At 32.5% G+C, this 72089-nt stretch overlaps 3 protein-coding genes across 4 annotated transcripts; 1 reads left to right on the top strand and 2 right to left on the bottom strand.

The window, feature by feature from the left end:
- Positions 1-32696: 32696 nt before the first annotated feature.
- Positions 32697-41217, top strand: LOC139843982 (pyruvate kinase, cytosolic isozyme). The gene is made up of 3 exons (XM_071834172.1): positions 32697-33087; positions 39058-39519; positions 40073-41217. The coding sequence occupies exons 1-3, from the start codon at positions 32836-32838 to the stop codon at positions 40883-40885; spliced, it is 1527 nt and encodes a 508-aa protein (XP_071690273.1). The 5' UTR covers positions 32697-32835; the 3' UTR covers positions 40886-41217.
- Positions 41218-42118: 901 nt separating this feature from the next.
- LOC139843979 (E3 ubiquitin-protein ligase SIRP1-like) lies at positions 42119-43939 on the bottom strand. Of its 2 annotated transcripts, none has more exons than XM_071834168.1 (2): positions 43840-43939; positions 42119-43399 (listed from the first exon to the last, which is right to left on the bottom strand). In XM_071834168.1, exon 2 carries the CDS (start codon positions 43389-43391, stop codon positions 42264-42266), a length of 1128 nt encoding a protein of 375 aa, XP_071690269.1. In that variant the 5' UTR covers positions 43392-43399; positions 43840-43939; the 3' UTR covers positions 42119-42263. The 2 variants fall into 2 exon arrangements, with proteins under 2 accessions (XP_071690269.1, XP_071690270.1); XM_071834169.1 differs by lacking the exon at positions 43840-43939 and adding an exon at positions 43790-43813.
- A 7980-nt stretch (positions 43940-51919) lies between these two features.
- Positions 51920-56832, bottom strand: LOC139843978 (uncharacterized). The gene is made up of 5 exons (XM_071834167.1): positions 56483-56832; positions 56087-56280; positions 54057-54366; positions 53887-53976; positions 51920-52358 (listed from the first exon to the last, which is right to left on the bottom strand). The coding sequence occupies exons 1-5, from the start codon at positions 56576-56578 to the stop codon at positions 52323-52325; spliced, it is 726 nt and encodes a 241-aa protein (XP_071690268.1). The 5' UTR covers positions 56579-56832; the 3' UTR covers positions 51920-52322.
- Between the last annotated feature and the right edge of the window lie 15257 nt (positions 56833-72089).

Genomic DNA, 72089 nt, shown 5'->3' with positions numbered 1-72089 from the left:
GTAGGAAAGATGTATCATGATCTTAAGGAGCTATACTGGTGGCCTAACTTGAAAGCTGATGTGGCTACTTATGTGGCTAAGTATTTGACCTGTGCTAAGGTTAAAGTAGAACATCAAAAACTGTCCGGACTTCTGGTGCAACCTGAGATTTTCGAGTGGAAGTGGGAAGGTACTACGAGGGACTTTATTACTAAGTTACCGAGAGTTGTGGGTGGTTATGATACCATTTGAGTGATTGTTGACCGACTCACTAAGTCAGCTCATTTCTTTCCAATTAAGGAAACAGATTCGAAAGAGAAGCTTACTCGTTTGTATTTGAAGGAGATTGTTTCTAGACATGGTGTTCCCGTATCTATTATTTCAGACCGAGACAGTCAATTTACATCGAGGTTTTGGCAGTCCTTACAAGATGCTTTGGGATCTAAATTGGATATGAACACTATTTATCATCCACAGTCAGATGGTCAGAGTGAAAGGACCATTCAAATGTTGGAAGACATGTTACGAGCATGCATCATTGATTTTGGTAATGGTTGGGATAAGTACTTGCCACTGGCTGAATTTTCTTATAATAACAGCTATCATGCAAGTATTAAGCTGCACCTTTTGAAGCGCTGTATGGTAGAAAGTATAGGTCTCCTGTCTGCTGGAATGAGGTTGGGGATGCTCAACTCACAGGTCCAGGAATTATTCATGAGACTACCGAGAAGATCGTACAGATTAAGGTAAGTTTGAGAACCGCCAGAAGTCGCAAAAGAGTTATGCCAATAAGAGAAGGAACGATATTGAATTTCAGGTCGGTGATCATGTTATGTTGAAGGTATCACCTTAGAAGGGCGTGATACGTTTTGGTAAAAGGGTAAAGTTGAATCCTCGTTTTGTTGGACCGTTTGAGATTATTGAGAGAGTTGGACCCGTGGCTTATCGTTTGAAATTGCCACAAGAACTCAGTTCTGTTCACGACGTTTTTCACATGTCGAATTTGAAGAAGTGTTTGTCCGAGGCGATGAAACTATTCCTTTGGAGGAACTTCATGTTGATAAGAAACTTCATTTTATAGAGGAACCTGTCGAAATTATGGATCGAGAGGTTAAGACTCTCAAGCAGAGTAGAATTCCTATTGTTCGAGTTAGATGGAATGTGACAACCCAGAAATTTCCAACCAAATTTAAACTTTAATCTTTATATGTTTCCGACACGATAAGCAATATTTGTTAAGTTAAATTTCAAGAATTTTAAACTATGTTCATACATTCATTCGACCTCGACCAAGTTCCAACGATTCACGAACCATTAAATGAATATGATTATATATGTATATGTGTATATATATATTATAACTTGAAACGTAAACAAAATATTAGATTAAATACTTTATATGATTGTATCTGTTTCAAAATGTTTATCAATGGAATTAGAAGATAAGATCAAATGATTGAATTATCAGATATATTCAACTATGATTACAAGTCTCTGTTGAAAAGCCCACGTTGATTTGAGAAATCTTTCTATTTTAACAATATTCAGAAAATGGTAAAGTGATTTATAAATAAGAACAAATTGTTAATCATTGAGAACTAGACAAAGGATAGTGGAAGATTGAATATCATAAAGACTCGATTGATCTATTTAGTTTCAAACGTACAAAAATGTTTTCAGTTTAAAAAGAACTTTATTATTAAAACGTATATAACTTTTATAAATATCTAGAACCACTTTTGACAACTCATTACTTAACTAGTATGATAAAGATAACGATATTTATATTTTATTTTATTAAATATATATAATGATTTAAATTAATATTATATATATTTATACGCGTATTATACGTATTATGTAGTTTTATACTTTTACTATACTTAAACTTTACCTTTACTTTATTTTTACTTTACTTTAACTTTAACTTTAATAATTCACTTTAATAATTCATACTTTAATAATTCATACTTTAATAATTCACTTTAATAATTCATACTTTAATAATTCACTTTAATAATTCATACTTTAATAATTCACTTTAATAATTCATACTTTAATAATTCACTTTAATAATTCAAAAATCTATTATAAATAGAATTCAATAGGCTTCATTATTTCATAGAAACTTGAAAATATTTTTCTTTAAACTCTCTCAATCGATTTACATATATATATTTACTCCATATTATTTCAAGATATTATTAGTATACATAAATATTACGTCAGAGTACTGTCCGAGTGATTTCGAAATTGTTTTTCGAGTGGGATTGGATTAAGGAAATTATGGGTTATAGCTATGGAGGTGATTGGGTATGGTTCATGGGTATGCTCGCGAGGTCAATATAGTATTTATCATCTCCGTTGCGTCTACGTACCTTTCCTGCAATATTGAATCTCAATATTGATACGTGAGTACTCATAATTTAACTTTTACATACTAATAGTGTATCCCTGACTAGTGCTCGAGTATATAGGATTATGCATGTTTGTACTTTTGATATTGCCTTTAGTTAGGTTATGTTGAATCCTGAATTAGTTATATATGCGACTGAGATAAGGTATAAGATATGCATGTTGTTGGAAAGCTAGCGAAAAATTAAGAACTTTTCATTTAGATATCGAATGATTTCGATGAACGGATTTGAAGTTATAGTCCATCGAATTTTTGTATTATTATTAAAAATGATTATTATTATCGTCGTTATTATCGTCGTTCCAGTTTTATCTTATTATTATTATTATTATTATTATTATTATTATTATTATTATTATTATTATTATTATTATTATTATTATTATTATTATCTTTATCAATAAAAGGATTTATCATTAAAAAAATTATTATTTTTTTATTATTACTATCGTTATTATCGTTAAAGTTATAATTAGTATTATTATTATTATCCAATTATTATTATTATTATTATTATTATTATTATTATTATTATTATTATTATTATTATTATTATTGGTATTATTATTATTATTATTATTATCATTATTAATATATATATCATTATTTAAAAATGGTTATTGTCATTGTTAATATTATTATTACTATATTATCATTAAGATAATTATTAGTATTATCGTTAATAATGTTATAGTAACTATCATTATTAATATTAGTGTAATTAAAACAAATATTTGTAACACCTAATTATTTTGATTACTATTATTATCATTATTACGAACATGATATAAAAGACGATTAAAAGCAATTAAACGAAACGATTAGGAAATAATGGGTAAGAGTATCATGATGAAATTAAAATATTATAAGATATTGATTTAGATAAAATTATCGTTCTTATTATTTTTATCATTACTATTGTTATTAAAATTATCGTTAGTATTAAAACTATCATTTTAACAAAAATTATCATTTTAATAGAAATGTCATTGTTACTATAAAATATCATTATTATTATTATTTCAAATAGAATTATTATTTTAAAGATAATATTAAAAATTATCGTAAATATTAAAGTTATCATAATTAGAATTATCATTTTATCATAATGTCATCTTAGTAATTATAAATATTGATATTTTTATAATAATAATTATTATTACAAAATAATACAACTTTTACTTACTATCATTATAGATATTATTTTATCAAATAAATATTTGATACAAACATATTTTACTACGTGTAATAACTTACTTTAATAATACCTATCATATTATCTTTATAATATTAAATGAACCCTATAAATTTTATTACTTAATATATATAAAAGTATATTTTATTATATAAATATAATATAAAATTTTATTTATTAATAAATAAATTATATTATTTACTCTAATAAATCTTTTAAAAATATTTAAAAATATAAAACGACGATATTTAAACTATATATTAATCATGTATAGATTTTTGGAAATTATTTTGAGTCAAATTTACTTTTGTTGACTTTTGCATATTAGTCTCGAGCATTAGGATTGTGGTACACTATGACTTGACCTAATTTGTTAGACAAATATTGACCAACACATAAATATATATAATTAATTTAGGTTCGTGAATCCGAGGCCAACCTTGCACTTGTTCAATGACGTTATATGTATTTTTACTACGAAATACAGTATGGTGAGTTTATTTGCTCCCTTTTCACTCTTTATGTTTTTGGGCTGAGAATACATGCAAATGCTTTATTAACTGTTTTACAATGTTTATATGCGTGAGTTTCATTTGCCTTTTTACCCTTTATATTTTTGGGACTGAGAATACATGCGCTTTTATAAATGTTTTGACGAAATAGACACAAGTAATTGAAACTACATTCTATGGTTGAATTATCGAAATCGAATATGCCCCTTTTTATTAAAGTCTGGTAATCTAAGAATTAGGGAACAGACACCCTAATTGACGCGAATCCTAAAGATAGATCTATTGGGCCTAACAAACCCCATCCAAAGTACCGGATGCTTTAGTACTTCGAAATTTATATCATGTCCGAAGGAGGATCCCGGAATGATAGGGGATATTCTTATATGTATCTAGTTAATGTCGGTTACCAGGTGTTCACCATATGAATGATTGTTTTTGTCTCTATGCATGGGACGTATATTTATGAGAACTGGAAATGAAATTCTTGTGGTCTATTAAAATGATGGAAATAAATGATTATGATAAACTAATGAACTCACCAACCTTTTGGTTGACACTTTAAAGCATGTTTATTCTCAGGTGTTAAAGAAATCTTCCGCTGTGCATTTGCTCATTTTAAAGATATTACTTGGAGTCTTCAATAGCATATTTCGAAGAACGTTGCATTCGAGTCATTGAGTTCATCAAAGATTATTATTAAATCAATTTATAGTTGGATAGTGGATATTATGAAATGGTATGCATGCCTGTCAATTTTCGATGTAAAGAAAGATTGTCTTTTAAAAACGAATGCAATTTTGTAAAATGTATCATATAGAGGTCAAATACCTCGCAATGTAATCAACTATTGTGAATCGTTTATAATGTATATGAACGGGTCCTTTCAGTTGGTATCAGAGCGGTGGTCTTAGCGAACCAGGTCTGCATTAGTGTGTCTAACTGATAAGTCGTTAGGATGCATTAGTGAGTCTGGACTTCGACCGTGTCTGCATGTCAAAAGTTTTGCTTATCATTTCTAGTCGGAAATCATCTGCTTATCATCCATAGGAAATTATCTACTTATCATTATTAGTCTAGACACGTCTTGCTACATTAATTGCATGAGTAGTGTATAGACAAAATTCATATCTTAGCGTATCTGCTAAATCATATCTTATCGTATCTGTTACTTTAAACTTTGCCTGACATATCCCGCAAATTCCTCCGTAATCTATGAAATCTTTTGATCTCTATATATAGATATCCTATGTAAATAGAATACCACCCGATAGCCGAAAAATCATTTTATATCGAAAATCCTTTATCCAATCGTACGAAATGGAATTTGTCATCAGTTCAAGTCACTCGGATTCCGAAATGGAATCTCACTCAAGCTCCGAAAGCAGTGTGACCGGAATGGATCAACCAATCAGTCATCACCTATTCTGGATGAATTGGGGATGGGTTCGTAGCCTCCTCAATCATTGGAAACAAGAAGAAGGCGATCCTTTCCATCCACCACATTGCCCTCTTGGCGAAGAACCTGAAGCACTTACCGGCGAACCTGTTCGAGACACCATTTTCTCTCTCATTTCCAGGGTATCTCGTCACGATTATATACTACATCAAATTCTAGATTTTATTTATCCACTCGTTCCGACCAACAATCATCCTGGAATAATAGAAGAAGTCAACGAACTTCGCGCTCGGGTAGTGGCTTTGGAGAATATGGTGCAGAGATTACAAACACCAGCAGCAGCACCAGCAGCATAACCAGTACCACCATCATCAACGCCAACAGTACCATTACCACCTCCAACCACAACCGCGTTGTAAACCTCAACTTCACAATCTGTCCCACTAGCATCAACGTCATACGCACCATAGATACCAAGGAGTACCAACAACAATAACTGACGAAGTATTAATTCATAACTTCATTGGAGAAACATTCCGCGGCGATTATATAATCTCTAAAGTCTTAGAGATTATCTAATCTAGCCCTAACCATAAATCAGTTAAGCGAACCAAAATGATAGAAGGAAGAGTAGAAACCCTGACAAAAATGGTGTGTGATTAACAAGTTAAACTTGTTTTAACAACAGCATCAACAGTACCGTCAATGTCACCAGCATCGTCAGTACAGTCAACATCAGAATCAACAATACCTATAATATCACAAACTCCGTCAGTTCAAGAATCACTGTAGACATCATTACGAATCAATAACGTGTATATTGTATCAACAAGTTATGAAGAATTCACTCATTCCCTCTGAAGAAATTATATATGTATATATTTTTTATATATATATTTTGAAATAAAAAATAAATCTTTCCGTGCTAAGCTATTGTGTGTGAATCTTAACTACTCGGTTAATTCATATTATAAATATGCAATAATGTACGTCCCTCGCCCGCGACTTAACCATCGTTAACTACAATCTCTGTCTCAATTCAACAAATTCCAATTCCTAATAAATCAAGTATATATTTGATTTTACACTTCATCATTGATGTAACCGAAACTTTTCAGATAACATCATTCGTACTTTGCGAAGTTCACAAGAATTTAACGAAAACCAACATCACATCTCAACAAATAACGAAGTATTGATTCATAATTTCAATATTATTGAAGAAATACTTATGTAACCTCTAAAGCCTTCAAGGAATTATTCAATTCTAGTTCCAACCGTAAATCGGATGAGTTTAATTTAGTATTAACTCATTAAAATCTATGTTACATCTGAGGAGAATATATACATATATATTTTCATAAAGACTGTAATAAAATTCTTATGTACAAAATATTAATTGTGAAAATTTTTTAACGGGTAGGTAATACTCGAGAGATATATATAAATTCACAATTAATATGTTACATTCTTCGAATCAGATTAAGCAAATTATCAATTATACTTCCTACTTTCACAATAATATACATTCTTTCATAGAAATTAAAACAACCATACTAATTCAAACCCAATTACATATTCTGATTTTAAAATCTCAGAATTTAATTCGAGATATAATCGGTACTATCACTTTTAGATTCCTACATCTTTCAAAGCTATACTTTGACTTCAAAAGTGTGTTAGAACATCAAATGTATATTAACGATTACAATATGTGTTCAAAATCCTTCAAAATTCCTGAAGACACTTCAAATAATAAACAATCGAGATAATGATCCAACCACATATTAACCACAGTCTTGCATCTGAAAAGCTCTCGAAACCAGAGTCATAATTTAACACGTATCCGTGTCAGACCCTTTGGCATTTATTAGCAAAAATAACTTTGCGATTCCTTTTCAAATTAGTCAGTTTTGTCACAGCTTTAGCAAGTCAACTTCGACTTTTCAGTTGAAACAGTCTTATTATAACCTTGATATAGACGTTGCCCTTTCGTCATTGTTATCGGAGAACCTTTTATGTCTCACCACATTAAAAATAAACTTACCAACAACTTCACTGATCTTTGACTTTCCGAAAAGTCATTATATTTATCGAAACCCCATCATTTACTCATCCGCATCTTGTAACAAGAATTGTCATGCCAATTACTGGGAATCAGCAATTAGTATTTTGAAATCTTGCAGCATGTCTCTGCCAACAGTTATAGGTGTATATATAACGTCTATCTCCTAGACTTATATACTTTGAATGTGAAGTTTCTGAAAAACACCCTAAACTGCGAACTAGTTCTCCGAAGTTTGAAAAATGCTGATGAAGCAGCAAAAACTGTAAACGACCTTAACAGTCAAAAGTTTGATAATAAAGGATAGTGTGTTGGAAAAGCTTAGAAAAAGAGAAGGTTTGGAACTGGAAAACGGATTAAGCAAACCATGAAGGAGGCTATGGACAAATCACAAAGACTAAACCTGCCTTCAAAGAATCCAAATGATTCAGTGTCTGCTGAAATTATTATTAAATACCTTACTCCTGACTCTAAACCCTTGTGAATAATATTCTTCATCATCCTCTGATCTTAGATATTCTAAAATATCATCATATCTTTCATTATAAATATCCTCCATATTTCTGAAGATATTTTCTTACCTATTCTTATCTGGAATCATTTATCTCTTTGCGCTATCTGGATTACATCAAAAAGGAAACTGTTTAGTTCCTATACTCTGTAAACCTTTGAGTTTAAACTATGAATGTTTTTGAAGTAGTGTTGTAAACTGAAGCATGAGTTAGTATAATATAATGACACTTGATCAACGTGATTATATTACAGTAATTCATGCTGAGTTTCTAAATGGAACGTGATGATTCACAGATCATAACATCATCATGTGCCATGTTATACGACTCTTGTATTCTATTTAACCTCTAAAATATCAAGAAAATATTTCTTGATGATTCGGCCTTTTCCAAGGTATTCTAGTAATTTGACAAGTCAAGATCGTGCCATCACAATTTCCTTCCTAGAACATTAACAATGTTCATTCCGAAATTCATATCTGTGAATTCTGGACCATTACAAGCGGTGCTTAATCGCAAGAAGAAGAAACGAAAGGACAAAACTCCGAAATAGAAATTGGGGTATAAATTGCAGTAAATAAAAGAGAGCATTAACTGTGGATGACAATGATTATAGAAAATAGAAACAGAGACTTTGAAATATAAGGGAAGATATAAATCCCAACGACAAACCAAAAATTATAAACCATATATATCGATGCATATAGCAATATAAAGATACGGGAGAACTAGAAACACTATAAACCCAAGAGTATAGTAGAAGTAAATAGATTCTTCTGGCGGTAGATGAAAAAGAAGAATGACCGATATGAAAGTTATAAGTATATCGAGAATCAGAACTGGATGGAGCATATTGATGAACACTTTAAAATATGAGTTGAGGGGGAAAGAATAGAAGGTGATGAAACATGACTAGGAACTTAGAAATCAACAGATTTAACTCACACAATGACGGAATAAGTGAATCAAACCCTCTAGTAAGTAGGTTAAGCGTTTTGGGATTAATTTAGTCATACCATAACTAAATCAAGTGTGATTAGATCAACACCTAGAGCTATTATTCACCACCTGGGTGATTTGGGTTGAGAGAGAATCGGAGGAGCTCACCAGATCTGAGTGTGTGTAACAAATGAGAGGCTTAACCTAAAATGAAGAACATAAGACTTTATATACCCCTTCTGTTGACTCACCCGTACGATTCATCCATCACACATACGAGTTGGCTTCATCAGCTGTACGGGTGATCACTCACTCGTGTCTTCTCATTTAGGTTGTAACTGTGACTTAGCTCAGTATCAACCGTGCGTATGAGCCTATCAGCCGTACGAGTGAGGCTTCACTCGGATGTCTGACTAAGTCTAACATAGTCAAACATCCAAATCTCGTTCCTGCAGTTCCTGTAACCACATACAAACACGGATAGTATAATAACGAACAATCATGGTGGCCTGTAAACTGTTGTACCTGCAATGGACGTGGGTAGATGTCTAGGGACTTGCATAAAATGCATCAACAGAAGATTTGAGTTGTAAGGAAACGAAGGAGGTGAATTTATAAGAAAATCTCCGACAGAACAATTAAAATGGACGATCGCATTTAAAGCGGATCCTAATTCCCTTGATTACCGGAGAGTCAAATCTTATTAAGAAGATTTTCTTCAAATCCCTTGAAATCTGGGAATCAATCATATCTACGTCAAATGATAAGATGAATCTACACTTACTCATTTCACTCTTCTATGTTAGCTTCATTCGTACTCTTCATATAAATGGATTGTTTATCTAAATTATTCGCTGATAATAAAACTCTAATTTTCAGCCCGTATGCATCATGAAAACATACTTATTATCATTCACGAGCTTTCCACTCAAATTTCGGGACGAAATTTCTTTAACGGGTAGGTACTGTGACAACCCAGAAATTTCCAACCAAATTTAAACTTTAATCTTTATATGTTTCCGACACGATAAGCAATATTTGTTAAGTTAAATTTCAAGAATTTTAAACTATGTTCATACATTCATTCGACCTCGACCAAGTTCCAACGATTCACGAACCATTAAATGAATATGATTATATATGTATATGTGTATATATATATTATAACTTGAAACGTAAACAAAATATTAGATTAAATACTTTATATGATTGTATCTGTTTCAAAATGTTTATCAATGGAATTAGAAGATAAGATCAAATGATTGAATTATCAGATATATTCAACTATGATTACAAGTCTCTGTTGAAAAGCCCACGTTGATTTGAGAAATCTTTCTATTTTAACAATATTCAGAAAATGGTAAAGTGATTTATAAATAAGAACAAATTGTTAATCATTGAGAACTAGACAAAGGATAGTGGAAGATTGAATATCATAAAGACTCGATTGATCTATTTAGTTTCAAACGTACAAAAATGTTTTCAGTTTAAAAAGAACTTTATTATTAAAACGTATATAACTTTTATAAATATCTAGAACCACTTTTGACAACTCATTACTTAACTAGTATGATAAAGATAACGATATTTATATTTTATTTTATTAAATATATATAATGATTTAAATTAATATTATATATATTTATACGCGTATTATACGTATTATGTAGTTTTATACTTTTACTATACTTAAACTTTACCTTTACTTTATTTTTACTTTACTTTAACTTTAACTTTAATAATTCACTTTAATAATTCATACTTTAATAATTCATACTTTAATAATTCACTTTAATAATTCATACTTTAATAATTCACTTTAATAATTCATACTTTAATAATTCACTTTAATAATTCATACTTTAATAATTCACTTTAATAATTCAAAAATCTATTATAAATAGAATTCAATAGGCTTCATTATTTCATAGAAACTTGAAAATATTTTTCTCTAAACTCTCTCAATCGATTTACATATATATATTTACTCCATATTATTTCAAGATATTATTAGTATACATAAATATTACGTCAGAGTACTGTCCGAGTGATTTCGAAATTGTTTTTCGAGTGGGATTGGATTAAGGAAATTATGGGTTATAGCTATGGAGGTGATTGGGTATGGTTCATGGGTATGCTCGCGAGGTCAATATAGTATTTATCATCTCCGTTGCGTCTACGTACCTTTCCTGCAATATTGAATCTCAATATTGATATGTGAGTACTCATAATTTAACTTTTACATACTAATAGTGTATCCCTGACTAGTGCTCGAGTATATAGGATTATGCATGTTTGTACTTTTGATATTGCCTTTAGTTAGGTTATGTTGAATCCTGAATTAGTTATATATGCGACTGAGATAAGGTATAAGATATGCATGTTGTTGGAAAGCTAGCGAAAAATTAAGAACTTTTCATTTAGATATCGAATGATTTCGATGAACGGATTTGAAGTTATAGTCCATCGAATTTTTGTATTATTATTAAAAATGATTATTATTATCGTCGTTATTATCGTCGTTCCAGTTTTATCTTATTATTATTATTATTATTATTATTATTATTATTATTATTATTATTATTATTATTATTATTATTATTATTATCTTTATCAATAAAAGGATTTATCATTAAAAAAATTATTATTTTTTTATTATTACTATCGTTATTATCGTTAAAGTTATAATTAGTATTATTATTATTATCCAATTATTATTATTATTATTATTATTATTATTATTATTATTATTATTATTATTATTATTATTATTATTGGTATTATTATTATTATTATTATTATCATTATTAATATATATATCATTATTTAAAAATGGTTATTGTCATTGTTAATATTATTATTACTATATTATCATTAAGATAATTATTAGTATTATCGTTAATAATGTTATAGTAACTATCATTATTAATATTAGTGTAATTAAAACAAATATTTGTAACACCTAATTATTTTGATTACTATTATTATCATTATTACGAACATGATATAAAAGACGATTAAAAGCAATTAAACGAAACGATTAGGAAATAATGGGTAAGAGTATCATGATGAAATTAAAATATTATAAGATATTGATTTAGATAAAATTATCGTTCTTATTATTTTTATCATTACTATTGTTATTAAAATTATCGTTAGTATTAAAACTATCATTTTAACAAAAATTATCATTTTAATAGAAATGTCATTGTTACTATAAAATATCATTATTATTATTATTTCAAATAGAATTATTATTTTAAAGATAATATTAAAAATTATCGTAAATATTAAAGTTATCATAATTAGAATTATCATTTTATCATAATGTCATCTTAGTAATTATAAATATTGATATTTTTATAATAATAATTATTATTACAAAATAATACAACTTTTACTTACTATCATTATAGATATTATTTTATCAAATAAATATTTGATACAAACATATTTTACTACGTGTAATAACTTACTTTAATAATACCTATCATATTATCTTTATAATATTAAATGAACCCTATAAATTTTATTACTTAATATATATAAAAGTATATTTTATTATATAAATATAATATAAAATTTTATTTATTAATAAATAAATTATATTATTTACTCTAATAAATCTTTTAAAAATATTTAAAAATATAAAACGACGATATTTAAACTATATATTAATCATGTATAGATTTTTGGAAATTATTTTGAGTCAAATTTACTTTTGTTGACTTTTGCATATTAGTCTCGAGCATTAGGATTGTGGTACACTATGACTTGACCTAATTTGTTAGACAAATATTGACCAACACATAAATATATATAATTAATTTAGGTTCGTGAATCCGAGGCCAACCTTGCACTTGTTCAATGACGTTATATGTATTTTTACTACGAAATACAGTATGGTGAGTTTATTTGCTCCCTTTTCACTCTTTATGTTTTTGGGCTGAGAATACATGCAAATGCTTTATTAACTGTTTTACAATGTTTATATGCGTGAGTTTCATTTGCCTTTTTACCCTTTATATTTTTGGGACTGAGAATACATGCGCTTTTATAAATGTTTTGACGAAATAGACACAAGTAATTGAAACTACATTCTATGGTTGAATTATCGAAATCGAATATGCCCCTTTTTATTAAAGTCTGGTAATCTAAGAATTAGGGAACAGACACCCTAATTGACGCGAATCCTAAAGATAGATCTATTGGGCCTAACAAACCCCATCCAAAGTACCGGATGCTTTAGTACTTCGAAATTTATATCATGTCCGAAGGAGGATCCCGGAATGATAGGGGATATTCTTATATGTATCTAGTTAATGTCGGTTACCAGGTGTTCACCATATGAATGATTGTTTTTGTCTCTATGCATGGGACGTATATTTATGAGAACTGGAAATGAAATTCTTGTGGTCTATTAAAATGATGGAAATAAATGATTATGATAAACTAATGAACTCACCAACCTTTTGGTTGACACTTTAAAGCATGTTTATTCTCAGGTGTTAAAGAAATCTTCCGCTGTGCATTTGCTCATTTTAAAGATATTACTTGGAGTCTTCAATAGCATATTTCGAAGAACGTTGCATTCGAGTCATTGAGTTCATCAAAGATTATTATTAAATCAATTTATAGTTGGATAGTGGATATTATGAAATGGTATGCATGCCTGTCAATTTTCGATGTAAAGAAAGATTGTCTTTTAAAAACGAATGCAATTTTGTAAAATGTATCATATAGAGGTCAAATACCTCGCAATGTAATCAACTATTGTGAATCGTTTATAATGTATATGAACGGGTCCTTTCATGGAACGCCAGACGCGGTCCCAAGTTCACTTGGGAGCGTGGAGTTTAGATGAGGCAGAAGTACCCGCATTTTTTCCCAGATGCCGAGTCAACCCCTACACCTGCTTAAATTTCGGGACGAAATTTCCGTAACGGGAAGGTACTGTAACGACCCTACTTTTTCCGTTATCTTTTACCGTTAACTATTTAATGACCGTTAACTGTTATTCGTGCCACATCATTCCTATGACCTATATTATTATTTTTGTAATAATATATTAATTATTATGTGTTATATGAATATTTGTATTCATATTTCAAGTTGTACGTTTCTACGTGTCGTGGATTTCTATCCGGCGAATCTTTTCGTTTTCAAACCAACGGGTAAACTTTTGGGATTTTTAAATCCAAATTATTTTAAATATGATATTTTGATGTCATATGAATATATATAGTGTTTATATATTTTATTTTTCGCGTGTGCGTAATTCCTCCAAAGATTTAATCGCGTAACGGTATTTTCGCGAATCGGGCTTCGTTCGGGCTTTCGGACCAAACAGGAAAATTAAGGAATAAAAATTTGGGTTGTATGGGTCCATCTCACAGCCATTTTGGCCAAAAACATGCCCATGGCCCAACCCTTTTCATTTTATTACTTACATTCTTTTTGGAAATTAATTTTTCACATTCATTTCACCAAAATAAACCCTAGCAACTTCTCTCTTCCATTTCTTTCACCCTAGGCCGACTCCTAGCTCATTCATACACCAAAAATCTACCACTACAAGATCATATACATTTGTTCATCATTTCTCAAGGTTGCTTACATATTCGGGTGTCTTATTTCACGATCTTTAAGCGTCTTCTTCTCGATTTTTGATTTGGGTATGAACATGAACCCTAGATTTTCAATTTTCATGTATTTTTACTGTTTTTAATCTTATATTGATGCTATAGTAATTGTATGTTGTTGGATTAATGATTGTATGCATAGAATCACTCGTTATCGCATGTTTTCGGTTTGATTAAATTGGGACAGCAGCTTATTGGTTAAAATCAGTGAACTTAACTGTGATTTTTGACAAAATAAAGTGTATAGATGATTCTCTATCATTTAGTACATAATTTTAGGCTTTTGATTCACCTCTTTTCGAGTTCCGGATCAAAAGTTATACTTAAATTGGTGTTTTGATGAGATTAAAATATAAAAACGAATATAATCAGTTGGGGTCTGAATTTGTGACCATTTTTTAAGGCTCTAGGGTGTACTAGTGGGTTAGTATTGATGATTGAGTGAATATTCATGTTCGGGTCATCGAAATCCGAGCCACGGATCACCCGGAATGGCCAAAACTAGATTTTGAGCGGATTGAAGTTCCAAGTTGCTTCATCACTGTATGTCACGACTTGGGGACTGATCTTAGGGTGTTCTTGAGTTCACTAATGTGTCGGGTGGTTTGGTTAGACGAGGATATATATAAGACTCGTCGAAAACCGACACCCGAGGCTCAAGTTATGACCTGGCGAACGTTTTAATTAAAACTTATGGTGATAAATTAAACTTATGATATAAATAATGATTTTCATTATTATTAAATTACTTATGATATAAAATTAATTAAATTAATTTAAGACTTATGATATATATATTTATTATATCATTTATTAATTACTTATGATTTAATTAAACTTTTAATTAAACTTATGATTAATAATACCTTTGTTATTAATGGAAAATACTTATGATAAGTATTAAACTTATATTATGAGATTATTATAATAAGACTTATAATAAGGATTAAATGATTATTTAATTATTATAAGGCTTAGTTATTATTTAATTATAATTTAATTATTAAATACTTATGATTTAAAAATTATAATTAGAAACTTATGATATGATTAATAATTCATTATTAATTAATAATACTTATGATATGATTAAAAATCTCTTATTAATTAATAATACTTATCTTATGACTAATATTTAATTAATCGATTAAATACTTATGTTATATTACTTATATCATTTAAACTTATGTTAACTTTAATAATTCATTTTAATTTAATTAAACTTATGTTATGACATAATTATACATATTTAACTTTAGTTAACATTATAACTTATATTATTATTACAACTTACATTTTTTAAAATTAATGTTGACTATGTTTGACCAAGGTTGACTTTTGAGTTGACTTTCAGTTGACTTTGACCTTCAGTTGACTTTTGTTGACTTTCTAAATAAGAAAACTTTTCTAACTTAAAACTTTCTAAAAATATAAACTTTCTAAATATGGAAACTTTCCAAAAATAGCAACTTTCCTAAAATAGAAACTTTCCAAAAATAGAAACTTTCCAAAAATAGAAACTTTCCAAAAATAGAAACTTTCCAAAAATGGAAACCTGCTAACAATAGAAACTTTCTAAAAATAGAAAGTGTGTGTCCGTACGCTGTTCCAATCAAACCGATGCATGTTGAGTATTGTTCTATGTCTACTTGCAACATGTACAATAGCTATCATACTAAGACTTGACCTAAGTTAGTTATTTATATCGACCTGCTTTATTTATAGGTCGGCGTTGTGATCATTCTTGATCACTTTGCTTCGTATGCTGTTCGCATTCTTGTGTGGTTACTTCTTTTGCTTTAAGGTGAGTTATAGTCCCATTTTTCTATTTTAAATCTTTTGGGATGAGAATACATGCAATTTATTTTATATTTTGGACACAAGTGGAAGTTGATTTAAATTATTCATTGTGAGTTGAACAAAAATATTCCCTAGTCTGGTAACTGTAATCACTGGTTTCTACTGTGAACTCGAATCCTACGGATAGATCTACGGTTTTGATCCTACGGTTTTCTCTAGAATACGTTTTAAAGCTCTAGAATACGTTTTCTCTAGAATACGTTTTAAAGCTCGGTTGGTATTTTCAACTTGTCCACTTGTTTGTAGATGATAAGCGGTGGAAATTTTATGAGTTACTCCATATCTTTTGAGAACTTTCTCAAGTTGATTATTACAAAAATGAGTACCCCGATCACTTATTAAAGCTTTCGGTGTTCCAAACCTATCAAAAAGACGTTTTAAAAAGTTGATTACAACTCGTGCATCGTTAGTTGGGAGAGCTTGTGCTTCCACCCATTTAGATACATAATCAATGGCAACGAGAATGTAGAGATTATTATGAGATTTTGGAAATGGACCCATAAAGTCAATACCTCAAATGTCAAATACTTCACATACTTGAATGACATTTTATGGCATTTCATCACGTTGACTTATTTTTCCGGTCCTTTGACAAGCATCACAGAATTTGCAAAGAAGGTGTGCGTCTTTGAAAATTGTAGGCCAATAGAATCCAGCATCGTAAACTTTTTTTGCTGTGAGCTGAGGCCCATAATGCCCTCCTGTTGGTCCTGTGTGACAATGGTTTAAGATTTTACTAGCTTCATCTCCGAATACTCATCGGCGTATTATTCCATCGGGACAACTTTTAAACAAATGTGGATCTTCCCAGAAATAGTGTTTTATATCACTAAAGAATTTCTTTCGTTTTTGGTATGACAACCCTTTTTCAAGGAATCCACATACTAAGTAGTAGGCATAGTCTGCAAACCATAGAATTTCATTATAATCTATCTTCAATAGATATTCATCAGGAAAGTTGTCTTGTATGGCCGATTCATTCAGAACTTCTAATTCAGGATTTTCAAGACGAGAAAGATGATCAGTGGCGAGATTTTCTGCTCCCTTTTTATCTAGGATTTCAATATCAAACTCTTGTAAGAGTAAGATCCAACGGATTAATCGTGGTTTAGCATCTTGTTTCGAAAATAGGTATCTAAGAGCAGAATGGTCGGTATAGACCACCGTTTTAGCTAGAACGAGATATGATCGAAATTTATCAAAAGTAAAGACAATAGCAAGGAGTTCTTTTTCAGTAGTTTTTTAATTCGTTTGTGCTCCTTGTAACGTCTTACTAGCATAATATATAGATTGAAATCGTTTTTCAATCCTTTGTCCTAAAACGGCTCCCATTGTAAAATCACTTGCATCGCACATTAGTTCAAACGATAGACTCCAATTGGAGTTGTCATGATCGGCGCATTAGTGAGTTTTTCTTTAAGAATATTAAAAGATTTGATGCATTCATCTGAAAAGATGAATGGAGCATCATTTTCTAGGAGTTTATTCATAGGAGTGGCAATTTTAGAAAAATCTTTTATGAAACGTCGGTAAAAATCGGCATGCCCTAGAAAACGCCTAACTCCTCTAACATTGGTGGGATGTGGAAGTTTAGCAATTACATCTACTTTAGCTCTATCCACTTCAATTCCTTCCTTTGAGATTTTATGTCCAAGAACGATGCCTTCTTTAACCATGAAATGGCATTTCTCCCAATTAAGTACTAGATTTGATTGTTTGCATCTAATAAGCATTCGTTCAAGATTAACTAGACATGTTTCAAAAGTATCAAAGAAGACTGAAAAGTCATCCATGAAAACTTCCATGCATTCTTCTATCATGTCGTGAAAAATTGCCATCATGCACCTTTGAAAGGTTGCAGGGGCGTTGCAAAGTCCAAATGGCATGTGTTTATACGCAAAAGTACCATAAGGGCATGTGAATGTGGTTTTCTCTTGATCTTCGGGTGCTATTGGAATTTGAAAATATCCGAAAAAACCATCAAGAAAACAATAGTAACTATTTCCGGCTAATCTTTCCAACATTTGATCAATGAAAGGTAAGGGAAAGTGATCTTTTCTGGTGGCGTCATTTAATTTTCTATAATCAATACAAACACGCAATCCTGTTACAGTCCTAGTAGGAATAAGCTCATTTTTCTCATTTGTGATGACAGTCATGCCACCCTTCTTAGGTACGCATTGAACTGGGCTTACCCATGGACTATCAAAAATTGGATAAATTAAACCTGCATCAAGCAGTTTAATAATTTCTTTCTTAACAACTTCTTGCATATTAGGATTTAGTCTTCATTGGCGTTGCACATACGTTTTATGACCTTCTTCCATAAGGATTTTATGTGTGCAATACGAAGGACTTATTCCTTTAATATCATGAATCTTCCATGCAATAGCTGGTTTATGAGCTTTTAGCACAGAAATGAGTTGAGATTTTTTATTTTCAGTAAGAGAAGACGATATTATTACAGGTAATTCAGATTCACCATGTAAACAAGCATATTCCAAATGGTTTGAAAGTGTCTTTAACTCTAATGTCGGTGGTTCTTCTATCTATGATTTATATCGATATCTGTCTTCCTCTTTTATTATTTGAATTTCTTCTGTTGTCGGTTCATATCCATTAGCCACAAGTGTAGCTAATATTTCAGTTTCATCAATTGGTTCAGTACTTTCTCCTAAAGAACATTCTCCTGTTCCTTGTAATTCTGGAAATTCTTCTAACAATTCTGCATGCGAATCTATAGTTTGAATATAATAATATGTATCATCTGCAGATTGCGGTTGTTGCATAGCTCTATCAACTGAAAAGGTAACACTCTCGTCCTCTATACTTAGGGTCAGTTTCTTACCGAACACGTCTATTATTGCTTTAGCCGTGTTTAAGAATGGTCTTCCTAATATGAGAGGAACTCGAGAATCTTCTTCCATGTCCAGAATAACAAAATCTACTGGAAATACTAAAGTACCAACTTTAACTAGCATGTTTTCCATTATCCCTATAGGATATTTTACTGATCGATCGGCTAGTTGTATGCTTATTCGTGTTGGTTTCAATTCTCCAAGGTCTAGTTTAGCGTATAGTGAATAAGGCATTAAATTTATACTAGCACCTAAATCTGCCATTGCTTCTATTGAACTAAGACTTCCCAGAAAACATGGAATTGTGAAACTTCCTGGATCTGATAATTTTTCTGGTATCTTATTAAACAGCACTGCAGAACAATTAGCATTCATAGTAACAGCTGAGAGTTCTTCCATTTTCTTTCTATTTGTGATTAGATCTTTTAGAAATTTAGCATATCTTGGCATTCCTGAAATCACATCAATGAAAGGAAGATTGATATTTATTTGTTTAAACATATCCAAGAATTTGGATTGCTCGGCTTCAAGTCTTTCTTTTCTCATCTTACTCAGGTAAGGAAGTGGTGGTTGGTATGGTTTAACATAAGGTTTAGCCTTAACTGTGTTATCTTCATTATCCTTTTCAACTATCGGTTATGTTTCCTTATCTTGTTCTGGTTGTGGTTCTTGTGGAGTAGGAATAGCTTCATCAGAAATTACAGGTATTTCAGGTGGTTTAAGTGTAATACCACTTCTTGTGGTAATAGCTTTAGCTGTTTCATTCCGGGGGTTAGCATTTGTATCACTAGGTAAACTTCTCAGTTTTCTTTCACCTATCAACCTTGCTAGGTTACTTACTTCTTGTTCCAGATTTTGGATAGAAGCTTGTTGATTTCTAAATGCTTGAGCATTTTGTTCATTCGTTTGTTTCTGAGATGTGAAAAATTGAGTTTGAGATTCAACTAGCTTCGACATCATATCTTTAAAATTTGGCTTTTTATCATCGGTTTGTGGTGGTTTGTTTTGAAAAATAGGTCTTTGCTGATTGTAAGTATTATTGGATACTTGTTGGTTGCTAGGACCTTGTTGGTTGTTGTATGAAACATTTCGGTTATAATTCTGATTTTGATTGTAGATTGGTCTTGGCGGTTGATAATTATTCTGATAATTATTTCCAGGCCTTTGGTTCATGTATGAAACATTCTCTCTTTGTTCCAATGTTAGTTCAATACTGAGACAATCTTTTGTCAAATGTGGTCCTCCACACTGCTCACAACTAATTCTTATTGAGTGAATATCTTTAGTCATCTTTTCCATTCGTCTCTCGACAGCATCTATCTTTGCAGAAATGGAATCTAAGTCATGGCTAGAATCGGCTCTAGCTGCTTTAGATGATCTAACGATATCTTTTTCTTGGTGCCACTCATGTTAGTGGGAAGCAGTGTTATCAATAATTTTGTAAGCATCAGTTGCGGTTTTCTTCATAATGGAACCACCAGCTGCTATATCGATGTCTTTCCTTGTAGTGATGTCGCATCCTTGGTAGAATATTTGTACTATTTGACAGGTGTCTAAACCATGTTGCGGATATCCTCTCAATAACTTTCCAAATCTTGTCCACGCCTCATACAGAGTTTCGTTTGGCTTTTGTGTGAACGTAACAATTTCTCCTTGAAGTCTTACGCCTTTAGATGCCGGAAAGAATTGTTTAAGAAATTTTTCAACTAAAACGTCCCATGTATCAATCGCCCCTTCAGGTAACGATTCTAACCAATCTTTGGCTTCTCCCTTTAAAGTCCAGGGAAATAACATGAGATATATCTGTTCATCCTCCACTTCTCTTATTTTGAATAAAGTACAGATTCTATTAAAAGTACGAAGATGTTCATTTGGATCTTCCTTCGGTGCACCACTAAATTGGCATTGATTAGTTACCATGTGTAGGATTTGTCCTTTGATTTCATAATCTGACGCATTAATGTCAGGTTGAGTAATTGCGTGACCTTAGCAAGTGTGTTTAGCTCTCATTCGGTCTTTCATACTTAGAGGTTCCAGATTCTCCATGATTGAATTTGTTGAATCTAAATCACTATAGGATTCTGAGTTAATGGTTTCTTCCTCGACAATCTCTGGATGAGTGATTTGTGGTTCAGGAGGAATGATTAGTGGTTCAGGATCTCTGAATTGTCCTTGAATATCCTCCAGATTCTCAATTGTGAGGTTGGGTTCAAAAAAATGGATTATCGGAAATTTGAATTGGATTACTTGGTCGACTTGATGACGATTCTAAAGAAAAATCAATGGCGACAATATTTGCTAGATGTCTTGATCGAGTTACAGGTGGTGAACGTACAAAAGGTGGTGAACGTTTTGCTCGGTGCATTCACTGAATATCCTATTAGTTATAAAAGATAAAAATTATATAAGTTATCAAATTAATAGACTTTTCTGCTTTTTCCCACGTTTCGAATAGCCAATAGATGCAGCAGGGAGCCAGAACCCTTTAAATCGGAAGCTCACAACTCAGCCACTAACAAATTCAACTATTACTACGAAGCAGAAAATTTTGGATGTCTATCAATTTAACCGCTTAAAATAATTTTTTGTTGAATTTTAAAGAAATTTTAGAGAAGAAATAGAAAATTCTAAGCCCTAAAAACTAGAGTGCCGAGAAATAAGAAAGAAAAAGAGCGCGTCGAAAAACGTCGAAAAATAAAAGGCTGAAAAATAATAGGCGTCGAAAAATAAAAATAAGAAAGTAGCGCGTCGAAACTTAAAAGTCTAAAAACTAAGAATAAAAAGTTGCGTCTAAGTGTATTAAAGCTTAAAAGGAATTCTATATCCCAAATGGCAATAACTTAAAAAGGTACTAAAATTTAAAAACGGCGTCGCAAAATTCTAAAGCACCTAAATCTTAGTCTAAAGAAAAAGCACTTAAGGGATTTTACGGCAAAGCCTAAAAATCTAGAAATAAAAATAACTATGGCAAAAACTATGAATTAAAACTAAATACGAACGAAAAGTACGAATATTACGCGAAAACAAATAAAAAGATACAAAATATAAAAATAAACTTAAAGTTGTAAAAAATACAATTTTTACAAAAATATTATTTTTAAATTAATATTTTATAAAAGTATTAAATTTTATAAGTAATAAAACTAATTAAAACCTAAAAATACAAATTTAATTAACTAAAACTAATTAATATTTTAATTAAACCCTAATTAATAATAATAATTAATTAAACAACCCTAATTTCGTAATTAATGTTATGATGTTTGACCTGTCAGAGACCTCCGCGAGTGCGGATGCCAACTGGCAAAAAGTACCGCGAGTGCGGATACCTCAGATGCAGATCAGATGCAGGTCAAAAAATTCGACAGGTTCTGTTTTTTTTTTATTATACTTTTTATGTTTTGTTTTTTTTAATTTTCTGTTTTTATTTTATAGAAAATGTTTTATAATATAACTAAAACTTATATTTTAAATAAAAATAACTTATTAGTATTTTATAACTAAAAATACCTTCTTCTTTTTTTAAAGACTTAAAGATATATATTTTTTATGTTTTTATATTTTTGATATTTAAAACTTATGTAAATATATTTTTACAAAAAATAACGTAAAAACTAAAAAAAAAAATTTTTAATAGCGTCTCGCTTCGGCGTTAAGTGTTGTTCCCCGACAGCGGCGCCAAAAATACTTGATGTCGTGCGAGGTGTATACAAAATAGTTATATATTTGTAATTACGAAATACGATACAAATTACACAAGTTTTAATTATTTATTTATAGAGTGGATATACCTAAACCTTGCTACAACACTTATAGGCAGTGTACCTAATCGTACAGTAGTGTAGTTTTTAGTAAGTCCGGTTCGTCCACAGGGAACTCGCCAAGTTTAACGCTATATTTTTAAAAATTATATATAAATATAAATATAAGTAGTATTATTATAAAAGGGGGTTTTTACCGTTTAATGACCGGTTTGTCGATTTTAAAACTTTAGTCGCAGTTAAAACCTAATGTAAAATATTAAAAATAAATATAACTTAATTTAAAGCGTAAAGTAAATAACGATAATGAAATTGCGATAAATAAAAGTGCGATAAAATAAAATTGCGATAATTAAAGAGAACGATAATTAAAAGTGCAATTAAATAAAATGACAATAAATAAAAGTGCGATAATTAAAAGTGCAATTAAATATGAAATAAAGGAATTATGCTTATTTAAACTTCCGTAATCATGATGTTTGACGTGTTGATTTTAATTTATTATCATGGGTTAATTGTCCTTTGTTCTGGATTATTCAATATGTCCGTCTGGTTTTTGTCCATAACAGTCCATCAGTCATAAATATAAAGTGCGAGTGTCCTCGTCAAATTATCCTTATATCCGAAGTCAAATATTCCAACTAATTGGGGATTTAAACTTTAACAAGGTTTTAATACTTTGTTTAATAATTACACCAGGATATCGACTGCGTGTAACCCAAGGTTTTAATACTTTGTTAACAATTACGCCAAGTGTCCTTGTACATAATTCACCCCTGTTTTAATAATTCCATAGACTATTAATCCATTCCCGTGTCCGGTTAAATGAACGATTATTCGTACATATAAATATCCCGCCCATCGTGTCCGATCGAGTGTATATGGTTATTTATAGGTATGTCCAATTGTAAATCTTTATATTAAATTAACAAATTATCATTTAATTAAACAAATATAAAACCCATTTATAGCCCATAGTCTAATTTCTACAAGTGTCGTTCTTTTGTCCAAACCCCAATTATGGTACAAAGCTCAATTACCCAATTTTAATATTTTAGTCCAACATCATGATTACTTCGGCTTAAATAAGCATAATAATAACTTAGCTACGAGACATTAAATTAAAAATAACATTAACCATAACTTACAGTGATTAAAAATAGCGTAGCGTTACACGGACAGAATTTCGACTTACACCCTTACAACATTCGCTAACATACCCTTATTATTAGAATTTAAAATTAAAATTAAAATTATAATATAAATATATATATATACGTAAGATAGATAGAGGAAAGATTAGAAAAAGTGTGTAAAATTCGTGCAGAATTCGATGGCTTTTATAGGCCCACGTTGTACTGTAAAGTTCCGCGAGTACGGTGGTATCCTTCACAAAAGTACCGCGAGTGTGGATGTCTGGAAACCAGCTCACATCTTAGATCCAAAACGTGGGTTGCGTAAGATTATATTATATAGTAATATATATAATTAGTTATATATTATATTTTATTCTTATGCATAGTTGACTTGTAATTTTTGGTCCGTTGCGTCAGGCACTGAAAGTTAGTTCATGTCTCAGTTTCGGATTTTCGAACGTCCTTGCGTACTATTTAATATCTTGTACTTTGCGTTTTGCGTCTTGTACTCTTGTATTTTTGAGACGTTTCTCATCAATAATTTGAACCACTTTGATTGTACTTTGTACTTTTTAGCTTTTTGGTCGTTTGCGTCTTCAAATCGTCGAATCTGCCTTTTGTCTTCACCTTTTATTACATAAACGAATATCACTTGTAAATAGAACAATTGCAACTAAAAGTTTGTCTTTCTTGAGGGATAATGCTATGAAATATATGTTCGTTTTTAGCATTATCAACACCCCCAATGATTATTAACATTGTGATTGTTGGTAAGACAATGGATTGATTGGTAAAAATTGATTAGATTATTTAACAGGTGGTAATAACTCGTTGTAAAAAGTCACAAGACAACATTGTATGATTGTAAAGTGACTGTTTTTGTTAGTAAATAAAATGTCCATGAAAAATTTATTCATTGATGAGGTATGTCCATAACTATTTGATGATTTATCAAATTGGTACAAGTTGGTGAAACTAATATGTTTTAATATGGAATAGGATTAGATGTTGTTTAATTGTTTCTAAATACCGGTATGCTATTGAAATTGGTGGTATAGTGTATATGACTACATCAAGTGACCAATATAGCATGGTGATAGAAAGATTAAGCATGGTCTAGTAGAATTTATTGTGATGGAGCTTAAGTACTTTAGTACTTGTAAAAGCAACCATGGACTATGGTTTGATTCACAATATGAAATCCTTAAAGCATATTAAAATTGTGTTGAATTTACAATTGATCAAGAGGATTATGTATCTACAAGTTGTTGGATTTTACACTTGGTATAGATGAGGTATCTTGGATCAAAAAATTTGATGTTGAGATTATTGATATTATAAACTTGTTGCCATTACTTCTTGGTTTTAGAAGTGAATTGACTAAGGTATGTTTATAATTATAATCTCACCTCTAATTTAATGGTAATATTTGTACACAAGGATCATGGGAATACATTATCAAGGGTGTATAACTTATAAGGATTACATTCATTACTTATGAGTGGACATATGCATGGACTAATCAATCAATTGATTTGAGTATTCACAAGTTTCTTATGGAATATATAAGGACTTGGTAAATTCTTGGTTGAAAGGATTGTAAAAGGTAAATCGGTTGAAGTCATAATAAATGAGATGAAAGTTCATGGTGATCCCTAGTGATGGGATGTCTTTGACTAAAGCATGTATTTGAACAAGTGAAAGTCTAGACAATTATGCCTTAGACAAATAGTGTTTCGTGAGGATTCATCACGAATGAAGTGATGTATGTGGATTTTGTTGGGTCGCAAAAAAAGTTTGACTAAATCACTTGAGAAGAGCATTAGCCGGAAGCGCGCAAAAGATGGCTAATGTTGTGGGATTGAAGTCCATTTAGATCTTCCATAGTGGGATACCCAATTTCCTTCTAGTACAACACTAGGAGCTGAATTCAATGATGAAATCATACTATCTGAAGATTGGAACACATTTAATATATGATCCCAAAGTATGTGTTCGGACTCGTGAGATAAAGAAGGTTGAAGTTTGATACTTCTTAATAGTTTTCTTGAAAAATTGCATCGCGGGAGCAAGATTAAAGTAAAACTACCTATGTGAACATGAGGTTAAGCCGCCTCAAGAAAGCTTGGACTTAGCTTTTGAAATGTTCATGAGAGGATTGGGACACATGGCTTTTAACGTGTCGGGTTAATTGTAGAAAGTATGAAACTGGTGTGTATATTATCGACAGGTTTTCAAATGAATTGATGGGTTTAAACTATTGGAGCACCCTGATTTCGAATTCTTGCACGTGTAATATATTATGTGTAAATTCAATCCATGTGACATTTACATTTATGCATTAGTTTTCTATTTGTTGGTATTTTAGTAATCAAGGATCATACTTCATACTAAAATTGGGGGGGGGGGGGGGGGGGGGGGGAATTGTTGGTGATTTTAGCATGATCCAACGTCGTTTTAGTTGATTGGATTGCTAAGTTGAAAGTGCTCGAACCATTGAAACGCTACACGGATTTGGGGAGTGTGGAGTACACGTTCGTAAAGTGTAAAATGGTTTGAGGTTATGTTAGGAGCTTGGAAATAATGTTTGGAACATTAGAAATGAGAAACGCGACTTGAAAGGCTAAACACGCTTGGAAATAAGCTTAAAATTAATTTTTGGTGTGCCCGCGGCGCGGCTCTTGGGCCCGCGGCGCGGCTTAAAGGATGAAATGCTGGCCGAGAGTTTTGCTTATTTTGGGTGTTTGGTTCTTTGTTAAGCCGTTGTGCGGGTCTTTGGGCCGCGGCGTGGCTTAACACATAATCTTTGAAAAGGTGTCATTTCTTCCTAAAAGGCACATTTGAACCCCAAACATTTTGGGGTTGTTCCAGGGCATTCCTATACGGTTTTTCATGTATTTGGACCATTTTAGACACAAATACATGAATTCTAACTTCCAAGTCATGTATGGGTATGAATCAAAGGTTGTGACTCTTCATGAAACCTTTTGACCCATTACAAATACATTCTTCATGTATTGAGAAAAGGTTCCAGTTTTTTAATCTTTTCTAGTACACTTTCAACACAAAAAAATAAAACTATATTCTCTGCAATTGTAGAGTTGATTTTCTTTTAGCCAAGACATCAATTCATCTTTGTCTTATCCCAATTGAAATTTCGTGCAACCAGTGGCTAAGTGGGTCGAAATATTCGATTAGGAAAGTGAACACACGATTCAAAGATCAATCCGAAGTCATTACCATTTCAGGCACAAAAGCATTATTAACACCCCTGATTATATAACATGTTTCACCCCATGAATTTGATGGAGGCAAAGCGTTTATCGGATTTGGCACGTTTTTTTGGTAATGAACACGTCGATCAAACAACGATACGAATCAAACACCTTCCATAGAGATTCAACATCAGCATGCGCTGGAAAACTCGTTACAAAAAAAGATACGTATTCCTTATCTGATTGTTTTTCAAAATCAACGTCGATTTTCTTGTATGTTGGCAATGGCGGACCTTCAAGGGAGGCGTGGCAGGGTGCTAGTCCCTCCAATCTTTTTCATAATTAGTAGAAGGTTAATATTATATAAGTATAAAAAAAAATAAAACTTTTATAAATTAGCCATTCCAAAAGTTTATAACTAGCCCTTTTAAAAAATTGGGAAAAAAACTAATAACCAAAATAAGAAAACCTAACTGACCGTACATCTCTCAACTTCACAAGTCATAAGCCTCCTCATCTTCTTCCCATCAAGATTTCTGGCGTAAGGTTTTTTTTTTTTTTTTCACTCAAGACATCTCTTTTATTGTTTATTAAAAAAATCAGTAAATTATTCTTCTTTCTAAGCTTAAACTTGATTATAAAATCTTAATGTAATATATCTAGATTATTAGTAATCGTGAGGCCGTTAGGGGATTTTCATTAGTTTCAAATAAGAAGTTCTCCAAAGTATAATTGGAGATGGATTGTATTCTTCTCAACGTGGTGAAGCTGATTCGGTTTACATGTATCTAATATCGTCTAAGTTTGTATTTATTATGCACTAAATAAAGGAAATACTGGGAAGAACTGATATTCTTTCTCAAGCTCTTCAAAAGAAAACTCAAGACATATGCCAATATGCCATCCGTTTAGTGTCAACAACGAAGAGAAGTCTTAATGAATTCAGAAATGATGGTTGGGATTCGCTATTTGAAAAGGTGGTAAAGTTGTTCTCGGAAAACACCAAATAGATACACCAGATATGAAAGCTCTTTATAAGTCTACCCGTGACAAGATGTCTGATGATTTTCTTGCACATAGCTTGGTGGTTTACATTGAAAAAGGTATTGTTGGAAGATTTGATTCAGAATCTATCATAAGTGACTTTAAAGACATGAAAGGTCGTCGAGTCGAGTTGTGATTTTTTTTTTTTTTACTTTAACGTCTATGTCTTTGTCTTATTTCACGGTATATGTATGAACTCTTTATTTGTATATTTTATGCGTTTTGATTTCCATTGGAATTATTTTCGCCCTCTCAGTAGTATAGTTCAAGATCCGCCACTGTTGTTGGCTTCCCATTATGACGTTCCTTGACAAACCATCAGTCCTTCAATGGTGAATTGCGTAGATTCCCTACCATACTCCCACCCTCCCGGCGAAGATCGCCGTGAAAACAACAAACCGGCGAGAAAATAGCGAAACCCTAAAGACTAGGAGAGAGCGTGATATTTGGCTAGTTCTGGATGGAAAACTTCCAAACTGCAGATTAAGATATGTAAAGATGTAAGGGTTTGAATGTCTCAATAGCTTATGTTGGTAGTTTTGTTTAGTGTTTGTTTCGTTGTTGCTAGAGTTTGTTTCAGTTTGTTAGTATATTTGTTGGTAGAATTTACTGAAGCAGATTGTTACAAGCTGTTCCATTTGTAACTTATTTTGATCCCCGGATCTATTTAAGTTAATTTTCTTGTTTTTCACGGAAAAAATATGCAACACCTTATTTGAGAAAACCTTTTATATAAAAATCAATTTTTATTCTTGAATATATTTTCCGTATCTTGAAATTAGTAGATGTATCGTTAGATTGACGGTTAAATTGTTTTGATTGTGGAAACGGGTTCGGGCGGAATAGAAAATGAAGCAGCAGAAAATATTAGAGAAATGTGGGGAAGACTTGTTGCCAAAAGAGAAAAGTTTGTAGTATTAAAATTGAGAAGCGTGTATTTAATGGAAAATGGAATATACTAGTAAGGTACTTTGATTTTGGTGTTGTTACTTGTTAGCCTTAGATTACTTATTCAACATAAAACTCCTAATAAATCAACTAAATTCTAGAGGCCAAAGTAAAAACTTACCCTCAAGTTAAACCTAAACCTTCTAAGAATATGCATAGCTTAAGATATTTTTAAGAATTAAAACTACAAATAGATCATATATTTTCACTTTTATCTCATTGTAGACTATATACTCTAAATACTCTTATTGTAGGGTATAAACTTTCAAAAAATGTGTTCATGTAAACGGCTAAACTTTTTTAACCTCGAACAAAAACATGTGATAACGTGTCATCCTATTTGACGTTGAGTTGTCATTCCACGTAGGAACAAAAGAGAAACTATATCGCCTACATTGGAACGAAAAAGAAACTATATAGCCTATATTGGAACAAAAGAGAAAATATATGACATATTTATAGCTTTCACCCTTAATTATATTCATTCCATGTCATTTTTAAAAGAAAAAATATGACACGTAATTAATTTATCGGTACAACCAATAGTAGGTAACGTTTTATTGACATGATTATACTTTTTGAAAGTTTATAACCTACAGTGAAATTATTTGAGGTGTATAGCCCAGAATAGGAAAAAAGTGAAAGTATATGGCATATTTGTAGCTTTAACCCTCCTTTTAATGATAAGAGTTTTAATATCTTCACAAAAGTTCTCGAATTTAAACCTCAGTAGCAATATATTTTAAGGTGGTGAGGAAAAAAGTCACCTACGGTCAAGGCAAAACCAATTTAGTTGAATACACCTGATTAATAATAGTCACGATGTAATGTTCTCAAAGTTACCCCAATGCAGGAGTTCGTGTGTCTGCCACCTCCCGAAAGATTATTGCTCTAACACCAACTGTAACGCCTCTTAAAGTTACTCAAAGACATACACTGGCCACATCTTCGTCACACAACGAGAGACTAATGCCTATATAACGTACCTCAAAGGTGAAGTAGTGGATTAACCGGGTCCAAGTTTCAACTAGAAACAATAACGATGGTGAAAGATATTAATTACTAATTACTTAGAGCTTATAAGATTAGACACTACAAGGCGTCAAATAATACGGTAACTTGGCACAATTTTGGCGCCCATAACGCTTGTTACAGAGCATCAAATTTGACGAAAAAAAGTTTCAATTTATTTCAAGAGGAGAATTTTGTCATCCAATCAAATCTTGACACGTTAATTTTTATTTTTTATTCAACTTACAATCATATTTTGTTACGTCACCTAAAAACTTACCACTTAAATTTGACACTCACCAACTAACATAGCAGTGGCTGGTTGGTATCCTTGGTTTCACTTAGGTGGGGCCAGGGCAAGGGGGAGAGTGAACTCAAGTTCGAGTCCCACTCTTTAAAAATACCTGTGGTAGGCTTACTTACCATAAGCCGGGTTGCCCCTGGGAAGGTTTTACCGACCTATTCAGGACCCAGATCCGACCCGCCTGCCCCTCGGGATGGTTTAAGGTTCGGATCCCTGTAATATGGTTCGGGTTTCCTGCCCGAACACGTGTGTATGTGCAAATGATGAGTGTCGCTGAAATAAATGATACGCTGATGCAAGCTTGCCGTTCAAAAAAAAAAAAATTGACACTCACCGTAACAATCCGTTAAAAATTGAATCTCTCATGTGAAAATAAAAAAAAATAAAACCTCTTAAAAATTTGAAATTTGTCTTTCACGTTATAATCACAATAATAAGTGAGTGATCTTAGCAGTGTTGTAAAAGTCGGCCGATTTGGCCGACTGTTTGGGTTCTCCGTTTCGTTTTTTTCGAAAATGACTCAAAAGACGATTAAAGCTAAAAGTTCAATCAAAGTCTGTAAAAGTTGGTTAAAAACGGTCAAAATCAGTCAAATTTTCGTCAAGATGTGATATGTTTTAAAATTAGGGTTTGTTTTCATTTTTTGAGACGCTCTTTTCTCTGTGTCATTGCTGATTATGTACTCGGTAACATTAATTGAGTTTGAAGTTTGATTGTTTTCAAATTCAAGTTCTTATTTAAGAAATTTATGGTACAGAATCAACTATCTTATACATATTTACATATCTACTAAATGTAATCAAATTTTTGGTGGTTTTGGGTACTAGAAGAAGTCGTATTTGTCAAGGAAGAAAAGGGTAAAGTGAGACAAATTTTGAGGAATAAAAGGTGTAACTATTTAGGGGGTAAAACAAGTGTATTAAGACTAACTTTAGGGGGATTAAAGTGCAACTTGCCAATTTAATATATAGTCAATAAATAAAACTCACCCAATTTTTAACGAAATTTATCTATTTTTTCGCCGCGAGTTAGTTTTCCCGGTCATCGCCGTTCAACTCGAAATAATTTTACGAATAAAATTTCAAGTAATTATATTCAAAACGGAGTTTGTTTTAAGGAAAACATTTTGGATAGATTATATATATAATAAGCAAAATCAACGAATTATATTAAGTGGATAGCTAGAGGAAGTGGTAAGCTCATTAGACCTGAGTTCGAGTCTTCTTGCCCCATTTCTTTCCTTTTTTTCACAAGTGTTTTCTTAGTTCTCGCTCAACATTAGTTTCATAAAAGGTGTTAAAAAATGTTCCAACACAACGCGCGTACCATTAGGTATATTTGTTTTCCTTATGGAGAGTTAAATAAAACACTATGATGCATCATGGTGTCATTATTTGGTTTTGATATAAACAGAGAAGAGAGAATCGATAAAAAGAATGTTACTTTCAAAAATACGTAGGCATTTTATACATAAATATCGTCTGATACAATAGATAGGTACCAAACAACGTATATTCAAATGCAACCGCTGTAACGCGCGGTCGGAACTATTTCTAGTTAATATATATTTAAGAAATTATTAATAAAGTCAACGTTGGTCAACGATCGATGCGTTCCCGACGCGTCCCCGACTCGACCGACGCGTTCTTTTTAGGTCTCGACCGATGCGTTCCCGACTCGCGACTTTTACAACCTTGGATCTTAGAGACTCTAATTTCTTTTCTCGATTCGATATGGGACACGGATCCATATAATCTAAACACGAAATACTTTATTAAACCATAAAGTTAAACATTTCTAGTTGGCAGATCTGATTGTGAGATGATGAATCATCAAAGCATGTGTGACACTATAATAAAACTACAGTAATATTTAATTTTAAATATTTCAATGGACCCCAACTCTTTCTACATCCCTTTCATTTACTCATCCCACACATCATTCATCCAAATCTAAGCATCTTCATCTCAGATTTCAATCCCTGAAAAAAAAACATCAAATTTGATCCAAACAACAATACCAATCAATTCACAACCAAAAAAATGGATCAAATGAAAACAGATTACAGTTTGCAACAAATAGGTGTAAAGAGACCAAGAACAAAGATTGTTTGTACTCTTGGACCGGCTTCAAGATCGGTTCCAATGGTTGAAAAGTTGTTGAAAGCCGGAATGAACGTTGCAAGATTCAACTTTTCGCATGGATCGTATGAATATCATCAAGAAACATTGGATAACTTAAATACAGCTATGGATAATACTGGCATACTTTGTGCAGTTATGCTTGATACCAAAGTAAGTCATAACTTCTAGCGTGTTTACTAATCTGTAGATTTTTATGCATATATGAAAAAGCTTAGTAAGTACTATATATTACATATATACGGAGTATATGTGTTAATAAAGTGATGTGTACATAGAGTTGACTGTTTTTTTAGAACGGCAAAATATATTATAAAATCAACCTTTCTATATGTGTATATAGAGTTGACTCTATTTTTTACTATTTGAAGATAGAACCTTTGTGTGATCAATTGATCATCAGCTATCTGATTGGTTAAGTTTCTTGATTTTGAGGTTTTGGTAGTCACTGATTTCTTTTGAAGTAATAATTTTATAATGTGAAGTATTGTAGTTTAGTGTAACCATCTTGGTGGCCAAATGGTCAGAAACAGTCACGAGATAACACTCGTGTTTGGTGTCCCAATTGGGTGCTGGTTTAGAACAGTTGTGATCTTGAACCGAGATTCAATGTCTTCGGATCAATTTGGTTTAGGACCGGACTAGATCGCCATTGAACCTTACTTAGATGGGTCTAAACTGTAGACCACTATTTCTTTCATGTCATAAACCAAGAAGAGGGCTGTATTTAACCTGTCCCGATTCGCAATTCGCCCTTAGGGCCAGGTTTAGCATCCCTAATTTTATAGAGTTAAGTTAGAGAATACTATGTATATGTTGTTCAAATGGCAAATTGCCCTGAAATATAACAATTTCTGTGTCTTGTAAAAGACTTGACGTTGATCCAAAAAGTAGAAGACTTGATGTTTAAGTTTCCTCCACAGAAATCAATGAAGGGTCTTTGTTAGAAGCTTTTTTGGGGTTAAATTAAGTATAAAGTCGAAAAATACATTTCCTTCACATGAAAAAGTGTGATTTATTTGATTCTCTATATGTTGTGTTTTTTCTTATTTCTGGATTACTTAAGAAGGTAGAATATTGGTCGTTAAAATTTTGTAATCATTTTTCTCTTTTAACATTTTGTTAGGTTTTTATATATGTTGTCATTTATTCTAGGATAAAAGAAAATTTGTGTACATCTTAGTTTCTTCATACTTCATTTATGTGTGATTGATTTTTATTGTTGTTGTACATTTTAAATCTTAATTATTATTATTAATAAAATTATTACATATATAAATAATTGCTTTCAATTAAGATAATTTTATACTGAATTTATATTTATTTTAATTAGGCTCATCTTTAGATCTAACTAAAATAAAATGCAAATCTAGAAGATCTAATTTTTACTGTATATTTTAATCGAAAGGGTACTAACTAATCTTACATTAGTACTGTATTGCTCAACCTTTTGAATACAATAATTTTCTTCTGTTCCGTGGGATATTTATAATATTAATGTCCCTGTTGAGGACAGCCAAGTTGCATACGACACATCATTAAATTTTACTAATGAGAAAATGAAATTTTAGGTCTTTATAAGTTTTTGACCTTTTGTTTGTTTTCAAATGAAATTTATAAAGTCAAATATGGTATGCAAATTATCAACCAATGACAATAGTTATAGTTAAAAACATGTATCCAATCCAATCACAATTACGTAGAAAAACAGAATATATATATATATATATATATATATATATATATATATATATATATATATATATATATATATATATATATATATATATATATATATAATAATAATAATAATAATAATAATAATAACTAGTCCGGACCGGCCCGCGCGTTGGGGCAGGGGCTTTCGGGCTGCGTATTCATATTTAACGTAGCGTTGTGTATTTACGGAGGGGAACACGGCCCATGTGTTAAGCGTCGTTTTAGATGTCGTTGTGTTAAGCGTTTTTTAAAAAGTATCCGTTTCGAATGTAGTTAGTTTTGTTTTGTTCAATAAATTTTTTCGAGTGTAACGGTGCTGTCGGAAAAATTTAACTCGTGGCGAGCAGAAAGATACGGACTGTCGTTGTGTTAAGCGTTTTTTAAAAAGTGTCCGTTTCGAACGTGGTTAATTTCGTTTTGTTCATAAAATTATTTCGAGTCTGACGCTACCGTCGAAAAGATTTAACTCGTGGCGAGCGCGAAGATACGGGTTGTCGTTGTGTTTAGCGTTTTTTTGAAAATTGTCCGTTTCGCGTATAGTTAGTCTCGTTGGGTTCGTAAAGATTTTTTGTGATTGAACGATGGTCTCGAAAAAATTTAGCTCGCACCGAGCGAGAAGATAGGGCCCGTTATAAATTCGAGTGGAATTAGTTTCTTTTATTTTAGTAAAATTATATATTTACACTTTTAACCCCTGAGAAAGTATAAACTTAAGGGGTCGTTGTGTAAATATAGACGAAGTTGAGGAGCCGTTTATAATGTAAACGCAAACTCAAAACTACAATTCGATAAAACTAAAACTACAAACATTATCACCACATTTAGTATATAAGGGTTAAAGGGTTAATTAATACTAATAACTATAACCATGGTTGCAAAATTCGCTATTCGGAGATTAATCGGTCGGGACTTTAGAAAGATTAATCGGCAATTCAGAGATTAATCGGGACAAAATTACACGGGGGGTCCCTGTGGTATGTTCAGAATTACAACGAGAGTCCAAAAAAAAAATTTCGACTTGGGGGGTCACCGTGGTATACAATTGTTTCACGAGGAGTCCATTTGGTAACGTCTGTCAATTTCTTCCGTTAAATTCTGTCATGTGCAGTGCAGATGAGGGTAAAATGGTCATGTTGAAAAAAAACTCACATTAGATGCATCCTGGCCCACCTTCAGCCCATTTCTTCCAGACCTCTCGTTCGCTTTCCTTTCCCCAATTTCTGAAACCCTTTAAATTTTCCTCATTCCTTTTTGCTTTTTTTTTTTCACCCTAAATTGATCGCCATTTTTCTCACCCTAAATTCTCTTTGAATACGCCGGCAACGGTGATGTGATGGTGGTTGAATATTTGCTGAATCGAACAAGAAACAACCTTCATCTATTATCACAATCTATCAATAAAATCATACACCCTAATTTTGTTCATAAACAACCTTCATCTATTATCACAATCTATCTACCTTAACAGTTTACAACCCTAAAACACAGCACAATCAAAACAAACCATCCAAAACAACCCTTTATACTAGCGTTTACCATCGATCCTATAGAAATAATATCAATTCATATATTATGTTTAAATTGCAGAAATATTTTGGGCAAATAGATTTCTAGAAGTGCCGATTGCCAAACATGAGTAAAGAGAATCACATTTGGTAAATATTTAAATAGATCATATCATTGTATGATGAACTAACCTCCATATTTGAAGTCATGAATATGTGCTTCTGCGTAATTAATTTGCTTATCAACTTATCTAATCTTCACTTGCAGCTAGAAAAACAAAACAAATGGATGACGGGTGAACTGTTGCAAAAACTAGAAACAGTTTAAGCCCTTGTAAACAGTTAATTTTATCTTCATCGTCATCATCCACGCTCATCAACAACAACAACAACAAAATTCAGAGACAAATTTAAGGATTAAAACCAAAAAAGTATTTTATAGATCAAAACCCACATTTGAAAATCTCAAATCGACATTTGAAAATCTCAATCACTTAAATCATTTGATCGACGCTCGTAGCCACTCCATTCCCATCAATTCCGTACGAAAACAAGTGGTAATCGTCGGTAGGAACAAACAGCGGTCGTAATAATTATCTTCCGCCTGAAGCTCACGCCTGCAACTGGTTTGTGCATACTCCGACGAGGTGTTTCCCGTATTCACGGTGCAATCTGAGACCGGTTTGGGGATTTGTTGGTGGGTTTGGGGATTTATAGGTGTTACGGAGTAAGTGTTAAGGTATTGAGTCTATAGACGGTGGTGGGTTTCCTATTTTTAGTTTTAGGGTAAAAGATAATTCAGGGTAAATTGTAAGATAATAATGAAATGACTGGTATACCCTCACATGCCTAGCATGTGAACAGATTTAACAGAGTTTTTAGCGTATGTTAGCAATTTGGACTCCCCATGAAACAAGTGCATACCACAGTTAAAAATTCTTTTGGACTCCGGTTGTAATTATGAACATACCACAGGGACCCCCATGTAATTTTGTCATTAATCAGGGATTAATCGGATTGTACTGTATACATTGAAATATTAAAATTTAAAAATTATATGTGTAAATATAGGAAAAACCTCATAAATAAAAAAATAAACTTTAACATAATTGTTTAAAAATGTTCATTTTGCTTCAAACCTATAAAGTTTTAGTTTATATTCATGTTAAAATAGTAACCGTTTTTTACTTTAACTGACTTGGTTACCAAATTCGATTTAGACCCATCAATTGACGTTGACCATTCAATTACACGGATTTTTGGAAATCGGAACGGATTACTCATAAAAATAATTAATCGGAGATTAATCGGCGAGTAATCGGGTTTTTTACAACACTGACTATAACTACGTACAATAAAATATACCCGTAAACCTGAAAAGTAAAAACATAGTTGCAAATGATATATTATTAATTAAGTTAAAAGAGAAGTTAGAGAACTCATTTTTACTCTTTACTCTTGTTATTATGTAATGAGTTTGAGGTAATATTTGTTTTTCGGTCTGAAGATTTTATTATGTCTTATTTATGTACGTACGCATATATTTTTACTGCAGACTTTTTTTTTCTGAAGACATAAGATAAAATAATGTCATATAGTATCTGTAAACTCGCAGACTTATAAATGTGCTTCTCAGTGCCGCAGACAAAATTAAGTAAAATGCAAACAAACCTTGTGTTGTAGCTCATCTGGTAGTAGTCTATCTCTCATAGCGAGAGGTTGGGAGTTCGATTCCCGTGAGGTGCAACATTACACAAAAGGGTGCCCCTTTACTCTTGAATTTCACCCAAATGTGCCTTCCCCACACATCGCGTTGCGGGGGTAGTGGGGGAGGGGGTTTTACCTCCCATGCCCTCGGATTGGCCCGAGTTTTCTCCTAGACAACAGTTGAGGGTGGTTTATGCAACTGCGGGAGATGAACGCGCGGGTGGTTAAGTCCCCCTAGGTGATCCCATACCGCTGTTAAAAAAAGTAATTTTTCAAGCATAAATATAAATAATCTTCAATATTCAGCATACAGACCTTCAGGCCACATCTTCTCTACAGACATGGTCCGCATATTTTCAGACAAAAACATCTTTCAAAAAACAAACAACACCTGAAATTTCGGGGATGATTTTATATCAACCGTTTACTAGTTATAGTTGTATGATTTCGCCTGAATTTATTAAATCTTTAATTTACACATCCATCATATGAATTTTGGATGTATATTTTGGATTAAAACACAACCATTCTCTGAAATTCGGATGATTATTGTGACACATTATATAAAATTTTGATAAATACCGAGTGAAATACTTATTCTTGTTAAATCTTAAAATAAACACATTCATTCGGGAGATGATACTTCCAACACTCAAATTGATAAATCCACCATCATTTCATGCTTGTTTCCAACAATGTCCTTAAAAAAATTCAAATAAGAAAATTGTGTAAGACATAATTTAAGGACAGTATAGTAAATTTAGGTGGAAGTAGTAAAACTAATGTTGGAAATATCACTCCCTCATTCTTATGGGTCATGGTAAATAAAACGTTACCAAAATATACTTCTTATTGATACTTTGATTGTGACAAATGGCAGGTGTATCTAATGTTATTACAAATATACTAAACATGCATTACATTGATATAAATTTGGATAAACTACAGTTGACCGCACGCGTTTTTTTATCGACGGTTCTAGAGTTGTCGTTAAGGTACATTAATGTATTAATGTGTTGTACAAAACATTTAATGTTGACTTTTACTTAACGTTATTAATAAGTACAAGTCTTTTTAGCACCTTAACAACATTCATTAGAAAATTCATTTATTCCCAAATTTACTGATATTTACATAATTGGGCCATCCTTCTAGCATAAAATGTGTGTCACAATTTGGTATATGTTTTCAGGGTCCAGAGATCAGAACTGGTTTTCTGAAAGATGGTAAGCCCATTCAACTGAAACAAGGTGAAGAAATCACCATCACTACAGATTATGATATCAAAGGTGACAACAAGATGATCTGTATGAGCTACAAAAAGTTAGCTTATGATGTTAAACCAGGGAGTGTAATATTATGTTCAGATGGTACTATTTCGTTTACCGTTCTTTCTTGCGACACTGAAAAGGGTTTGGTTCGTTGTCGTTGCGAGAACACTGCGGTTCTTGGTGAGCGAAAAAACGTCAATCTTCCAGGAGTCATCGTTGACTTGCCAACTTTGACCGAAAAAGACAAAGAAGATATTCTCACGTGGGGTGTTCCTAACAAGATCGATATGATCGCTCTGTCATTTGTTCGCAAAGGTTCAGATCTGATTGAGGTTCGAAAGCTGTTGGGTGAGCACGCGAAGAACATCCTTCTTATGTCGAAGGTATGTTTGACATCATATTGATTTGTGCCATTCTTATCGGGTGATCATTTTGACTCATCTAAAACTACGGTTGCGTTTGATTACCTCTTAACTAAATGGTCATTCAGCTCTGAATGATGTGTTGAATGGTTTAGTGAACCATTCAGAGTTGAAATATTCTCTTAACTTTAAACTCCAAAATATTATGCAATATCATCTCTAAATTATATCGGCAACATTTATTAAAACTATATAGTTTTTTGTTCATACAAAAGGCTAATAATGTATTTCTTGATCGTTCACATTGTTCATCAAAACGATTATCAAACATGTTATTTTCCTTTGGAACCAACTTCATTCAGCACCTTTGGATCATTCCGATTATGAACCATTTAACACTTAAACATTCAGTTTTATCAAACGCACCGTAGGTGGCGTTTCTGGCTATGTTTAATCTCTATAGAGATATAAGTAAACCAAGTGTCTTAAATAAGCCGTAAAAATTGTTCGTTTTATTAGAAACCGCCATGAACACACATGATTTATTGACATAATTTTATGATATACTTGATAGGTCGAAAATCAAGAAGGCGTTGCGAATTTCGATGAAATTTTAGCCAATTCCGACGCGTTTATGGTTGCGCGTGGTGACTTAGGAATGGAAATCCCGATCGAAAAGATCTTCTTAGCCCAAAAAGTCATGGTCTACAAATGCAACATACAAGGTAAACCAGTGGTAACCGCGACCCAAATGTTAGAGTCCATGATCAAATCACCAAGACCAACTCGAGCCGAAGCCACAGACGTCGCAAACGCTGTTCTAGACGGGACCGACTGTGTCATGCTTAGTGGTGAAACCGCAGCTGGGGCCTACCCAGAACTCGCAGTCCTAACAATGGCCAGGATTTGCATTGAAGCAGAAAACACAATCAACTACGCAGACGTTTTCAAACGAATCGCTGCAAACGCACCTATTCCCATGAGCCCGCTCGAAAGTTTAGCCTCGGCTGCAGTCAGAACCGCAAACTCATCACGAGCCACACTCATTTTGGTTCTAACCAGAGGAGGAAGTACTGCAAAACTGGTGGCTAAGTATAGACCAGGCATGCCTATATTATCTGTAGTGGTTCCTGAAATCAAGACCGACTCGTTTGATTGGTCTTGCAGTGATGAAACCCCTGCTAGGCATAGTCTTATTTTCAGGGGTTTGGTCCCGGTTTTGTCAGCAGGGTCCGCTAGGGCTTCGCACGCTGAGTCAACTGAAGAAGTACTAGAGTTCGCATTGCAGCATGCGAAAGTCAAAGGACTCTGCAAGGAAGGTGATGCAGTTGTGGCGCTACATCGCGTTGGAACTGCGTCCATTATCAAGATTGTGAACGTCAAGTAAATGTAAATCGTTCGCGTGAGCACAAAGGTGAGAGATCACCGTGTTTATTTACCATTTGTTACATGTATTTTTTTTTTTTTTTTGCCGTTTTGTCGGTATGGATGATTACAGTGAGCTAAAGTCAATGTTTCCATCATTGATGAACTTAATTTTTTTTTTTTTTTTATCATTTATGTAACATAAGGCTACAGTTGCCAAGATTAGGCTGACATTTTTGGTCGAACTGGGTCATTAGTGACACTTATTGATGTACACTAGTATGTAACAAAACCCATAAAAACGAGTATGTAAGTTACACGAGCCAACAGGCATTCTAGTAATCATGTTCCACATCATGATGTTCATTGCCATTATATGACCCTGATGCAGATGTTGATACCCCTCAATTTTCTGAACGGCAATTGGGTAATGGTTCTTGATACCCTTCATAAGGCGATTGGGTAATGATGATGTTGCTCATGTTGATGTCAACTGAACCAATGGGGATTCGGTTTCGGTTTCGGTACCGGTAAACCGAAGATGGATACTAATTAATAAACGTGCATCACTTTCTTATCCGGTTCACTTATGCAAGTGAATGTTTTCAAAAAAAAATATATCTGTGGTTATGTTTGCTCATAAATATTAACGAACACAAACTGTTTTAATATTTGTTTGTATAGTTGCAAATGATATAGACGAAGTTTCACATATCAATCAACGAAAGTCAATTCTCGTCTCCCTAGGATATAATACCGAAAAAACCCAGTACCAAACGAAACCGAAACCGATTCCGCTTTCGTAAATCTGGTCCGTATTCTGTATGTTGAAATCGTGCATTTTAAATTTCGAGATTTTTCAATTTCGGTATGGTTGGTACCGGTTTCGATCTCATCCCCATCTCTATCAACTGATAGTTCACTTTAGCACAAAGGAGAGAGATCACCGCATCCCTTTACCATTTTTGCACCATTTATAAACTCAATTTTGCCATGTAATAATATGCGATCTATAACACTGCATTCGGCAGCAATTTCACGCCAACTGTTTTGATCAAGTGGATCGTTGGACAACTCATTCAAAAAAGAATCAAATAAGTAGTACATGATAAGCCACATAAAAAAATGGGTAACAAAATGGGCATCAAACAACCCATGAAACCCGAAAGCTCTATCACCCCTAACAAGAGCGAGTGATAGTCGAGTAAACTCTATACATAACAACGATAACAATGATCTTTAACACGCTATCAGATCAAACAAAAGATAATTAAATTTTTTATGTGATACAGCGATTCATCTCTGTCAATATTACACTTTTATTAATGTACACGAATTTGAGACAAAGTAGAAAAGCCCATTAAACGAGTATAGACCTTACCGTAAGCCCGATACGCAGTTTACTGATTATCTTCCTCACCATGAGGCTCATGAGCTCGTGTCGACGAATTCGATCCCGACGCTGACGTGGACGTCACATGGGTCCCGGATTCAGGTGACGAAAACAAACTACTAAACGGCCAAGGTAAAGAAACCGAAAACCTCCTATTATTCCCATCGTTATCCGATTCATGACCCGACACTTCAACTTCTTGATTACGTTTCGATTCGTCAGAAGGCAACTCGAACCTACAAACAGGGCACGAACTATGAAGCTCTAACCACGGCATTATACATTTACTATGAAACCTATGTTTACACGGCATTTGTTTCGCTTCGGTCCCAACCTCGAAATCTTCCAAACAAACCGAACATTGAACCGAATTTTCATCAATGGTTACAGTCGGCATTGCATCCACTGCCTCTTTTTGAGCTGGAGCAGTACCGTATCTATTCGGGTCGTTCTCGGATAAATGCTGCATCAAGAGCTCCAACCCAGGACCCGTAAAGTAGTCACCTAACGACCCTATTGGGCGGGTCTGCGACCCATTTCCACCACCACCACCTTGAACAACAATCGTTTGATTAAAAGGATTAATCAAAATAACACGTTCTCTATTATTATTATTATTATTATCAGACCCGTTATTATTATCTCTATTGTTTTGAGATTCGGATACCATTCCTGGTCGAACACCTTCGAGAAGCTGCAGTATCGTAGCCGACCTTCTTCTTCGTTGTCTAATAACATCTTCAACTTCACGGTCTAATTCAGAGTCTCCATTAGCACGTGGGTTTTGAAACTGATACCTTCGATACGGGTCAAAAGAATCAAGACGTTCAGTATCTTCATTTTCATCTTCTTCAAACTCAATGTGTGTAAATCTTCTACGACGACGAGGGTTGTTCATCATACCAAGTAATATAGGGGCCCACAACGATACACCTCGATCCGGGTCAAGATCAAGATCCGGGTCAGCACCAGTTTCCGGATGATGATGATGCTGATCATTTGTTAAACTATCCATTTCCTCAACAAATTCGCCATTACAAGACGAACATTTGATCGTTTCGATTCCTAAATTCGGAATGACTGGCCTTTCACATTGGTGACACCAGTATCTTGTTAACTCTCTATCTTCTTCCATCTCAATCTCTATTAATAATTAATCAAGATTCAAGATCAATAATTAATTCACATATCAAAATCACAACAACAACAACAACAACAACAACAAAAAAAAAAAAAAAAAAAGTTCGAAACTTTGAGCATAATTTAACAGATCTAGACATATCTCAAGTTAGGGTTTGCTAATTCAACCATAAAAACATAAACTTTATATGACAATTCTACTTATAATTAACAAGAAACTTGCAGATCTGAATATATAAAACCCTAATAATTACAAACCCTACTATTACAGATTATAGGTCAATCATTCAAATTAAAAGTAAAGTAACATGCTTTCTCTATACACTGGCTAATAGAATAAATAATTCTGATTCTAAATCATAATAATAATTAATAAAAAAAATGAAAAATTACCAGTATTAGCAGACAAAATTAGGAATCTTGAGAAGGGTATTATTACAAACCTGGAATCAAGGAAAATTTGTGGTGGAAATTGAGAGGGGTTAGAAGGAATAAAGTGTGGGTTTTTGTTGTTTATGTGTGGATGGATGTTATCTATTCTTTATTTCTTTATATACGTATAGAGATAGTGTACGTATAGGTTGATTTGTGGATTGTAGGCGTGCGAAGTGGATGAGGATCCGATGAGTTGAAAATTGAGAATATATGGAACCAGAAGTTTCCGAGCAAGTAAGAAACTGACAACCATATACCGCGTTTTCTTTTGTTTTTATTTTTATGCAAATGCAAATGCAAATGCTAAAATGTAAATTGCGCATTTATATATTTAATAAAAGTTCTTTGAATTTTTTTTCCTACTAAACGATAAACTTACTTAATACTTTTAACATATGTGATCATAAATATGCTATTGATTATTGAAGTATTTTACTTATAGTCCTTATAAAAATATTTTGTGTGTGAGTTTTTCTTTAAATAAACACTAACCAGCAAGAGGTTAAAAGAGACAAACTAAAAAACATTATAACGACTTTATAAGTTAAGACTTCCGAGAAATATTTATGTTACATATATATCTAATTTAAATATACGAATAGTTACAAATAGAATGAAAATCGCATTTCTTCACCAACTGAGAAATGAAGACAATGCTATTACTACCATAATTAAGAGGAATGATAATGTGTGGTTCTAGCATTGAGTTTAAGTCCAGAAAAATTTCTCAAACCTAATTTTCATATTTAATTTAGAGTGAAATATGTCTGATAATATATATTTGAACTACAAAAAAAAAATTAACGGACCAAAAGTTAAAAAATATAACATTAATATAATCGTATTTTTTTATTTTTATTTTTTAAAAGGCAAACGCATACACTCATACAAACGACACTACCACATAAACAATAAAAATTTAACATGTAATGTTTAAGATGTGGTGTTTACCCACATAAACAATAAAATACTTTTAAGATGTAGTGTTAACTTTAAGACATTGAGTTTCATGTATGTGTTTTGTTTTTGTTTGTTTCTATTTTTTTTTAAAATAAAGTTTCTGTTTTTGTTTGTTTGATCTGATTTTTTTTTTTTTAATTAAAGTTTACTAACTACTTTTTCCCCTTATACTCAAATACTCAATGGTAATGTTAACTATGAGATATATGTAAACTATTTATAAGAAATAATTTGGGGTATCTCAAAAAGAATAATTTTATATACTAATATATTTGTCATTTGTGTACTATACTCAGTGTTGTAAACGACGTCCGTTGCGATGTTTTGGTGACTAGCCCGTCTCGACCCGTCCCATCATCAAATAAGTCGGTCAACGGTTAAAATTCGGATTAAATGCATGGAAGGTCGGGTCAATGCTGGCCAAAAATCGAAAATTCAGTTAAAGTCGGTTAATTACTTTTTTTTGTATTATATAAAAGATAATAGTGATTATATGTATAAACTGGTCAACGAATTGCCTTTATATATATATATATATATATATATATATATATATATATATATATATATATATATATATATATATATATATATATATATATATATATATATATAGTAGAGGGATCAAATGAGAACCATTTTTAGAATGAGAACTCTGAGAACTAGGTATCGAGCAAAAAAAATAACGCGACCGAACAAAAAATAGGCATAGTCGAGCAATTTTTATTTTTGGTTTTTAGATGCATTGTTTGTTTGTTCTACATTTTATGTAGAACATGATGTAGAACTGCTGTTCTATACTTGTTCTACATCATTTTTCATCAAATTAAGTTAGGGTTTATATTTAGGGTTTTAGGGTGTCACACCCCCAGCTAGGGCCTGGGCGAAATATGATTCAATATCATAATACATACCAACATATTATAAAATGAGAACAATAACTATATGAATAAAACCAAATTGTATTTGAATGAACGCAGCGGAAGGATTAATAATGTCGTTACAAGAATTATAAATTGTTCAAATGCAGAAAAGTAAATATGCGATAAGTCTTGATCCTAGCCAAGTAAGTCATCACATAAGCAGTAGATATAGAGGTCCTGATCATTCAGTACCTGAGACAAACATGCTAAAAGTGTCAACCAAAAAGGTTGAGTGAAATTCATAGGATTATCAAATATGATTGACCGTTTGTTTTTAGACCACAAGATTTGTTATAAAAGTAGATCACGCAGATCCAAAAGTAGTACTGATTCGTGATATTTTAGACTAAACGTTTGTTTTGTTGCCCCGATGATAAGTTGACAGTACCTTATCACCATGTTTAAATCATTATTAAGTAATACAAAGACATCGCGGTCAAATGTATCGGGGACGTTACTCCCGATAGGCCTACCCCCAATAATTAAGAATGCCTTATCCTGAAAGCAATTAAAAAAATATCACTGTGGGGTCTTAGTAGCATAAGCTAGTCATAGCACAGGTTAAGTTCGTACTTGTGTCTAAATTGTTTAAAGTATAAAAGCAGCATGTGTCTCACCCCAGTAAGTATAAAAAGTGCTATAGCAATAAGAGTGGGGCTATGAAAGTCACCTTAGTAATTCGGTGAGTGAAAGTATTCCTTAAAGAGAAAGTATGGATGATCGAAGCACGAAAAAGTCAACCTAAGAATAAGTTGAGAATAGTTTAGATGTTTTGCCCTTTGTTAAGATAAGTTTATGAATGTTTAAGTGTAGTTTCCTTTACTAAGTTTCCATGTTTAGTAAGTTTCTTATTAAAGAAGGTTTCTCGTTTTGGAAAGGCTTTTCATATTAGACGAACTTCCAATCTAACACTTTCAATTCGAATGGCCTTTTCAGGTCATAGGGTTCTGAGCCACAGGACCCTTTAAATCGGAAATTCAAACTCTCCGCCTAGACTTTCGAGCGTCCACTCCTCCGAGAAAGATCAAGATCTATACCCGTCTAATATACCCTTCCAATACGTTTTAGGTTTAAAGTTTAAGTTATACTTATAAGTAATAACAGTAGTTTTAGATAAGTAGGTTAAATTAGTGTAGTAGTAATTAAAGGTAGTATTAAAGGTTTAGGGTTTAGTATTTTAATTTATATCTTATATTTATTATACATGTAAGGATACATATATATATATATATATATATATATATATATATATATATATATATAGTTTAAATTTAAGTTTTAGATCAATATAAGCATTAATAATTGTCTAATAATGCTCACTAACATTTTATTGACTTCTTATTAGAAGGTAACATGTTTAAAACTTTATAAAAAATTTCTATACATTAATACTAGTTTTTATGCATTAATTATTATTTGCTATTATTGTTTTAATAGCTAAATACAATTAAATAGATAAACATGTTTTAAATCACATCTAATATTTTTCTTAGGATCTACTGATCAATATAAACATAGAAAATTTTTATAATTCATTGTTATGATGTTTAAGTATTTATTTCAAATTTTGCTCTCGGTTTACAATAATTCATAGTTAATTATGTATAAAATATCAATTTAACTCAAATAAAATATTTTATATTTTTCGTGACCTTCCATAAGTGTACTAAACTCAAGAAAATTATTTATATATATATATATATATATATATATATATATATATATATATATATATATATATATATATATATATGTTACAGATTTAAATATTTAATTCGAAATTTGCATTATTTCTAATATTAAATAAGAAAAAAATACAATTCGACTTTGAAAATTAACTTTTATAATTTTCGCTTGTTTGTTCAAGTATTACAATCTCAGGAAAATTATTTGTATACTTATATTACTGACCTAACTATTTATTTCAAATTTTTTTTTTATGTATATAATCGGAATTAAATATAAATAAATAGTTAATAATTCTAAAAATAATTTTTACATCATTTTTAATTGTTTTCAAACTGTTTTCCTTCAGTACATATAGTTCTCATTATTTAAAAACCTTTTATCTCTATTTATATGTATTTACATATAATTACCGAAACAATGATAAATAGAAAATAAATATATAAAATGATAAATAAACCAAACATTCAGATTCATAAATGTTTTTACATCATGTGTGACACTCGAAAATTATTAGATCAGTTATATAAATTCGTTTAATATTTATTATGCATTTACATGTATTTACCGATAATTTAATAATTCGTTTTTAAATATAAATTAATATAGTTTCCGAATATATAAATCATAAAAATAATTTTTATAACCATTATGATACTTTATACTAATTATTATGTATTTATTTTATTTATTTATAATTAACTTGAATTTAATTTGTATTTAACAATCGGCTAACATAAAAACATAATAAAAACTGAAATAAAACTATAAAAAAAATATAGAGAACTTACAAAAAAAATTCCAGAGATTTGAGAGAGAATTCTTCAAGTTTTTGGTGTACAAATTTGTGAACTAGGCTATGGTATTTATAGTTACAATTTTTGGTAAAGAGAAAATAAAAAATACAAAAGTTTATATAAAAAATAACTAGTGTCTTGTAAAAAAAATTAAAAGTATTTATGGCCAGTCATGCCATCATTTCAAAATATAAATAAATAAAAGTAAAATTAAAAGTAGGAATAAAATAAATAAAAGTGGATCTAGATCTAGTTTATATATAAAAAATACTTTTTTTATACCATCGGCCGAAGCCCATGATGGGGTGTTTATATATATATATTTTTTTTTATAAAAACAGAATATATATATTTCATAGTTCTAAAAATGTTAACTAACTTAATTTCTATTTTTATTTAATTATTAAATACGAATTTTGATAAATATAAATATATATTCGGTATTTATAAAATTATAAATACTAAATGTGGTTTTTATTTAATTAAATTATTACTTTATAATTTTATTAGTTTTATATATGTTACTACATTTATATATACTTGTATTTATTATATAGTTAATTGTATAATATATTAACTAAATAACAAAAGTAATATAAGTATTTTATATGTAATCATGTTATGACATACTTTTTTTTTTATATAAAAATTCTTACGCGTACGTTGTGGAATAAAATTTATTATTCGTTTAACGTTCGTTAATTTCGTATGTATATAACGACCTTTTATTAATACTTAGAGTTTATTCATTATACTTAAATCTTTTGTTCGGGCATTATATAGATGGAAAAATGAGGGTCGTTATATAGGGTTTATATTTTAGAGTTTAGGGTTTAAATTTTAGGGTTTAGGGTTTAGATTTAGAGTTTAGAATGAGTTTTTTACGCGAACGGTTTAGAGTTTAGGGTTTAGGGTTTACGGAGTAAACCTGAAAACCCTAAACCCTAAACTCTAAATCGGGCTAAATCAAAAAAAAAAAAAAAAAGTTGATTTTCAACATAACAGGAGTAATTCGAACAAACAAGGAGTAATTTGAACCAATTTTCGTTCTACAATTTTATAGAACCGAACCAAAAGATTGTAGAACCGAACAAAAATTCAGGCGGGCGAACAAAATTGCCCCAATTCGAATGAGTTTTCGTTCTACAATTTTGTAGAACCAAACACAAAAGGTAGAACATGTGATTAAATGCATCTTAAATTTTGTTCGACCCAATTTTTTTTGTTCGCCCACCATAATTTTTGTTCGAATTTATATGTTTTTGTTCGTCCGCCAGTTCTCAGAGTTCTCACAGTAAGAGTTCTTAGTGGATCCCTCCCATATATATATATATATATATATATATATATATATATATATATATATATATATATATATATATATATATATATATATGTCAATGCCACTCAACGTCCGTCTCGAACGTCTCGACATTTTAAAATCCGACAGTCTTGACCCCGTTTCGTGTCTTTTTCAACCTTGACTATACTAATAGTGTGTATGTTTGGTTATAAATAGTTGTCATTTTATTTATTCTCTTAATTTGACCCTTTTTATCGATATACTTATTTATTTATAAACTATCGAAACAATGTTTAATATATAGAGCGAAACTATGTGTTTATATGTGAAAATTCTTCCTATCAACACACGAGCATGCTTTGCTAGTTAGTTACCAAGAGCCTTGCTATTTAGAGGCAAACACAAATTTATAATTAAAAAGAGGACCTTAGTGTGACAAAGTTGTCTTAATAAATAGTTATATATCTAAGATATTTGTCATCTTTTCATTTAAAAAAGTTGACCGTTTAAAAAATTAAAATCTATCTATAGTTTCTATTAAAATTCTATAATGATGATGTCATTATTAGGCTATTTCATTTGTTAACAAAAAATCAAAAATAAAAAGAAAAAAATCTAAGCAATCTTGATGATGTCATTAACATTAATTAAATATTTTATTATTTATTTAAGATTTTTATCATATATACCCTTCTTAACTTTAATAATAACATATTTACCCACTTAAATATGATTATATCATATGAGCAGAGGCGATTCTATGTTAATGGGTGTGGGGTCAAAGGACCCCACTACTATAGAAAATTTTTATACTACGTAGTCTTCAAATTGTACAGGATCCCACTAAATTTAAGTATAGGACCCCATATTTTTTAAAAATTTAAGGTTTTTTAGAGATAAATAACCACTAAAATACTCTTCAAATATAATTTTATTTGAAAATTTTTTGGGACCCCATTGAGTTTCCATCTTGGAGTCGCCACTGCATATGAGCCCACTTTATACATATAAACTCATCATATTTTCTCATTTATTCAACCTTAATGTGATATGTCTTTATGCCCTAATTTTTTTAGCGACAATTATTCATGCTTGCTTTTTTTTTCTTCTTCTCCGAGCTATGTACTATGATATTGACTAGCGTAATCAATACATGCTAATCATCTAATCCTCAACGGTATAAAGCTATTATAAGGTGAGAATACATAATGTGATCACTATTAGTTATCTTTATATATCTTTAGCTGACTGGATTTTTTTTATTGTTTAATTGATAGGCTTCGGATACTATAAATCACGTTTCGTCAATATGTTTATAAAAACAATGACAAGTTTCTTAGTCGGAATATTTGGTTCCACGGGTCATTAAACTAAATGACTTTAGCATTTACGTTCACTTAATACATAAAACATATCGTTAAACTGTTTTATTTAAATAAACCCGTGATTGCACGGGTCATTTCACTAGTATTATACTATGAAGCTTCGGTCCTATTTTACCACATTCTACGCACAGCACCTCCATTTCACTATTTAATTTATTTTCGTTTTAATTTTTTCATCTTAACATGGTCAACACGTAATGACAAAACCATAATGTATCTATCTATAGTCTATAGTTAATATTAAAATACTATAATAATGACATCATAAATAGTCATTTTCCTTCATTGAAAAAAATCAAAAAGAAAATAGAAAAAAAAATCTAACCACTTAGATGACATTATAAATCAATTTAATTTACAATTAAAATTTAATCTTTATAATTAATTATGATTAAGATATAAATTAACAAAAGATGCGGCCTTTATTCCTTTTGTTATCAACGGAGTATTTGTTTTTTTTATATGTTAAATAAAATTACTCCAGTGCTTCGCAATATATTCACTAAATTAAAAAGTATATACGGATACAAATCGTCATCCTTAAAATATATCCTTTTTCCCAAATCAAATTACAACCCTATAAAACTCAAACGAATTGCACGCCTTTATTTACTCTCTTTTACAAAGAATTCAAATTTATCTCTTCAAAAAATAATTTCATTCATCTTCTACACCATCTTTTAATGGTTCTTTTCATCTACTTTAAACTTCATCACAAGTCTTTTTAGGTGAATCAATCTTTTGATTTTAGTTTATCAATTAGATTATCTTTAATTCTTGGTTATGAGTTTAGGGCTCATACCGTTTATTAGTTCATGATATTTTTGAATTTGGATAAATGTTTTTCATCATAAAAATTTTTGTATAGTTTTTACTTATCTTAATTTCGTACGGGTCATTAAACTAAACGACTTTAGTATTTACATTCACTTAATTCCTAAAACATATTATTAAACTGTTTTATTTAACTAAACTCGTGATTCCACGGGTCATTTCACTAGTTTAATATTGATTTTTCAAAGACAGTATCCAAAAGAAAAATGGTTGCCCATTTCACCAGTCACCACTTGCCATTGTAGCAATATATTACCATCTAAGGGACAAGAATACTATCCATCCTTGATGTGTTATTCAAGATGCATCAAGATTCAAGTATATCACTAGCGTCGCAAAACGATTGTGTCGTAACATGCATACATAACTGACCCAAAGTATAACTGAAGCATGCAGCAATTGGAATCAAAGATGCAGAAGTGAACGGCGATTCTGCCTTCTGGCCCTTTAGAACTGATATAATAACTTGCAGCTGTACAGAACTTGTTAATGCAAAAATTAATGTAAATTTAAACATAAGAATGAACCTCCAATAGGTAAAAGAATATGTTGAGAAAGCTGATGATGCCATATAGGTACGAGTATTTGACGAAATATTCTACTTCAAAGGCTGCCGAGCCTGCTTAATGCACTATGTTCCTGCGTACAAAATTTTTTAAGAAGATAGATGTTATTGGAAACTTTTAATAAGATCGAGAGCAATAACGATATAATGGATTTTACTTCATTAAATGAAGGTTGTGTATTGTCTATATATTTTGCAATTTTGGCTCCAAATTAAATATAAAGGTCGAAGGTTTTCCCTGTTCGGGCTACCCGGGAGTGCAAGTAATCCGACCCCGTACTCTGATGTACGTAACCCAACAGCATTACTCCCTGGTTGTTTCCAACCCTTCCCTAGCCACGACAAAATACTAATCATAGAAGGATTCGAACCTGAGTCCTCTTGCAAGAAACTCATGGCCCCAACCACTGGGCTCCAGATTAAAGCATTAGCTTAACCACCTCTTAATACCAAAAAAACTATAAATATCTATCGGCTAGATTATTAATTCTAATCACCATGTTGATCGTGTAAAACATTAGTATTGATTATGTTGGCCACACAAGCATTTCACCAATTTGTTACTCCCTCTGTCCACATTTCTATTTTTGAATGTATGTCCCAGAATTTGTGTCCACTTTCACTTTTAGCCAATAAAAATGATTTAAGTTGAAAAAGAAGAAATCTAAATGGCTGACAATGTAATAATTTGGTTTTCTTAAACTCTGACAATGTAATAATTATATTTTTCTTAAACTGTGTGCATTTTGATGCCCCACATACACCACTCATGTGATATTGGGTTTTGTTGTTGTTGTTGTGTGCATTTTGATACTAGACATTTAAATTAGGACGGAAAGAGTATTACTTATTATTGAGAAATATCTGCACATTTGACCAACATTGAGAACACTTCTATTAAAATGTGTATAAAAAGCAGCCTTTTATGGAGGGCAATGTATGATGCAGAATTGTGTTTAATAGGGTCATGTAAAACCACATGGTTCCTAGATCCTAAAACCACCCATCAATATTTATATACTTTCAAACCAGAAGAGAACAGCTGTCAGCTTGAATTCATACACGAGTGTAGGAGTACAATGATTTTCAGTCTCAAATATATATATATATATAAAAAAAAAAAACAGTAGTCTAAAGTTCTAATTCCTCATGTTCAAAAAGTTTGTTATAAGGAATGTCTCCCTATGGAAGCTTGGTGGTTCATTTTCTCGTCTTCATAACTAACAAATGTGTATAAAAGCATGTATTTAGTAATCTGGATGGATGGATGGTTGCATTGTTGCTCCTATTTAATATTGTACATCAAATTTATTTGAAAATAAGACACAACTCTCTGCTATTGCTTATAATATAGAAAACTTTGAGTTGTAAGTAGTGGAGGGGGATATGTCTTTTGGTATAGTAAGTTTGGAACTTTCGACCCCTTCAACCATTTCACCCACTAATTTGTTTATCCCCTCTTAACCAATAAACAAACTAGTAATTAAACATAATACAATTCAACACATTCAAAAGTAAATGGGTCAAAATCATCAACTATAATAGCAACATTAGAATTAGAATTAACATAATCATAGAACTAAAAAGGAAGGGAGGCCTTACGTGAGTGGCCCGAAGAGATTTGCTTAAAGTTGGCTTCAACAGAGAATCAGACACAGACCCATCCATACCAATGCGATGGTATTGACCTCCCTACAAACAGAAAACAAATTAACATGCAACATCCATAATCCATAATATCAGAAAATTAGTGAACAGTATTTTTAACCTACCGAATGTAAAGATTCCTCATCTTGATTATCTGAAAAAAGAGACGAGTAGAAACCCGGATCGTAGAGGGTATCGACTGGAGCAGTAGTATGTCTAATTACAGGAGGAGTGGCTGGACTCATAAAACTGTTCCTCGAATCCAAGTCTCCATCTCGAGGAACTATACTATCTACAAGTGATGGCCCCAATCTATACATCTGAATCCATAATAGTGAGGATGATGATCTTACTGTGAACCCAATAATTTGCATTAACAAAGTCAATCTCACTGAAAGGATGGCAAATTCTCCATACATTTCAGAAGAAATGTACCTGCACATTCATATTGTATTTTTAAAATATGTGATACAAACAAAGAAGGATGGCACCGTTCATATTAAAATAAAGATATGTTTAAGCAAATGCGCAGGAGAATGTCCATTATCATGTCCTAAATACTGATCGTGGTTAATCTAGTATACCATCTAGATCATACCCCATGTTCCAACTTAAAATCAAACCAAAAAAAAAAAAAAAAAAAAAAGATATGAATATACAACAACAACAATACCCAATCCCACGAGTGTAGGGTATGGGGGAGGTGGAGTGTAGACAATCATTCCTCGAACCCTAGATTAGAGGGAAGTCACTACTCCCCTCTAATCTAGGGTTCGAGGAATGATTGTCTACACTCCACCTCCCCCATACCCTACACTCGTGGGATTGGGTATTGTTGTTGTTTATTTGTGAATATTTGTGAAAAGATATGAATATCTGGAACATATTATTTCTGGGAGTTATTTATTTGTGAAATTAAAACAAAACATTAAGAGGTGTTCTTAGAATTCAAAAATGTTTATATCAGGTAGTTGAATTGTACTTGACTTTTCCATGGAAACAAATCATTATTGAAGCAAAGTGGAAAACGATTACACTTTACAAGAATGATATGGACAAGAATTGTCAAGCATGATGGCTTTATTATTATTATTTTTGGAATGACAAACACACATGATGGCTTTATTTGAATTTACATTTCTACAGTTGATCCAAGTTAGGTTATTCTAGCAAAGTGTAGTGTTCCCTTTTGTTGCATTTTGCAACAACAATAGTACGTTTTCAAAAACAAACAACCACAACGACAACCCAAAGTCACCCCATGAGGAATTTACAGCAGGAGTAGTTGCCTTCTTCTCATATTATCACGTACGAATTTGAATAAAGGTTAATGATTTTGTGGAGAAATAGACACCCTACTTTTAAAGTGGTATTTGTTAAACAAGTTAATAAGTAACAAGCTCAACTTAATTTTGAGTGGCACTCACATATAGGGAAGACTTTAAACTTAAGTGCATTGGACAGATTGCTGATATTGAACGCATATTATGGACTTTAACAAATTCCATATACAGGCAACAAATCATTCAATTAATAACTAAAAAGCAGTTGTATCTGGTAGTTATCTCTTTAAAAGAGAAGACTACCTATATTTTATATATAAAATCACGTACTTGATTTTCTGCTTAAATGAAATAGCATGTAGTATTTTGATTCTCAATGGATATATGTGTAAAAAATTTGGTTATGCCGGCCCTAAGGGGTATTAAAATTGAGGGTCTAGGTATGAAGAAGCAAGGAAAAAACTGTTTGAAGATGTTTCTTTTGAGGGTATGTTTTTCAGAACTAGAAATTATATCCTCAAATGTTAAAAAAAATACATTAGAAATTGATTCCCATTCTCACACCACTTTGCTACCATACCCACACCTACACACTACAGTAATTCGGGAAAATTAAACGCCACTAAAAACACAATAAAATTGCAATTTTTAGGTGTTTATAGGTGAAGATGCACTAAGCCACTAAACATGTTATGGCACAAACTAGAAATTACAGAAAGAAGGGATATTCATAAGGATGTCAGTAATCATGTGAACCAATTCCATTACTGATGAAAACATATTGATACCTTCATCGCCAATAGCAAACACACAACTATTACAAATATCATCTGAAATAAATTACAGGGTCAATAATATGAGAGAAAACTAACCAGATTTCATGAAAGAAGAGGCTGAACCACAAAATGTCAAGTAATATCGCAGAAAACAAAAGGACAGCATAAGTTCGGCCGAGACTCTGACTACTACTTTCGATTGCAACCAATGCAAATAGCCCAATCCCAACGTTTATAAGCGAAACTCCGTTATATAACGCCCCCAATGATCCAATTAAACCACAACCAATCTTCAAAATCAACACACATCAAAATTCTAGGTCATATTCATAAATTCAATTTCTACATTTCAAAATTATTTATATACAATATTAAAATCACAATGCATACCACTAACCTAGCAGTTATACATTCATACGCACACATATAATACATTACATATACAGATATAAATATATAGATACATATGAGGAAGAGAGAGAGAAACAATACTTGAATATAAATTAGAATCACGGCGAACGATTGAATCTTATCGTAATCACGAAGCCATGTTTGAATCTGAGTGTATAATTCAGGACAAAGCATCATAAAACAAACCCTAGCCCTAAACTCAAGCTCAATTCGCCTAATTAACTAACCGGATTACGAAAAAAAAAAAAAAACATTTATTTTAATCAAATTAGGCTACATTGAAAGAAACGGAACCTAAAATCGACGTTTCATAAAACGATATAATTCGATTAAGTTCAGTATGTGTGTACGTGAGAGTGTTTTTTTTTTAATAAAATTATAAAAAATTGTAAAAGTAATTGATGTACTCCGTATTGTTAATATAAAAATGATGATGATGTGAAATAAAAGGGAAAGCGTTCAATACTGGGTTGAAATATGCTACTTGTATTTCTTACTATATACTATATATGCTTTTGGGTTTTGTAAATGTTACGTTTGTTATCCCTCAAGAATAAGATAATAACTATTAAAACCCCTAAGTATACACTACGAATTACGGATAATAAGTTTAGTTTTTGATTTCTTCAATTATTTAGTTTTAGATTATTGTTTACACTTAAACATTAAATACTCCGTAATTGTTAATGCTAAATACTAATATCTTGATATTTTATGTTAAGATATTTGTTTGATTTGTGAAGGGTAGTTTGTTGTTGGTACATACTAGACCACAAGAAAGCTTTCTCTAAGAATAGTGCTAATTTTTAAAGGTGATTTTGATGCTTTTCATTATGATACCAACACTTTGACCTATTACTTGTATATAAATTTTGTATGCATATATTTGTGTTTTGTGTTCTTTTTTATACATAGAAAGGAGATCTGTCTATTTTCACTTTAGCATCAAAAAGTGAGAGGCTAAAAGGAACAAAAATGTGTCATCTTTGACTGCATTTGCTGGCAAATAAAGTCGTAGATACGGAGTAGAACATAATAGAAAAAGATGAATTGCTTACGGCATATAGAGATTTTCCCCCTTGGAACTGGTGTCGTGCGCCAACTGGGAGGTCAGCAAACCAAGTCGTCGAGCGTGAAGACATGATCAGATCAGTAGTGTTTCAACCTGAGAAAGGGGATTATTGGCCATGACAAATCTGTAAATGAGCCGAGCTACTCGTGAGCTACTCGAGCTCGGCTCGTTAAAAACTCGGTTGGAGCCGAGCCTAAACGAGCTCGAGCCCGAGTTTGAATATATATATATATATATATATATATATATATATATATATATATAAAATAATAATAACAATAATAATAATATCAATTAATCCCTATAACTTAAAACGATGATGAGAATTTGAACATTATCACTCAATGTGCAGGCCAATTAGCGTGAGTCATCATTTTGGTTTCCCAAATTTCACATTAAAGTATATACCTTCTCCCAACTTCCTGTATTCATTTCCCAATTTTGCTGGTTCATTTTCCCAGTTAATGAGTTATTTCGTTCAAGTTTGGATACAAAGATCTCAATAGCTCTTGATTCCATTCATTTAATTAAAACATTCCCCTATATAATATTTTAAGTTTCTTCCTAACAAAGGAAACCATCTGATCCGAGCTTACCTAAACATATAATTTAACGAGCTCGAGATTTTTGAGCCGAGTTTAATCAAAGCTAAAACAGATTACAACTTTTTTTCAAGGAAAACGAGCTATTGTCGAGCCGAGCTCGAGCTTTTACCAGAAATAACGAGCCGAGCTTGTGATGACCCGGAAATTTCTGACCAAATTTAAACTTAATCTTTAACGTTTTCGACACGATAAGCAAAGTCTATGAAGTTGAATCCTAAAATTCTTGAACTATTCAAATACCCTTCGATTGTTCTCAACGATTCGCGAACAAATATATGTAAATAGATACATATATATACTATAACTTGAAAACATAACAAAGTGTTATGAAAACGATAATGTGCATTAACCTTATTGGTTTGATTATCTGATTGATATATTTAACTACGGAGTTAAAAGATTATGACAAACGATTGAATTAAAAGATATTTATTGAGTCCCTTAAAGATTATGATATTATTACGAGTCTCTGTTGTGAGGTCCAAGTTGATTTGGGAAATCGTTCATTTTTAACGATATTCGAAATAAATGGTAAAGTGTTTGTTTAAATAACGTAATTTGGAGACATACAATAATAAGGAATATTAACTGTTGGAATTAGATATATGAATAACTTGTGATATGTATTTTAAAACGTATATATTAATATTGAAAATATATAAAATATAATATTAAACTGGTCATAAAACGAATTGTTATTATATATATATATATATATATATATATATATATATATTAACAAATAGCGAGACAATGATTTATAGAAGTAAATGACCAAAACACTCGAAAGTTTAATATATACTTTGAGTAGTATAGTTTAGAGATAATTTAAGGCTATATTTTGACAAAGGTACGTGACACGAAACGTAAAATGCAAGTTTTCTAAGCGTACGAAAATGCGTTCGAGAAACCGGAACCGGAACATGAGTCGAGTGTTGACGTACGACTTATCGGAACAAAAATTACATGTCAACTATGCACGTGAATTTAATATAATATATAATTAATTATTTAAATTAAATATATTATATAAAAATATGTCGACAAGCTAAAAGTTAAAAAATTGTGAGCTGGATTTTGGGGCCATGCGATCGCATGAGAAATAGGCATAAAACCCATGCGATCGCATGGGGTTCAGTTTCAGCAAATGTACTATAAATTCTCCAGTTTTCTGCGAATGTTTTACACACTTATCTATATCCATCTCTACTGTAACATCCCGCGTTTTTCCGTTAAATTTATTTTTAACACCGTCTTTTTCTTTTAAATAATACCTTTCGTTATTTAAATTCGTAGTTTCCGTTGACTAACGTTCATAATAATTCCGTCATTTAATTATAACATCTCTCGTTAACTTGCGTTTTAAAAATATTCGATCGGTTAAATCCCGCACCCGCTTTGAAACTCGAGGGACCGGAGTTGCCAAATGGGCAAACTAGTTGACTAGGTCAACTAGTCAACCCATTTCATCCATTCCATCATCTCCCTCATCCCTTTTCTCTCCATCTCAAGAACACACACACAAACCCATTCCATTCATTCATCATCTAAATTCAATCTTGGAAGCTCACAACAAATCCGATTACATATTTGGAATCCTCTCTTCATCCTCTACAATTTGATACCAACTTCATCTCGTTTGGGTAACATTTCTAAAACTCTAGATTTCTCTAAATTCGTGTTTTTGATTTGAAATGGTGTTAGTTAGTGTCTATGGCTCGAGTCTAACATGAATATATGTTTGGTTTGCTCGATTTGTTGTTTTTGGAGTAACTAGCATGAACTTGAAATGGGTGTGCTTAATCCTTGATTTTGGATGAGTTAATGTTGTTAGATTGTTAAAGTGCATGTTTTAATTGTGTTACTAGTCACTAGCTTCGTTTTGATGCGTAGGTTGATTAAGAAAACTTCAAAAACATGAATATTGATTTTGTGATGTTTGACTAGGGTTTGATAGTTCTTGACATGAACTTTTGATGCTTGAATGCCATGGAATGTTAATTGTTAGTGATTAGTTGTAATGTATGCTTAATTACCCTCGAAACGGCATATCGTATGTGTAAATTGGATTCCCGAATCATAAAATACGTTTTACGAACTTGAAACTTTGAAAATAAACCTTTCTTGATCAATTGACGAGTTTTCGGTTATTGTAAATGATGTTTTTGATTGATGAATTGTGTTTAGTTGCATTCTACGTCAAAAGAGCTTTCCAACGATATAAGGTGCGAGTCCTAAGTGTTAGCGGTTTGTGTTTTATGCACAAAAAGGTTTTGGATTGAGACTTGAACATTTGGGACTGGCCAGGCACCAGCACCCGTGCAATGTCGCGGCGCGACAGGTGGGTGCCGCGGCGCGGCATAAGCCGTGCCCAGATTCTGTTACCGTGGTCCAAATTATGAAAAATGTTTGCCATGTTCTAGACCTCCAATTCACATGCAACTTGTTCTAACATGCTTATATATGAATAAAAACCTCAGAAAAATAGTTCGAGACCCGACCCGAACATGTTGACTTTTTCGTTGACTTTGACCCGACCCAAGTTTGACTTTTTGTCAAACTTAACCAAATGATTATGCAATCTTTCTAACATGATTTTTTACTTGTATCTTGCATGAAACTTGACAATTTGATTTACATGCTTTATAATCGAGTCGTAACGAGCCATAGGACTAATTGAACATCTTTGACCGTTTGTGTTTACCGTTATTGATATAACCTATATGTTTAGGTCAAGACTAGCTTTGTCTTTGCACGCGTTTACTTGTTGGAGTACTTTATTAACTCTTGCACTCAAGGTGAGATCATAGTCCCACTTTTTCAATCACTTTTATTCTTTACATCGTGGGCTGAGAAACACATACATTTCATACTTATTTACTTTTCATGCTTTTACATTGTGAACAAATACGAATACAAAGATGCATACGAGTTTGAACAAAAGTCCTCAATCCAATTATCATTAGTTCCACTTGCAGGGTGTAAGTGTAAGCGTGTAATTATGTTGTGTGGCCATACGGGTTTAACAAACCCTCATTCAGACGGTTCGCTACCGTTAGTGAATGAAATATAATTTCAACAATGTATAGTGTAAGTTCTAACACTAAATTCAAAATTCAGAGGGAAGATTCGGTTAAGCCTTGATAATTGGGTGCTCGTGATACAAATACTATTTTGGAATGTGAATGATTTTGGTTGAGCAATTCTTAAAGAACCTTGTGGTTCAATACAATTTACTTACTAAACCTATGATTTCACCAACGTTTTCGTTGACAGATTTCTATGTTTTTCTCAGGTCTTGCACGATATGTGATACATGCTTCCGCTCATTATTTTGATACTTGCATTGGATGTCGAGTATATATGCATACATGGAGCGTCTTTTGGATACTTTAAATTGTGTCGCATAAGTTTCATTTGTACTTAAAACTATGTATCGTAACTCGTGGTGGAACTATTCTTGTAAACTTGAACAACCTTTACATTTGAAATGAATGCGACATATCTTTTGGTCAAACGTTGTTTTAAAGACTTATGACCACGTAACGGGACCTAAGTAGACGGCGCCGTCAATGACGATTTGGTCGGGTCGCTACAGATGGTATCAGAGCGTTGGTTGTAGGGATTTAGAGTTCATTAGTGTCAACCCCGAGTCATAGGGTACATTGATGAGTCTAGACTACAACCGGCATATAGACTGAAGTAGGAATTATTTGACTAATTGTGCATTTATACTCGAACTCTTCTATCATATCTAACTCGTATTCGATCTTGATCTTACGTTGATAAATTTTGTTGGTGCGCCACCTTGACTTTATGAAGTAATGTTAAATGCACATGAGAATCAGGGTAATATAATTTCCGGGATTATATTACGGTGATTCACATGGACGTTCCGACATTATGACATAGAGAATTTAAGGCGAGTCAAGGAAAATTTTTCTCTCTATCCTTATTCCATGCCACGGTTAGTATTGTTGAAAATACTAACCAACGATATTCTCGTGTCATGAAGGAACAATGGCTCGTCGACGCGCTCCTCCCGAAACTCCCGAACAAGCCCTCCAACGTATGATAGCCACTGCCGTGGATGCGGCCATGGCCGGTCACTCCTCCAACAACAACAATAACAACAATCATCATAACAACAACAATGGAGCCAGAAATTCCAACGAAGGATGCTCCTATAAGAATTTCATAGGGTGCAAACCTCACACTTTCGATGGAACCGGGGGACCGGTTGTGCTCACCCGATGGTTTGAGCAAACGGAAGCCGTCTTTAGCATAAGCGGTTGTCGAGACCAAGACAAGGTTAGATATTCCACTCACACCTTCGCCGGTATCGCTCTCACATGGTGGAATTCGTATGTACAATCGGTGGGTATCCACGAAGCCCACGCTCTCTCTTGGGCCGACTTAAGAGGAAAGATGATCACCGAATATTTTCCTCGCGAAGAAACCCGAAGGCTCGAACAAGAACTAAGAGCTCTGAAAGCGGTCGGGAACGACCTTAAGGCCTATAATCAACGATTCTCCGAACTTGCTTTGATGTGCCCAAATCTTGTGAACCCCGAATCTTTAAGGGTCGAACTTTACATGGATGGTCTCCCCAAGAGCATCAAACAAGGAGTAATGTCATCCAAACCCGCTAACCACCAAGAGGCTTTGAATATGGCCCGCCAATTGATTGAAACAGTGGACGAGATTGAAGTGCCGGCACCTAAAGCCGAGGATAAATCGGGTGACAACAAAAGAAAATGGGAAGCCCCCCAATCAAGCAATTACAACAACCTCGCCAAGAAGCCCTTCATCCCCAACGGCAAGAAAGGTTATACCGGACACCTACCGTATTGTAACGAGTGCTACAAACATCATTTAGGCGAATGTGGCAAACCATTTTGCTTGAAGTGTCAAAGAAGTGGCCATGTAGCCCACGATTGTAGGAATACCGCTCCCGTCGCCCAAAAGGAGCCCAATGCACCCAAGACGGGTGTTTGTTTTGAATGTGGCCAACCGGGTCATTTTAGGAGTGCGTGCCCAAATAAGAAAATCAACCCCAACGCACGCCGTTAAACTTTCAACATCAACGCCTAGGATGCCGAGACGACGATGGACTAGTCACGGGTATGTTTCTTCTCGAAATTCTCACGTTTCATGTTTATTCGATTCGGTTACCGTTAGACGTTTTATAAACAAGACTTTGACTCGTACCCTTTACACTCCACCTTTTTCCCCTAGACACTACTTAGGCAATTTAAGTGACCAACGGAAGATATTGTGTGCCTATAAATTTTATTGGAGGATATACATTAAGACTTTTGACTTGACACCTATAGAACTAGGGAGCTCGGAACCTATTCGGTAAAAAAAAAAAAAAAAAAAAAAAAAAAAAAATGTTTCCCCATCGTCTTGTATAGATTATTGTGAACTGAGTAATTTTCGGTTGGAAACCGATACCCTCTCCCTCGCATCCATGACCTCATGATTTCTTGCATGAATCCCGTGTGTATTCCAAAACGACCTCCGTTCCGGTTATCATCAATTGGGGGTTAAGGGAGACGAAGTCTCCTAAGCCATTTTCCGAACTCGCAACGTTAGTTGTAAATCTCTCTTAGTACCCTTCAATTTATTTAGGACTCTGTCCGTATCCATGAACCTCCTAAACCACGTACGCAAACTTATCTAGACAAATCCGTTATCGTATTTATACATGATATCTTGACCTATTCAAGTAAAGAAGGAAAACGAACAACATCTCCGTGAGTGAGGATTTTGGTTAAACGAAGTTCAATTTCTAGACCCTGTTGATAGTGGTCAAAGTATTTCAATACATCTCACAATCGAAACCACACGTAACCGGGAAACTCTCACGACTCAGACTTGTACTTGTAAAATCTTCGATCTCACCGGTTGTTACCGCAGATTCATTTTCGACTTTATCTCGTGATGCTCGTTCTTTACCCTCGATAACTCATTAAGGTAGAAATTTAAACCTCCCCGTGTCCGAACCTTGAACGTAATTTTTTTTTTTTCACGCAAACCTTACTAGCTAAATTCGATTAGCACAATGGAATGCGAATATGGAGATATTTCTACTTGAACGCCTGAAAGGCATACTCTCTCGACTCAAAATTGACGTAACTGAAATTCGTTATTTTGCACGAAGAATTCGAATACATAATTGTGGACTCGACCAATTTTCTCGTCATCATGTACCACACTACATACCTCTGATATTTCACCGTTACCGTCTGATATTACTGGAATTTAAGATAACACACAATCCAACGATACTTCACTCTTCTTTGACTTAACGCCCTTGTGTTTCTAATAATCGGTCAACTATTATTCAACCCCGAACTATACAACTACGTGTACTACCTCGTTTCTCTTTCAGACTTCAACTTTTGACAACTAGAGGCACGTTATGGCAACCTCGAGATGTAAGCTCATCCTATTCTAAGTCCTCGTTTCACTCCTATCTTTATCGCTCGCACTTCCGTTTAAGGGAACTCCTTGTAACATTTCTCCATGGATAGAGAAACTCCTTATATTACATTAGTATTCGCCACGAGGGTGAATAGTCCTAACGAACATTTTCGAACCCTAACTAACTTGTTCAAACGTATCTTAAGAGATTCTATTCCAACACGGTGTATCTTTGTCAATTATTCCGTATCGAAATACTCGTTTCACTTCTAGTTTCACAAGAAACCTTGGGAACCCGCTTAGACATGAGTACCGCGTACCACCCACAAACCGACGAACCAAGCAAACGAACGATTTACGTCTTGGAAAGACATGTCACAAACTCGTATTGTCACCTTTAGTAGATCACTCTTACAACAGTAGATACCACTCGTGTGTTCACACGCACTTTCCGAAACCCTATATGACCGCTAATGTCATACCCCTGTTCATTTAACCAAAGCATGCGGCAAGCAAATCGCCGAATCTGAACTCCATCAAGAAACAACAATTGAAATCATTCAAATCCGAGGAGGGCTCGAGACGATCCGTAGTCGCCAAAAGAGTTATACCAAACTTAGATGAAAACCTCACAAATCCCAGTGTGTAACCGCGTAATATTGAGAACCCGCACCTTGGAAGGGTGTAATCCGTTTCGGGAATCAGGGAAAGTTAAACCCGCGACATGTTAACCCTTTTGAAACCTTGGGGCGTATTGGAACCGCTCCCTACCGTTTAGAACTTCCGACTCAATTAAGTTTCCGTTTACCCTACATTTTGTGTAACAAACTTAGAAACGTGTCCTGCGGAACAGGAACGTGCAATCCTGCCGGATACATCAACTATCGATGACAAACTTCTCTTCATAGGAAAACCAGTTGAAACTGGGGATCGTAAAAACCGAACCTTAATGCAACGTAAAACCCTGACTATCCAAATTCATGAGAACCCTCAAGAACGTACTTTCACTTATTCATAGCATTGACAACGTAAAGTCTCGAGTAAGAGATATCGACTACTACTTCCAACTAAATTTCGGGACGAAATTTCTTTTGAGTTGTGGATAATGTAACATCCCGCGTTTTTCCGTTAAATTTATTTTTAACACCGTCTTTTTCTTTTAAATAATACCTTTCGTTATTTAAATTCGTAGTTTCCGTTGACTAACGTTCATAATAATTCCGTCATTTAATTATAACATCTCTCGTTAACTTGCGTTTTAAAAATATTCGATCGGTTAAATCCCGCACCCGCTTTGAAACTCGAGGGACCGGAGTTGCCAAATGGGCAAACTAGTTGACTAGGTCAACTAGTCAACCCATTTCATCCATTCCATCATCTCCCTCATCCCTTTTCTCTCCATCTCAAGAACACACACACAAACCCATTCCATTCATTCATCATCTAAATTCAATCTTGGAAGCTCACAACAAATCCGATTACATATTTGGAATCCTCTCTTCATCCTCTACAATTTGATACCAACTTCATCTCGTTTGGGTAACATTTCTAAAACTCTAGATTTCTCTAAATTCGTGTTTTTGATTTGAAATGGTGTTAGTTAGTGTCTATGGCTCGAGTCTAACATGAATATATGTTTGGTTTGCTCGATTTGTTGTTTTTGGAGTAACTAGCATGAACTTGAAATGGGTGTGCTTAATCCTTGATTTTGGATGAGTTAATGTTGTTAGATTGTTAAAGTGCATGTTTTAATTGTGTTACTAGTCACTAGCTTCGTTTTGATGCGTAGGTTGATTAAGAAAACTTCAAAAACATGAATATTGATTTTGTGATGTTTGACTAGGGTTTGATAGTTCTTGACATGAACTTTTGATGCTTGAATGCCATGGAATGTTAATTGTTAGTGATTAGTTGTAATGTATGCTTAATTACCCTCGAAACGGCATATCGTATGTGTAAATTGGATTCCCGAATCATAAAATACGTTTTACGAACTTGAAACTTTGAAAATAAACCTTTCTTGATCAATTGACGAGTTTTCGGTTATTGTAAATGATGTTTTTGATTGATGAATTGTGTTTAGTTGCATTCTACGTCAAAAGAGCTTTCCAACGATATAAGGTGCGAGTCCTAAGTGTTAGCGGTTTGTGTTTTATGCACAAAAAGGTTTTGGATTGAGACTTGAACATTTGGGACTGGCCAGGCACCAGCACCCGTGCAATGTCGCGGCGCGACAGGTGGGTGCCGCGGCGCGGCATAAGCCGTGCCCAGATTCTGTTACCGTGGTCCAAATTATGAAAAATGTTTGCCATGTTCTAGACCTCCAATTCACATGCAACTTGTTCTAACATGCTTATATATGAATAAAAACCTCAGAAAAATAGTTCGAGACCCGACCCGAACATGTTGACTTTTTCGTTGACTTTGACCCGACCCAAGTTTGACTTTTTGTCAAACTTAACCAAATGATTATGCAATCTTTCTAACATGATTTTTTACTTGTATCTTGCATGAAACTTGACAATTTGATTTACATGCTTTATAATCGAGTCGTAACGAGCCATAGGACTAATTGAACATCTTTGACCGTTTGTGTTTACCGTTATTGATATAACCTATATGTTTAGGTCAAGACTAGCTTTGTCTTTGCACGCGTTTACTTGTTGGAGTACTTTATTAACTCTTGCACTCAAGGTGAGATCATAGTCCCACTTTTTCAATCACTTTTATTCTTTACATCGTGGGCTGAGAAACACATACATTTCATACTTATTTACTTTTCATGCTTTTACATTGTGAACAAATACGAATACAAAGATGCATACGAGTTTGAACAAAAGTCCTCAATCCAATTATCATTAGTTCCACTTGCAGGGTGTAAGTGTAAGCGTGTAATTATGTTGTGTGGCCATACGGGTTTAACAAACCCTCATTCAGACGGTTCGCTACCGTTAGTGAATGAAATATAATTTCAACAATGTATAGTGTAAGTTCTAACACTAAATTCAAAATTCAGAGGGAAGATTCGGTTAAGCCTTGATAATTGGGTGCTCGTGATACAAATACTATTTTGGAATGTGAATGATTTTGGTTGAGCAATTCTTAAAGAACCTTGTGGTTCAATACAATTTACTTACTAAACCTATGATTTCACCAACGTTTTCGTTGACAGATTTCTATGTTTTTCTCAGGTCTTGCACGATATGTGATACATGCTTCCGCTCATTATTTTGATACTTGCATTGGATGTCGAGTATATATGCATACATGGAGCGTCTTTTGGATACTTTAAATTGTGTCGCATAAGTTTCATTTGTACTTAAAACTATGTATCGTAACTCGTGGTGGAACTATTCTTGTAAACTTGAACAACCTTTACATTTGAAATGAATGCGACATATCTTTTGGTCAAACGTTGTTTTAAAGACTTATGACCATGTAACGGGACCTAAGTAGACGGCGCCGTCAATGACGATTTGGTCGGGTCGCTACATCTACTCTCTCTATATTTATATTTATATATATTATAATTATATTATTATTTATTATTATTATTATTATTATTATTATTATTATTATTATTATTATTATTATTATTATTATTAAGATTAATATTATTATTATTAATCTTATTATTATTAGTAGTATATATACATAAAATACTACGACGAGGTCATGAGCGTGTCACTTTCAAAATGAGTTTTGAACGGGTTAAAGCTAAGGAAATTATGGGTTATAGCTATGGAGGTTGATGTTATGCGAGGTGTATATGAAATAGCTATATATTTTACTAGAAAAAACTATTAAATACGATACAATTTTACACAAAATATGACAAGTTTTAATTATTTATTTACAAATGGGATATACCTAAACCTTGCTACAACACTATAGGCAGTGTACCTAATCGTAGAGTAGTGTAGTTTTTAGTAAGTTCGGTTCGTTCCACAAGGAGCTGGCTTATTTCACACTATATTTTAAACAATTATATTCGTACAAAATATATTATATTAATAATATATAAAAGGGGGTTTTACCGTTTAATGACCGGTTTGTCGATTTTATATTTTAAGCGAAGCGTAAAGTAAATGACGATATTTAACTAACAATATAAAATAAATAACAATAATTAAAATGACAATAAATAAAAGTACGAGGAAATATGAAATAAAATATATCATGCTTATTTAAACTTCCGCAATCATGATGTTTGACGTGTTGATTTTTAGTTTATTCCCATGGGTTAATTGTTCTTTGTCCTGGATTATTTAATATGCCCGTCTGGTTTTTGTCCATAACAGTCCATCAGTCATAAATATAAAGTGCGAGTGTCCTCGTCAAATTATCCTTATATCCGAAGTCAAATATTCCAACTAATTGGGGACTTAAACTGTAACAAGGTTTTAATACTTTGTTTAATAATTACACCAGGATATCGACTGCGTGTAATCCAAGGTTTAATACTTTGTTAACAATTACGCCAAGTGTCCTTGTACATAATTTCACCCCTGTTTTAATAATTCCATAGACTATTAATCCATTCCCGTGTCCGGTTAAATGAACGATTATTCGTACATATAAATATCCCGCCCATCGTGTCCGATCGAGTGTATATGGTTATTTATAGGGACGTCCAATTGTAAATCTTTATATTAAAATTAACAAACTATCATTTAGTTAAACAAATATAAAGCCCATTAATAGCCCATAGTCTAATTTCCACAAGTGGCATTCTTTTGTCCAAACCCCAATTATGGTACAAAGCCCAATTACCCAATTTTAGATATTTTTAGCCCAACATCATGATTACTTCGGTTCAAATAAGCATAATAACAACTTAGTTACGAGACATTAATTTAAAAAGGAAGAACATAACTTACATTGATTATTTAACGCGTAGTGTTACACGGACAGAGTTTCGGCTTAAAAACCCGTAAATAACCGTTACATAATCCAAACTAACTAATATAAAACTACCCTATAATATATATATATATATATATATATATATATATATATATATATATATATATATATATATATATATATATATATATATATATATATATTTATTTATTATTTATTACAGAGTATTTTTATTTTTTTTTGTTATTTAAACTCGGCAGAATGCATGGCCTTTTATAGGCATTTCTGATTTTTGCAGCTCCGCGAGTTGCGGCATTTTAAGCCTGCAAACTCCGCGAGTCGCGGAGTTTGAAAATCCAGCTCACACAATTTTGGAACCTTGCTTGTCGACATAATTTATATATAAATATAAAATATAAATAATTAATATAATTATTTATATATTATATTATATTCTTGTGCATAGTAGACTTGTAATTTTTGGTCCATTGCGTCGGGCGTTGATAGTTGGCTCGGGTACCGGTTCCGGATTTTCGAACGCCTTTTCGTATAATTTAATATCTTGTACTTTGCGTTCCGCAACTTGTACTTTTGTCATTTTTAGACGTTTCTTATCAATAAGTTGAACCACTTGGATTGTATCTTGTACATTTGAGCTTTTTGAACGTTTTTGTCTTCAAATCGTCGTTTTCACCTTTTGTCTTCGCACTTATTTAATATAAACGATTACAACTTAAAATAGAACAATTACAACTAAATAATTTACATATTGGGAGGATATTGCTACAAAATATATGTTCATTTGGAGCACTATCAGAGGTTATGGGTATTGTTCGGGAGTATTACTTCTAAGTCAAACCTAGTGTTTATCTTCTCCGTTGCGTCTACGTACTTCCCTGCAATATTGAATAACAATATTGATAAGTGAGCATTCATATCATATCTTTTATATATTAATTGTGTATCCATGTCTAGTGCTCGAGTATATATATTTATGCATGTTTGTATGCTAATTTTCGTCGTTAAACAGTTTATAATGAATCACAAATTAAATACATATATTACTGGTAAAAAGTATATGATATACATGTTTTTGGAAAGCTGGCGAAAAATCAATAACTTTTCATTTAGATATCGAATAGTTTCGATGAACGGATTAAAAGATATGATCAACTGAATTATGATTGACGTTAATTGAAATTGCTTTTGAATCTGCAATTAAGATTTAAACAACTTGTTTACAAGATTGGTAAAATGGATTTTTAAATATAACCAGCCAAGTAAATGAATTCTTATATAAAGTACGTCTCGTTTTGTTGAACTATTGTCAAAATTGACTTTTTGAAACAACTTTGGATAACTTTTGTATGTCGATCTCGAGCATTAGGATTATGATACACTATGACCAGACCTAGCTTGGTAGACATTTATTGACCAACATATGCTCTCTAGGTTGAGATCTACGGTTATTTGGTATTCCGAGTTTCGATCACATTTCGGTGAACAACTTTATGTACTGCTAAGGTGAGTTTCATTTGCTCCCTTTTTAATTGCTTTTGCAATCTATATTTTTGGGCTGAGAATACATGCACTTTATTTTTAAACGCAATGGATACAAGTACATACTAAATTCTACACCGAGTTTGAACCGAAAATCCCTTAGCTTTGGTAACTAGTAACTGCCGCTTATAAGAACTGGTGGGCGCGAGTAGTATTATATGGATCCATAGGGCTTGATATCCCCGTCTGAGCTAGAGCACTAGCCTTTTAACGGACGTATGCTATTTGAGAAGCGTACACGTTGGTTTGCGTGTATTATTAACATGATTATACAAAGGGTACAAATTATATATACGTTAAGTTTAGTTACCAGGGTGCTCAATCTTGTAGAATATTTTGATAAACGTTTCTGGATGAAACAACTGAAATCTTGTGATCCACCTTTATGTACAGATTATGCAAAACATTAAAACTATGAACTCACCAACCTTTGTGTTGACACTTGTTAGCATGTTTATTCTCAGGTTCCCTAGAAGTCTTCCGCTATTTGCTTATATGTTAGACAAGCTATGTGCATGGAGTCTTACATGGCATATTTTTCAAGGAAACGTTGCATTCACCAAATCATCACCATGTATCTTATTTTGACTGCACTGTAAACGGAAGTACTATTGTAAACTATTATTTACGGTGATTGTCTATATGTAGAAATCATCAGCTGTCGAAAACCTTTAATTTAAATATTCATTTATGGTGTGCCTTTTCAAAAGAATGCAATGTTTACAAAACGTATCATATAGAGGTCAAATACCTCGCAATGAAATCGATGAATGACGTGTTCGTCCATATAGATTTGGAGCGATCGTCACAGAGCTCGAGCTAAAAATATAAGGCTCGAACCGAGCCGAGCTCGAGCTTTCTGAAAATCAAACGAGCCGAGCTCGAACACTACCAAGCTCGGTCTCGGCTCGGCTCGTTTACAAACCTAGTTTTTAACATGAAAGTTCTCACGGCAGTGGCGAGTGTAGGTTGAGACCCGTGGAGTCACGGGACACCACTAGTTTAAAAATGACATTTTTTTAATTCCTCGTGCAGGGCAGGTGCCATTAAATATATCCTCTCTCCCAATCGCGTTCACACTAGATCGTACAGGATCTTATTTCTAAAATCCAGCGGGATCAAACACCGGAATTCACCATCTTTTTGTTCTGATCAT

This window comes from Rutidosis leptorrhynchoides, chromosome 4, assembly GCF_046630445.1.
Source record: "Rutidosis leptorrhynchoides isolate AG116_Rl617_1_P2 chromosome 4, CSIRO_AGI_Rlap_v1, whole genome shotgun sequence".
In the NCBI taxonomy this organism is placed as follows: Eukaryota; Viridiplantae; Streptophyta; class Magnoliopsida; order Asterales; family Asteraceae; genus Rutidosis; species Rutidosis leptorrhynchoides.
Note: the sequence above shows the minus strand (reverse complement) of the source record. Positions and strands in the feature narration are given on the sequence as shown.

Excerpts from the sequence above, each read along its gene's own strand:
- LOC139843982 (XM_071834172.1), top strand. The coding sequence starts at position 32,836 with ATGGATCAAATGAAAACAGATTACAGTTTGCAACAAATAGGTGTAAAG. Across the intron at positions 33,088-39,057 it reads CAGTTATGCTTGATACCAAA|GGTCCAGAGATCAGAACTGG; the intron begins GTAAGTCATAAC and ends ATATGTTTTCAG. Across the intron at positions 39,520-40,072 it reads ACATCCTTCTTATGTCGAAG|GTCGAAAATCAAGAAGGCGT; the intron begins GTATGTTTGACA and ends TATACTTGATAG.
- LOC139843978 (XM_071834167.1), bottom strand. The coding sequence starts at position 56,578 with ATGATGCTTTGTCCTGAATTATACACTCAGATTCAAACATGGCTTCGT. Across the intron at positions 56,281-56,482 it reads TGATTCTAATTTATATTCAA|ATTGGTTGTGGTTTAATTGG; the intron begins GTATTGTTTCTC and ends TTGATTTTGAAG. Across the intron at positions 52,359-53,886 it reads AATCTCTTCGGGCCACTCAC|GAACATAGTGCATTAAGCAG; the intron begins GTAAGGCCTCCC and ends TTTTGTACGCAG.
- LOC139843979 (XM_071834168.1), bottom strand. The coding sequence starts at position 43,391 with ATGGAAGAAGATAGAGAGTTAACAAGATACTGGTGTCACCAATGTGAA.